Source organism: Papaver somniferum, chromosome 7 (assembly GCF_003573695.1).
Source record: "Papaver somniferum cultivar HN1 chromosome 7, ASM357369v1, whole genome shotgun sequence".
Taxonomy (NCBI): domain Eukaryota; kingdom Viridiplantae; phylum Streptophyta; class Magnoliopsida; order Ranunculales; family Papaveraceae; genus Papaver; species Papaver somniferum.
The window spans coordinates 42,423,351-42,495,439 of NC_039364.1; the positions used below are offsets into that span (position 1 = coordinate 42,423,351).

The 72,089-nt window shown below is 36.0% G+C and overlaps 1 protein-coding gene and 1 long non-coding RNA gene across 2 annotated transcripts; one reads left to right on the forward strand and one right to left on the reverse strand.

Moving 5' to 3' along the window:
• Positions 1-26,400: 26,400 nt before the first annotated feature.
• Positions 26,401-29,708, reverse strand: LOC113297109. Its single transcript, XR_003333289.1, has 2 exons — positions 29,498-29,708; positions 26,401-26,591 (listed from the first exon to the last, which is right to left on the reverse strand). It is a non-coding gene; the product is annotated as an uncharacterized LOC113297109 (long non-coding RNA).
• Positions 29,709-46,131: 16,423 nt separating this feature from the next.
• LOC113297110 lies at positions 46,132-51,493 on the forward strand. Its single transcript, XM_026545513.1, has 14 exons — positions 46,132-46,677; positions 46,761-47,553; positions 47,660-47,801; positions 47,882-48,002; positions 48,198-48,296; positions 48,429-48,728; positions 48,813-48,920; positions 49,265-49,336; positions 49,484-49,570; positions 50,041-50,112; positions 50,224-50,313; positions 50,636-50,743; positions 50,874-50,942; positions 51,150-51,493. Exons 1-14 carry the CDS (start codon positions 46,477-46,479, stop codon positions 51,222-51,224), a joined length of 2,337 nt encoding a protein of 778 aa, XP_026401298.1. The 5' UTR covers positions 46,132-46,476; the 3' UTR covers positions 51,225-51,493.
• The last annotated feature ends 20,596 nt before the right edge of the window (positions 51,494-72,089 follow it).

Below are 72,089 nucleotides of genomic sequence, written 5' to 3' on the forward strand. Positions count from 1 at the left end.
TTTAAATAAATAAATTTAAAAACATTGCAAGATGAAAATCGTTGGCAATAGCTATGTGTACTCACAATAATTGCTATTCCGAACCCAGTTATCCTTCTTAAAACACAAGAATAAATTCTCATAAGAAGTTTCCTAGATGACATAAAATAACTCTAAAAACAAAAACCGATCATGTTCACCTTCGGAAGATTCACGGGTTTCAAGACCTTTGAGCTTGTGATTGACAGCTTCAACCGCTTCTTCGGAGACGGTATTCTTAATGAGAAGATCCTTAACATGTGTCTTCATGAGAGCAAGGTCAGAATTAACCTTTTTCAACTCAGTTCGTAACACATCAAGACCCTTCATGATGTCAACAAGCTGTAGCTTTGGTTCCTCAAAGTGTCTAATAAAATCAAGACCCACTTTAGCAGAAATCTCTTCATCATCCTCAATATCTGAATAAATATCAGGTGATTGAGAAGAGATATCGTTAACTTCTACAAGAGTTCTTTTCTTCATCCCTTTGGACTTGAAACCAATACCTTTATCAAGAAAACCTCTTGCAAAATCACAGGTGCGAGAAGGAGAAGACATTCTTGACAGAAAATAAAATATCCTAGAGTACGCGTACATGACTCAATAGGTTTGGTATTTAAATGGTTTCTTAGGGATGGTAAATTTTAGGGTTTCTAAAGATAGTTCGTGACAAGTAAATGGGTACCCGTATGAATACAACCCGAACCCAAAAGAGAAACAAGATTAAACCGTAATATAACCGTTTACAAGGTAAACAAAGACAACGAAATTTTGCTACGTGAAGATTTTCTTTCACAATTTTTGGCTCAATAAATTTTATATTTCTACAAAGAGACAAATTTAGAGCACAAGAGTAGCAGGCAACTTAGTTGCAACACAAAACTTCCAATTCTAGGAGAGAATCCTTTTTATGTAAAAATTTATCATAAAACTTGTTGTCATCAAAATATGAGACTAAGTTCGAATCCTTACCGGAAGAAGTCTGTATGGTGGATTTTGGCAGCCTGTTGATAAGATCCTTGTATCCCACAATTATCTGATTAAGGTTTTCCTTCATATCTCCACTATTGCTTCCATTTACATGTACCTTTTTCACATATTAAACATCATTCTTCACATTAGGTTGAGAAGAACCTTTCTGAAATCTCCTTGAACGATTTGTATTAATGCTACAATTGGTTCGAACGTTCGATGAGCATATTGAACTGACTTTCCTGAAAGAATTCACAAGGCGAGTACTAAAACCAATAGTTTTAGACATCCGAATGTTAGCTACACCTTTGAGTATTAAATCTAAGGTATGCTGAAGTCGACCAAAGTAATTGTCATTCAACTTCAGTTTGCTCTTCCGTTGAACATGTCCTTTTGAATCACAAAAAAGACATACTTTCTGACCACCGGAGTGATTAGAGTGTGTAGCATTAGAAACATCGTTAGAGGATTTATTCCTTCCATGAGACGTCGTAAATCCATGATAAGTGGAAGAACCAAGCACTTCTTTATCAATAGGAAGGGTTTGCAGTTTAGCTTCTGAAGCTGTTTTCATTTGAGAAACATGATTAGAATTAGTCACATTTTCTAATATCACAGCAGAGTCAGAAGTACTTGGTATGACAGACTTCCCAGAACGACTTTTATCTTGAATAAAGAGATTAGTCAATAGTCGTTTAATTTCACAAGCATCTTATTTGAGTTTAGCCTCGAGTAAGGTTCGCGATGAACAAACTACGACATTTTCCTCACGAAGAACCCTTAGTTGGGAATCACAATATTTTATCATACCAACCATTGTATTAAACTTGTGTTTCAGCCTATTGATTTAAACTGCCCGGATTCTAACAAGTTTTAGAATCGCTGCACTATCTCGGGCTGCTTCCCTTTCTACTTTAGAATCAGATTCGTCAGTAAGAAAATCAGGGTAACACATATCAATACTTGTCTGTTTCGTAGGAACAGAATGTTCATTTATATGTGAGATTGACAAGTCTTTGTATTTAATAGATTTCATCGAAACATAACTTTTGTCTATGGTGATGCGTTTGTCAGCGATAGCACTACTGTCCATAGAGTCAGATCGCTACAAACACAAACTTATAAGGTCTTAAACGTGTTTGCCTGCTCTGATACCAATTGAAAAAGCGGGGGTCTAACAACCTCACCCAATATTTCGTTTAGGCAATCTGTATGGACAAACTCCAATATAATTGCAAGAGAATCAACTAGACAGTCAGACTCAATCAATGAAAATATATCCAAGAGTTGTATATTTGTTTCACAATGTAATCAACAAATCAAATAGATAGAAATCCGCGAGCCTGATTACTATCTAAAATAACTTGAACGGTACCAAAGACCAACGTTCAAGTATCAATAAATTTATATCAACAACCAAAGGTTGGATTATTTAATTGATTGAACTATGCACAACCTGTGATATTTCAATTATATAAACAAATATAATGCGGAAAAGAAATAACACATACACCAGATAATTTGTTAACGAGGAAACCGCAAATGCAGAAAAACCGCAGTACCTAGTCCAGATTTGAACACCACACTGTATTAAGCCACTACAGACACTAGCCTACTCCAAGTTAACTTCAGACTGGAATGTAGTTGAGCCCTAACCAATCTCACACTTATCAAGGTACAGTGGCGTTCCAAACGCCTCTGAATCCCAGCAGGACTCTGCGCACTTGATTCCCTTAGCTGATCTCACCCACAACTAAGAGTTGCTACGACCCAAAGTCGAAGACTTAATAAACCAATATGTCTCACACATAAAAGTCTATTGAATAGATAAATCTGTCTCCCACAGAAATACCTATGAGTTTTGTTCCGAATTTTGATAAATCAAGGTGAACAGGAACCAATTGATACACCGGACTTATATTCCCGAAGAACAGCCTAGTAATATCAATCACCTCACAATAATCTTAATCGTATGGTAGCGAAACAGGATATTTTGGAATCACAAACGATGGGACGAATATGTTTGTGATTACTTTTTATCTTGCTTATCAGAGATTAAATCTCGATCAAATCTTATAGAAGATAGTACTCAATATGATAGAAAACAGCAAGATCAGAACGCGCAACTACAGAGAAATAGTTGGGTCTGGCTTCACAATCCCAATGAACTCTTCAAGTCATTAATCAAAAAAACGGAGGTACAACAACCACATCCAATATTTCGCTTAGCAATCTGTATGGACTAACTCCATTATACTTTTAAGAGAATCAACTAGACAGTCAGACTCAATCATAAAAAAAGTATATCAAAGAGTTATGTCCCTCGTTCTCGATTCAATACTTACTCAAGCAAATAGAAATCTGCGAGTCTAATTGAATACAAGAGAAAACACTTGAACGGTACCAAAGACCAATGTTCAAGGATCAATCAATTTCAATCACCAACCAAAGGTTGAATTTCCCAATTGATCGATTCAAATGCACAACCTGTGATATTTCAATTATATAACAAAATATAATACGGAAAGTAAATAACACAGACACCAGAAGTTTTGTTAACGAGGAAACCGCAAATGCAGAAAAACCCCGGGACCTAGTCCATATTGAACACACACTGTATTAAGCCGCTACAGACACTAGCCTGCTACAAACTAACTTTGGTATGGAATGTGGTTGAACCCAAATAAATCTCACACTGATCCAAGGTACAGTTGCGCTCCTTACGTCTCTGATCCTATCATGATACTACACACTTGATTCCCTTAGTTGATCTCACCCACAACTAAGAGTTGCTACGACACAAAGTCGAAGACTTTAATAAACAAATCTGTCTCCCACAGAAATACCTAGGAGTTTTTGTTCCATCTTTTGATAAATCAAGGTGAACATGAACCAATTGATAACCTGACTTATATTCCTGAAGAACAACCTAGAATTATCAATCACCTCACAATAATCTTAATCGACTAGCGAAAGAAGATATTGCGGAATCACAAACGATGAGACGAAGGTGTTTGTGACTTATTTTGTATCTTGCCTATCGGAGAAATCAACCTCAAGCCAATCTTACGATTGTACTCAAATATGATAGAAACAGCAAGATCAGATCACGTAACTACAGAGAAAATAGTTGGGTCTGGCTTCATAATCCCAATGAAATCTTCAAGTCGTTAACCTACAGGGTCTCGAGAAGAAACCTAAGGTTAAAGGAGAATAGACTCTAGCTTATACAACTAGTATCACACAGGAAGTATGGGGATTAGTTTTCCCAGTTGCTAGAGTTCTGCTTTATATAGACTTTCAAATCAGGGTTTGCAATCAATGTTAGCTTAGTAACAAAGCATTCAATATTTACCGTTAGATGAAAACCTGATTAGATTCAAGCTAATATCTTTCAACCGTTAGATCGAACTTAGCTTGTTACACACAAATGAAATGCACATTTATTTAGGTTTGTGTAACCGTACCCAAACATGTACACTTAGTTCGTTCAACAATAGTTAACCAAATGGTTAGCCATATGAGCACTTCCATATCAACTATATTTTCCTTTACCACAACTAGTTCAAATGACTCAAATGAACTAGTTAGAGAGTTGTTCAATTGCTTAGATCTTATAGAAGTATACAAGACACAATCGAAGAAAAAGGATTTGATTCACTCGAATGAATTCATGAAATTTATAGCCACGGTTTGCAATTATGCATTCCTTAGTTTATATAAGTTTTAGTTCACGAATAATCATTTTTTTAGAAAATAACCAACCTAAGTACGCGGACTGGTACGCGGACTTAAGTACCCGGAATGAGTTTGCTTTCAGTTCACAAACTCCAGCAGATTTTCATGGGACGTGAACTTCCGATGGTGCGTGTACTGGTACGCGGACTTTAGTTCCGGTTTTCCTGAGCAGCAAAGTACGCATACTTTGGTTCAAAGAATAAGGACTTATGCACATATGTGTAACTCCACAATGTTTATATCCTTCCAAGGTTATATATTCTAAACTCTCAGTTCAATCATTGAAACATTCTTAGAGGACGTTATATGATTGTTATTCAAAAACCATTTTTCTTCAAATCCATTTTCAAGTAATTGAAACTTAATATGACTTTCGTCATTAGTAAAGATGAACTTGTCCAAAGCGAAAGCTTACCAACACATATTTCGAGAAATAGATATGCAAGATAAACTAGGCTCGAAATAGCAAATGTGTATAATCAAAGTCTATATAGCAATACGACTTTTGTCTCAAGATAGGAGATAGAGTAGATAGACTTTTGAGTGATAGATAAGTTCAAGTCTCCACATACCTTTTAGTCGATGAAGTTCCACAAGTTCCTTGAGTAGTTCTTCGTCTTTATATGATGATCGCCATGGAGTCTTGAGCTCAACTAAACTTTCTATCCTAGTCTGAGACTTAGCTATAATTATACTAGAAATCAAAACTTATAGTTTTGATCACTAACATTGACAAACATGCTGGAGATAGGAATGCATGCGAGTTCGACCGAGCAGTGCTCTAACAATCTCCCCCTTTGTCAATTTTAATGACAAAACTATCCATACATATGGAATAAAAAATAAATAATAAACTTTGTAGCTTCTCTTCCACATATCTGACCTCCTTGGTTCTTCAACATTACTCGAAATCTTCGTCACTTCCAAGTACTCCAATGATTCCAAAGGTTGTAAGTTTAGTATCATCGTTGTTGAAAATCCGTAGCTATAATAATGAGAAAACAAGAATTATCAATCATTGTCAACAGTGTCATAGTATTATTATACAACATCAAAGTTCAATTGTATTACAACTTCGACAACAATACTATGGTGATATGTATCACTCCTCCTTAGTTAATACTCCATCTCACATGGAAACCACTCCCCCTTACATAATGATCTGAAAACCATATGTATTTGTAGTGTGAACTACACATTAATTCTCCCCCTTTTTGTCAATAAAATTGGCAAAGGTACGAAAACTAGTGGGATCCTAATGAAATTTCCATAGAGAAATTTCATGACCAAAAGAAAGCACATATCAACTTTTTAGATGCAATCATATAGCCGAAGCTAAATGCTTTCATCAAGGAGTTTATAAAGATACAAGATAACTCCTATAATATTCCACAGCCGCACTCCCCATGCACAAAGATTTGGCAATTAAGCACAAGTTCAATTAAGAACTCTCCCCCATAAAACGTCATTCCCAAAAGAACAACAAGAGCGACCTTACTTTCACAAGAAAAGAAGGATTTCTTTGGACATAACAAATCACATACGAATACGAATTTGAATACAAAAATACTCAATTAAATTAACCACAAGAAAACCCATGATTAATTTACTCGGAAATGCTCAACATAAGAGAACTTACGGAGCCGCACAGTATATACATAAAAAATATGGATCAGGGAAGATCAATACTGCGGAATAGACAAGGATTCGTCCAGTTTTCATCACTATTTGCACAGTGACATACAATAGACAAAATCCTCGTAAACAAAAGTTTTATCCTTTCTTCCATCAAAATATGACATAAAAGGCTTTTAACTTTTGTAATGTCAAAAGTTCATTCATTCTTTCATCAATATATACACATCGACATATGAAAAACTTAACTTTTGACAAAGTATGGGACAATCATAGTTCACGGAAGCAAACACACATATCCCATTACATATTTCAATATATAAAACCATAAAGATTAATACTGCAAAAATCATCTTCCAAACAATTTTAGAATTTAAACAAATAAACCTAAAACAATGAAGATGAAAACATTGGACATAACTATGTGTAATTACAATAATGGCTATTCCAAACTCTAGTTATTCTTCTAAACAAAGCAAAAAGAAGATTTACTAGACAAAATAAAATCAAAGTTCATTGAGAACCTCATACCTTTCAATGAATCTTTCAAAGAAGGTATCACTGATTTCCTTTACTCTCTTGACCGTGGAAACTCCATGTTCGTGAGTTAGAACACTGACTTTACGATCAACAACCCGAGCAAGATGTCTAGCCTTGACACAGTCCATGATGAGCTTCTTTTGATTCCGTATCAGAGTATTCTGATTAGCAGGGATTCTGGCCTGACCATCTAAGAGTTGGTTTATTTGCAGTTGAAGATTTTCAAACTCGACCTTTGAATCGTTCTGAAAACGAGTTAAATCCTTGACAGAATCATCAATCCAAGAGTTGTGATCCTTTCTTTCAAGCATCTTCTTTAGAACCAGCTCTTAAAACGACCCACGTCCTTGAGTGTCTTCCTCCATATCAAGATGCACAATCTCTTGAGATTTTGCATAGTTCTCCATATGAATTTTTTGTTAGGGATGGAATAACACAATATATATATATGTGTGTGTGTGTGTGTGTGTGTGTGTGTGTGTGTGTGTGTGTGTGTGTGTGTATAAACAGGAGAATGAACCTCTTGTTATGGAAACCCTATGAACTTCGAACGAGAAGGACATGAACGTTTGTGGACCGGCAGCAATAAAAACACAAACAATATAACAGAAGAATAATATACAACACACTTGAGCATTTCTCAATCCTTATCCTTGCACCTCTCAAGCTAGAAACAAGGATAAGGATACCTGGAATCAGGTAATAGAGTGAGAAGTAATCCCACTATGATCATTGAGAAAAGAGTTGTACACTTCATCTGAAAGTTTGACCTTTGTGTTCTTTGCTTTTCTTCGGTTGACTTTCATTCCAGATGAGTAGGAACTAACCTGTTTAACATCCCCATCAGAAGGATTTTTCTGAGGACAAAGTCTAGGACCTCTTGAAATTGGTTCAAGAAGATTAGGATACAGAGAGATCCATTTTCTAGACTTAGAAAATAGTTGGGTCTGGCTTCACAATCCCAATAAAATCTTCAAGTCGTTAACCTACAGGGTCTCGAGAAGAAACCTAAGGTTAAAGGAGAATCGACTCTAGCTTATACAACGAGTATCATACAGGAGGTGTGGGGGTTAGTTTTCCCAGTTGCTAGAGTTTTCCTTTATATAAACTTTCAAATCAGGGTTTGCAATCAATGTTAGCTTAGTAACAAAGCATTCAATATTCACCGTTAGATGAAAACCTGATTAGATTCAAGCTAATATCTTTCAACTGTTAGATCGAGCTTAGCTTGTTACACACAAATGAAATGCACGTTTATTTAGGTTTGTATAACCGTACCCAAACAAGTACACTTAGTTCGTTCAACAATAGTTAACCAAATGGTTAGCCATATGAGCACTTCCATATCAACCATATTTTCCTTTACCACAACTAGTTCAAATGACTCAAATGAACTAGTTAGAGAGTTGTTCAATTGCTTAGATCTTATAGAAGTATACAAGACACAATCGAAGAAAAAGGATTTGATTCACTCGAATGAATTCATGAAATTTATAGCCACGGTTTGCAATTATGCATTCCTTAGTTTATATAAGTTTTAGTTCACGAATAATCATTTTTTTAGAAAATAACCAACCTAAGTACGCGGACTTGTACGCGGACTTAAGTACCCGGAATGAGTTTGCTTTCAGTTCACAAACTCCAGCAGATTTTCATGGGACGTGAACTTCCGATGGTGCGTGTACTGGTACGCGGACTTTAGTTCCGGTTTTCCTGAGCAGCAAAGTACGCATACTTTGGTTCAAAGAATAAGGACTTATGCACATATGTGTAACTCCACAATGTTTATATCCTTCCAAGGTTATATATTCTAAACTCTCAGTTCAATCATTGAAACATTCTTAGAGGACGTTATATGATTGTTATTCAAAAACCATTTTTCTTCAAATCCATTTTCAAGTAATTGAAACTTAATATGACTTTCGTCATTAGTAAAGATGAACTTGTCCAAAGCGAAAGCTTACCAACACATATTTCGAGAAATAGATATGCAAGATAAACTAGGCTCGAAATAGCAAATGTGTATAATCAAAGTTTATATAGCAATACGACTTTTGTCTCAAGATAGGAGATAGAGTAGATAGACTTTTGAGTGATAGATAAGTTCAAGTCTCCACATACCTTTTAGTCGATGAAGTTCTACCAGTTCCTTGAGTAGTTCTTCGTCTTTGTATGATGATTGTCATGGAGTCTAGACCTCAACTAAACTTTTTATCCTAGTCCGAGACTTAGCTATGAGTAAACTAGAAATAAAGATTTATAGTTTTGGAAACTAAACTTGCCAACAAGCTTGAGATAGCAATGCTTGCGAGTTCGACCGAGCAATGCTCTAACAATCTCCATATTTGTCAATTTTAGTGACAAAACTATCAATACATATGGAATACAAAATAAATAAATAAACTTTTGTAGCTTCTCTTCCACATGCATGATCTCCTTGGTTCTTCAACATTACTCGAAATCTTCGTCACTTCCAAGTACTCCAATGATTCCAAAGGTTGTAAGTTTAGCATCATCGTTGTTGAAAATCCGTAGCTATAACAATGAGAAAACAAGAATTCTCAATCATTGTTACACAGTGTCATAGTATTATTACACAACATCAAAGTTCAATTGTATCACAACTTCGACATCAATACTATGGTGATATGTATCACTCCCCCTTAGTCAATACTCCATCTCACATAGAAACCACTCCCCCTTACATAATGATCCGAAAATCATATGTATTTCTAGTGTGAACTACACATTAATTCTCCCCCTTTTTGTCAATAAAATTGGCAAAGGTACGAAAACTAGTGGGATCCTAATGAAATTTCCATAGAGACATTTCATGACCAAAAGAAAGCACATATCAACTTTTTAGATGCAATCATATAGCCGAAGCTAAATGCTTTCATCAAGGAGTTTATAAAGATACAAGATAACTCCTATAATATTCCACAGCCGCACTCCCCATGCACAAAGATTTGGCAATTAAGCACAAGTTCAATTAAGAACTCTCCCCCATAAAACGTCATTCCCAAAAGAACAACAAGAGCGACCTTACTTTCACAAGAAAAGAAGGATTTCTTTGGACATAACAAATCACATACGAATACGAATTTGAATACAAAAATACTCAATTAAATTAACCACAAGAAAACCCATGATTAATTTACTCGGAAATGCTCAACATAAGAGAACTTACGGAGCCGCACAGTATATACATAAAAAATATGGATCAGGGAAGATCAATACTGCGGAATAGACAAGGATTCGTCCAGTTTTCATCACTATTTGCACAGTGACATACAATAGACAAAATCCTCGTAAACAAAAGTTTTATCCTTTCTTCCATCAAAATATGACATAAAAGGCTTTTAACTTTTGTAATGTCAAAAGTTCATTCATTCTTTCATCAATATATACACATCGACATATGAAAAACTTAACTTTTGACAAAGTATGGGACAATCATAGTTCACGGAAGCAAACACACATATCCCATTACATATTTCAATATATAAAACCATAAAGATTAATACTGCAAAAATCATCTTCCAAACAATTTTAGAATTTAAACAAATAAACCTAAAACAATGAAGATGAAAACATTGGACATAACTATGTGTAATTACAATAATGGCTATTCCAAACTCTAGTTATTCTTCTAAACAAAGCAAAAAGAAGATTTACTAGACAAAATAAAATCAAAGTTCATTGAGAACCTCATACCTTTCAATGAATCTTTCAAAGAAGGTATCACTGATTTCCTTTACTCTCTTGACCGTGGAAACTCCATGTTCGTGAGTTAGAACACTGACTTTACGATCAACAACCCGAGCAAGATGTCTAGCCTTGACACAGTCCATGATGAGCTTCTTTTGATTCCGTATCAGAGTATTCTGATTAGCAGGGATTCTGGCCTGACCATCTAAGAGTTGGTTTATTTGCAGTTGAAGATTTTCAAACTCGACCTTTGAATCGTTCTGAAAACGAGTTAAATCCTTGACAGAATCATCAATCCAAGAGTTGTGATCCTTTCTTTCAAGCATCTTCTTTAGAACCAGCTCTTAAAACGACCCACGTCCTTGAGTGTCTTCCTCCATATCAAGATGCACAATCTCTTGAGATTTTGCATAGTTCTCCATATGAATTTTTTGTTAGGGATGGAATAACACAATATATATATATGTGTGTGTGTGTGTGTGTGTGTGTGTGTGTGTGTGTGTGTGTGTGTGTGTGTATAAACAGGAGAATGAACCTCTTGTTATGGAAACCCTATGAACTTCGAACGAGAAGGACATGAACGTTTGTGGACCGGCAGCAATAAAAACACAAACAATATAACAGAAGAATAATATACAACACACTTGAGCATTTCTCAATCCTTATCCTTGCACCTCTCAAGCTAGAAACAAGGATAAGGATACCTGGAATCAGGTAATAGAGTGAGAAGTAATCCCACTATGATCATTGAGAAAAGAGTTGTACACTTCATCTGAAAGTTTGACCTTTGTGTTCTTTGCTTTTCTTCGGTTGACTTTCATTCCAGATGAGTAGGAACTAACCTGTTTAACATCCCCATCAGAAGGATTTTTCTGAGGACAAAGTCTAGGACCTCTTGAAATTGGTTCAAGAAGATTAGGATACAGAGAGATCCATTTTCTAGACTTAGAGATACCAGACTCGTTATTATAAACACATGGAGTGTGTTCATTAGTGGCACAAGAATTTATACCATTGAGTTGAACTTGTAACCTGTGATGATTTCTAGAAAAGAGATCATCTTTATAAGGTTTCTGGTATTCTGTGGGCCCGAGATTCACTGTAGAAGTCGTCAGACGGTTTACTCCATTGATAGTAGAAAGAATCAAATTATGAAGATTAGAAATCTGTTTTCTCCTAGCAAAATAATGAATATCATAGTGATTCTTTTTCCCACAGAATGAACAGGTTAGTGGAGGAGAGACATTAACTGGAACTTGTTTTAAATTCCTACCCGTATTAGAAGTTTGTAAGTCATTTAATCCTTTTTTGACAAAAATTTTTTTTGGAAAACATCTCTTCATGTACTGTAATTCATATTGGTAATTAGACGGTACAAAAGAATTTTTCCTCAAAACAGAGTTTTCCTTTTCCAAGGATTTGCACTGTTCTTGGGATAGAATAAGGGATGCTCTTGGTTTCTCTTTTTCAACATAAAGTCTGTTAAGATCTGATGAATGCGCCTGATCAAACGTTTTCCTCTAATTGAATCTTCCTTGACAATATCCTCAAGAACACTAAGTTTCTTGAATAAGTTTTTCGATATTGTTATAGAAGGACTCAATTATATTATAGAGTTCTAGTTCTCGACCAAGAGACTTTTCAAATTCATCAAAGATCTTAGCATGATTTCGAAAATCAATAGCCTTAATATAATTTTTGAGATTCTGGTGAGCTCCATTTCAGCTTTTGTTAAGGTGTCAAATGTCTCATTAGAAGGACATATCAACTGCATTTCTACCTCGGGATTCAGAAGAATTAGCTAAGGAATGATCCTTTGAGGTGATCCCAAGACATTTGGCATAGTTAAAAGCTTTGAAGAAGCATCTTGGTATGCGTATATGCCAGAGATGAGATTCTGTCCACAAACTCGGATTGCTACAAACACAGACTTGTAAGGTCTTTAAACGTGTTTGCCTGCTCTGATACCAATTGAAAAAACGGGGGTACAACAACCACACCCAATATTTCACTTAACAATCTGTATGGACTAACTCCAATATACTTTTAAGAGAATCAACTAGACATTCAGACTCAATCTTAATAAAAGTATATCAAGGAGTTATATCTCTCTTTCTCGATTCAATACTTACTCAAGAAAATAGAAATATGCGAGTCTAATTGAATACAAGAAAACACTTGAACGGTACCAAATACCAATGTTCAAGGATCAATCAATTTCAATCAACAACCAAAGGTTGGATTTCCCAATTGATCGATTCAACGCACAACCTGTGACATTTCAATTATATAACAAAATATAATGCGGAAAAGAAATAGCAGATACACCAGAAGTTTTTAACCAGGAAACTGCAAATGCAGAAAAACTCCGGGACCTAGTCCAGATTGAACACACACTGTATTAAGCCGCTACAGACACTAGCCTACTACAAACTAACTTTGGTCTGGACTATAGTTGAACCCCAGTCAATCTCACACTGATACAAGGTACAGTTGTGCTCCTTACGTCTCTGATCCCAGCAGGATACTACGCACTTGATTCCCTTAGATCTCACCCACAACTAAGAGTTGCTACGACCCAAAGTCGAAGACTTTGACAAACAAATATGTACCATAGAAAAGTCTATGGTAATGATAAATCTGTCTCCCACAGAAATACCTACGAGTTTTTGTTCCGTCTTTTCATAAATCACAGTGAACATGAACCAATTGATAACCCGGACTTATATTCCCGAAGAACAGCCTAGAATTATCATCACCTCACAATAATCTTAATCGACTAGCGAAAGAAGATATTGCGGAATCACAAACGATGATACAAAGGTGTTTGTGACTTCTTTTATATCTTGCATATCGGAGAAATCAATCTCAAGCCAATCTTACGATTGTACTCAAATACGATAGAAACAGCAAGATCAGATCACGCAACTACAGAAAATAGTTGGGTCTGGCTTCACAATCCCAATAAATCTTCAAGTCGTTAACCTACAGGGTCTCGAGAAGAAACCTAAGGTTAAAGGAGAATCGACTCTAGCTTATACAACGTATCATACAGGAGGTGTGGGGGTTAGTTTCCCAGTTGCTAGAGTTTCCTTTATATAACTTTCAAATCAGGGTTTGCAATCAATGTTAGCTTAGTAACAAAGCATTCAATATTCACCGTTAGATGAAAACCTGATTAGATTCAAGCTAATATCTTTCAACTGTTAGATCGAGCTTAGCTTGTTACACACAAATGAAATGCACGTTTATTTAGGTTTGTATAACCGTACCCAAACAAGTACACTTAGTTCGGTTCAACAATAGTTAACCAAATGGTTAGCCATATGAGCACTTCCATATCAACCATATTTTCCTTTACCACAACTAGTTCAAATGACTCAAATGAACTAGTTAGAGAGTTGTTCAATTGCTTAGATCTTATAGAAGTATACAAGACACAATCGAAGAAAAAGATTTGATTCACTCGAATGAATTCATGAACTTTATAGCCACGGTTTGCAATTATGCATTCCTTAGTTTATATAAGTTTAGTTCACGAATAATCATTTTTTTAGAAAATAACCAACCTAAGTACGCGGACTGTACGCGGACTTAAGTACCCGGAATGAGTTTGTTTCAGTTCACAAACTCCAGCAGATTTTCATGGGACGTGAACTTCCGATGGTGCGTGTACTGGTACGCGGACTTTAGTTCCGGTTTTCCTGAGCAGCAAAGTACGCATACTTTGGTTCAAGAATAAGGACTTATGCACATATGTGTACTCCACAATGTTTATATCCTTCCAAGGTTATATATTCTAAACTCTCATTCAATCATTGAAACATTCTTAGAGGACGTTATATGATTGTTATTCAAAAACCATTTTTCTTCAAATCCATTTTCAAGTAATTGAAACTTAATATGACTTTCGTCATTAGTAAAGATGAACTTGTCCAAAGCGAAAGCTTACCAACACATATTTCGAGAAATAGATATGCAAGATAAACTAGGCTCGAAATAGCAAATGTGTATAATCAAAGTTATATAGCAATACGACTTTTGTCTCAAGATAGGAGATAGAGTAGATAGACTTTTGAGTGATAGATAAGTTCAAGTCTCCACATACCTTTTAGTCGATGAAGTTCCACAAGTTCCTTGAGTAGTTCTTCGTCTTTATATGATGATCGCCATGGAGTCTTGAGCTCAACTAAACTTTCTATCCTAGTCTGAGACTTAGCTATAATTATACTAGAAATCAAAACTTATAGTTTTGATCACTAACATTGACAAACATGCTGGAGATAGGAATGCATGCGAGTTCGACCGAGCAGTGCTCTAACAATCTCCCCCTTTGTCAATTTTAATGACAAAACTATCCATACATATGGAATAAAAAATAAATAATAAACTTTGTAGCTTCTCTTCCACATATCTGACCTCCTTGGTTCTTCAACATTACTCGAAATCTTCGTCACTTCCAAGTACTCCAATGATTCCAAAGGTTGTAAGTTTAGTATCATCGTTGTTGAAAATCCGTAGCTATAATAATGAGAAAACAAGAATTATCAATCATTGTCAACAGTGTCATAGTATTATTATACAACATCAAAGTTCAATTGTATTACAACTTCGACAACAATACTATGGTGATATGTATCACTCCTCCTTAGTTAATACTCCATCTCACATGGAAACCACTCCCCCTTACATAATGATCTGAAAACCATATGTATTTGTAGTGTGAACTACACATTAATTCTCCCCCTTTTTGTCAATAAAATTGGCAAAGGTACGAAAACTAGTGGGATCCTAATGAAATTTCCATAGAGACATTTCATGACCAAAAGAAAGCACATATCAACTTTTTAGATGCAATCATATAGCCGAAGCTAAATGCTTTCATCAAGGAGTTTATAAAGATACAAGATAACTCCTATAATATTCCACAGCCGCACTCCCCATGCACAAAGATTTGGCAATTAAGCACAAGTTCAATTAAGAACTCTCCCCCATAAAACGTCATTCCCAAAGAACAACAAGAGCGACCTTACTTTCACAAGAAAAGAAGGATTTCTTTGGACATAACAAATCACATACGAATACGAATTTGAATACAAAAACTCAATTAAATTAACCACAAGAAAACCCATGATTAATTTACTCGGAAATGCTCAACATAAGAGAACTTACGGAGCCGCACAGTATATACATAAAAAATATGGATCAGGGAAGATCAATACTGCGGAATAGACAAGGATTCGTCCAGTTTTCATCACTATTTGCACAGTGACATACAATAGACAAAATCCTCGTAAACAAAAGTTTTATCCTTTCTTCCATCAAAATATGACATAAAAGGCTTTTAACTTTTGTAATGTCAAAAGTTCATTCATTCTTTCATCAATATACACATCGACATATGAAAAACTTAACTTTTGACAAAGTATGGGACAATCATAGTTCACGGAAGCAAACACATATCCCATTACATATTTCAATATATAAAACCATAAAGATTAATACTGCAAAAATCATCTTCCAAACAATTTTAGAATTTAAACAAATAAACCTAAAACAATGAAGATGAAAACATTGGACATAACTATGTGTAATTACAATAATGGCTATTCCAAACTCTAGTTATTCTTCTAAACAAAGCAAAAAGAAGATTTACTAGACAAAATAAAATCAAAGTTCATTGAGAACCTCATACCTTTCAATGAATCTTTCAAAGAAGGTATCACTGATTTCCTTTACTCTCTTGACCGTGGAAACTCCATGTTCGTGAGTTAGAACACTGACTTTACGATCAACAACCCGAGCAAGATGTCTAGCCTTGACACAGTCCATGATGAGCTTCTTTTGATTCCGTATCAGAGTATTCTGATTAGCAGGGATTCTGGCCTGACCATCTAAGAGTTGGTTTATTTGCAGTTGAAGATTTTCAAACTCGACCTTTGAATCGTTCTGAAAACGAGTTAAATCCTTGACAGAATCATCAATCCAAGAGTTGTGATCCTTTCTTTCAAGCATCTTCTTTAGAACCAGCTCTTAAAACGACCCACGTCCTTGAGTGTCTTCCTCCATATCAAGATGCACAATCTCTTGAGATTTTGCATAGTTCTCCATATGAATTTTTTGTTAGGGATGGAATAACACAATATATATATATGTGTGTGTGTGTGTGTGTGTGTGTGTGTGTGTGTGTGTGTGTGTGTGTGTGTATAAACAGGAGAATGAACCTCTTGTTATGGAAACCCTATGAACTTCGAACGAGAAGGACATGAACGTTTGTGGACCGGCAGCAATAAAAACACAAACAATATAACAGAAGAATAATATACAACACACTTGAGCATTTCTCAATCCTTATCCTTGCACCTCTCAAGCTAGAAACAAGGATAAGGATACCTGGAATCAGGTAATAGAGTGAGAAGTAATCCCACTATGATCATTGAGAAAAGAGTTGTACACTTCATCTGAAAGTTTGACCTTTGTGTTCTTTGCTTTTCTTCGGTTGACTTTCATTCCAGATGAGTAGGAACTAACCTGTTTAACATCCCCATCAGAAGGATTTTTCTGAGGACAAAGTCTAGGACCTCTTGAAATTGGTTCAAGAAGATTAGGATACAGAGAGATCCATTTTCTAGACTTAGAGATACCAGACTCGTTATTATAAACACATGGAGTGTGTTCATTAGTGGCACAAGAATTTATACCATTGAGTTGAACTTGTAACCTGTGATGATTTCTAGAAAAGAGATCATCTTTATAAGGTTTCTGGTATTCTGTGGGCCCGAGATTCACTGTAGAAGTCGTCAGACGGTTTACTCCATTGATAGTAGAAAGAATCAAATTATGAAGATTAGAAATCTGTTTTCTCCTAGCAAAATAATGAATATCATAGTGATTCTTTTTCCCACAGAATGAACAGGTTAGTGGAGGAGAGACATTAACTGGAACTTGTTTTAAATTCCTACCCGTATTAGAAGTTTGTAAGTCATTTAATCCTTTTTTGACAAAAATTTTTTTTGGAAAACATCTCTTCATGTACTGTAATTCATATTGGTAATTAGACGGTACAAAAGAATTTTTCCTCAAAACAGAGTTTTCCTTTTCCAAGGATTTGCACTGTTCTTGGGATAGAATAAGGGATGCTCTTGGTTTCTCTTTTTCAACATAAAGTCTGTTAAGATCTGATGAATGCGCCTGATCAAACGTTTTCCTCTAATTGAATCTTCCTTGACAATATCCTCAAGAACACTAAGTTTCTTGAATAAGTTTTTCGATATTGTTATAGAAGGACTCAATTATATTATATAGTTCTAGTTCTCGACCAAGAGACTTTTCAAATTCATCAAAGATCTTAGCATGATTTCGAAAATCAATAGCCTTAATATAATTTTTTGAGATTCTGGTGAGCTCCATTTCAGCTTTTGTTAAGGTGTCAAATGTCTCATTAGAAGGACAGATATCAACTGCATTTCTACCTCGGGATTCAGAAGAATTAGCTAAGGAATGATCCTTTGAGGTGATCCCAAGACATTTGGCATAGTTAAAAGCTTTTGAAGGCATCTTGGTATGCGTATATGCCAGAGATGAGATTCTGTCCACAAACTCGGATTGCTACAAACACAGACTTGTAAGGTCTTTAAACGTGTTTGCCTGCTCTGATACCAATTGAAAAAACGGGGGTACAACAACCACACCCAATATTTCACTTAACAATCTGTATGGACTAACTCCAATATACTTTTAAGAGAATCAACTAGACATTCAGACTCAATCTTAATAAAAGTATATCAAGGAGTTATATCTCTCTTTCTCGATTCAATACTTACTCAAGAAAATAGAAATATGCGAGTCTAATTGAATACAATAGAAAACACTTGAACGGTACCAAATACCAATGTTCAAGGATCAATCAATTTCAATCAACAACCAAAGGTTGGATTTCCCAATTGATCGATTCAAACGCACAACCTGTGACATTTCAATTATATAACAAAATATAATGCGGAAAAGAAATAGCAGATACACCAGAAGTTTTTTTAACCAGGAAACTGCAAATGCAGAAAAACTCCGGGACCTAGTCCAGATTGAACACACACTGTATTAAGCCGCTACAGACACTAGCCTACTACAAACTAACTTTGGTCTGGACTATAGTTGAACCCCAGTCAATCTCACACTGATACAAGGTACAGTTGTGCTCCTTACGTCTCTGATCCCAGCAGGATACTACGCACTTGATTCCCTTAGATAATCTCACCCACAACTAAGAGTTGCTACGACCCAAAGTCGAAGACTTTGACAAACAAATATGTACCACATAGAAAAGTCTATGGTAATGGATAAATCTGTCTCCCACAGAAATACCTACGAGTTTTTGTTCCGTCTTTTCATAAATCACAGTGAACATGAACCAATTGATAACCCGGACTTATATTCCCGAAGAACAGCCTAGAATTATCTATCACCTCACAATAATCTTAATCGACTAGCGAAAGAAGATATTGCGGAATCACAAACGATGATACAAAGGTGTTTGTGACTTCTTTTATATCTTGCATATCGGAGAAATCAATCTCAAGCCAATCTTACGATTGTACTCAAATACGATAGAAACAGCAAGATCAGATCACGCAACTACAGAGAAAATAGTTGGGTCTGGCTTCACAATCCCAATAAAATCTTCAAGTCGTTAACCTACAGGGTCTCGAGAAGAAACCTAAGGTTAAAGGAGAATCGACTCTAGCTTATACAACGAGTATCATACAGGAGGTGTGGGGGTTAGTTTTCCCAGTTGCTAGAGTTTTCCTTTATATAAACTTTCAAATCAGGGTTTGCAATCAATGTTAGCTTAGTAACAAAGCATTCAATATTCACCGTTAGATGAAAACCTGATTAGATTCAAGCTAATATCTTTCAACTGTTAGATCGAGCTTAGCTTGTTACACACAAATGAAATGCACGTTTATTTAGGTTTGTATAACCGTACCCAAACAAGTACACTTAGTCGGTTCAACAATAGTTAACCAAATGGTTAGCCATATGAGCACTTCCATATCAACCATATTTTTCTTTACTACAACTAGTTCAAATGACTCAAATGAACTAGTTAGAGAGTTGTTCAATTACTTAGATCTTATAGAAGTATACAAGCCACAATTGAAGCAAAAACGATTTGATTCACTCAAATCAATTCATGAACTTTATAGCCACGGTTTGCAATTATGCATTCCTTAGTTTATATAAGTTTAAGTTCATGAATAATCATTTTTAGAAAATAACCAACCTAAGTACGCGGACTTAAGTACCCGGAATGAGTTTGTTTTCAATTCACAAACTCCAGCAGATTTTCACGGGACGTGAACCTCTGATGGTGCGCGTACTGGTACGCGGATTTTAGTTCCGGTTTTCCTGACCAGCAAAGTACGCATACTTTGGTTCAAGGAATAAAGACTTATGCACATATGTGTAGCTACACAATGTTTATATCCTTCCAAGGTTATATATTCTAAACTCTCATTTCAATCATTGAAACATTCTTAGAGGACGTTATATGATTGTTATTCACAAACCATTTTTCGTCAAAGCCATTTTCAAGTAATTGAAACTTAATATGACTTTCGTCATTAGTAAAGATGAACTTGGCCAAAGCGAAAGCTTACCAACACATATTTCGAGAAATAGATACGCGAGATAAACTAGGCTCGAAATAGGAAATGTATATAATCAAAGTCTATATAGCAATACGACTTTTATCTCAAGATAGGAGATAGAGTAGATAGAATTTTGAGTGATAGATAAGTTCAAGTCTCCACATACCTTTTAGTTGATGAAGTTCCAAAAGTTCCTTGAGTAGTTCTTCGTCTTTGTATGGTGATCTCCATGGAGTCTTGAGCTCAACTACACTTTCTATCCTAGTCCGAGACTTAGCTATGAGTAGACTAGAAATCAAGACTTATAGTTTTGATCACTAACATTGACAAACATGCTTGAGATAGGAACGCACGCGAGTTCGACCGAGCAGTCCTCTAACAGTTAACCTACAGGGTTTTGGAAAAACCTAAGGTTAAAGGATAATCGACTCTAGTCACAACTAGTATGACACAAGAGGTGTGGGGATTAGGTTTCCAAGTTTCTAGAGTTCTCCCTTATATGGTCTTCAAATCAGGGTTTGCAATCAATGTTACCTTGGTAGCAAAGCATTCAATATTCACCGTTAGATGAAAACCTGATTAGACTCAAGCTAATATATTTCAAGTGTTAGATCAAACTTAGCTTGTTACACACAAATGAAAAGTGACTTCTTTTAGATATGAGTAACCGTACCTGTTATAGCATTGCTCGGTTGAACCCACCAAGCGTTGGTATGTCAAGTTTGGTTGTCATATTTTAGTGAATCAAAACTCATGTTAAGAGTCGCTTGATTATGTACTAGAGTCAACTTCTTATAGGTTAGCTTGAAAGTATTAGGATATGAGACATTACAAGTATTGCGAAGTCTTGAAGATGTGAAGAAGCAAGGAGCTACAACGACAACAATCATCCTTCCACTTGAGGTTAGTGATATTTGACTTGAACTGTTTCATTCCCTAACGTATCTTTCAAGTCATGCATATTGAAAATAAAACTGCGAAACATATTTGAACTCTAGATAGACATAGTATTAAGGAATACAATACGAGTTTTTTTGCTTAACCATTAAACTTTGTAGATAAGACATCTCCATAATCATTTGAATGCTATTGTGATTATGTATAGGTATGAGGTGAGGATTTCATCCTAGGGAACAATGTTTTACATGTGTTCTAAGGAAGTAAGTTCATAAACTTGTTTGTGAACCGAAAAGGAAATTTCCAGGCATTATTGCTTTTGTTATTCATTGCACATCTTATGAACAACCAATATGTGTGATTGAGTATAACCGTTCACGAATATTTGTGTTCTTGGTAGAACTATTCACAAAGGCCTGACTTATGTATTGGTATGACTTTTATTAGTGAAACCAATCTTAATTAATCACCTGGGATGGTATGATCGGGTTTGTGATTTTATGTCTGACCAAATATGGGAAAGGGGAACCGATCCTAGTAAGAGGTGCAGTACATCACAAAAGGGAACTGATCCTTGTATGAGGTGCAACAAGGTTTATAGCAGAAAGGGGAACCGATCCTATGGACATGTGCAACACATATAAGTTAGATACCATATATATATGGGGAACCGATCCTAGTACCTAGTCAACCGAATTTTGGAAAGCTAGTGTGACTATGCACAATACTCACATGGAAGGTAGAACCGAAACTTGTTTTGGAAGAACCGTTAAACCCATGATTGTGATTGAATGTTATTTGATCAATCGCATAGTTTTTGAAAGTCAGATGAACCAATTCTAAACTTGTTTGGAAGTGTGGCAAATCGGTTTCAAGGTTGTAAGTGTGAAAGAGAACTTACAAAGTAAGGATGTTGACATACTTTGAACACGTGCTATGAATGTTTATTATTTAATTGTTCAAAGTTATTCCTTAATAGTTAAGGGAAGAGAATCCCAGGATCGAAACATAAATAAGTTAATAATCTTTTAATTAAGGTATTTAACTTCATTTTGTAGGGAAATAAGAATTAGTAATATGCATTTACTAATTAAAGATTTTTCGAGAGATTTCGATCATTATTTTTGGACAGAGCATTTCCAGGAATTTTGAAAACGAATTTATGCTTTAATGAATATCTTGAGAATATTTTCAGTTTTGGAAATTCCTTGGTGTCCAAACTTCCTTGTCTCTAAATACCTGAAGTTTGCCTTTCTATCAAACTAACCCTTCCTAACAAAAAGCTTCTTCTTTGTTGTGTTGTTACTGGTGTAGCCGCCTATTCGGAGAGGAGAGTAACCTAATTAGGAGAAATCTCTTACGGCCGCTCAGTTTAAAGTCTTCTTTGGGATTGAGAATCTCTAGCGTGTACCGTTGGTGGGAAACTAGATAATTGCGGTTTATCTTTTGTTTTCATTGATTTGATTGACTAACGGTGGTTGAACTTTGATTGCACCTAGTTTGTTTATGCTTGAGAATCTTCTCTTATGATATAAGATTCACTCAAACCAGTTCAGAGTTTCAACAAGGATCTTTAGACTGTTGTGAGTTCTAAAGACGATCTTGTGATAATCCCTTGTTAACAGACTCCGTTCTGTGCGTGATTGATCACAAGAGATTCAAGTGATTGTGTGCAGGTTATTATTGAAGATCTAAGAAGATTTGAAGAAGAAGAAGAAGATATTGAATATTTCTGATTTGTGGGTTCATAATCTTTGGTGTGCACAATACTTGTTTCGGTAAAAGAGGATCCAATTAACAATCGGTTTATCATTGTGATAGATTGGATTGATTAATTGAGTAGATCGGCATCAACACAATTCTTTGGATTAATAGTGTTGTTAGCTTAATCTTAAACGATTACTTCGGTAATTGAATATAAGATAGATCAAAGAACCTGACGAAGGAGTTTATGTTAAGATAAACAGAAGAGCCTTTGTCCGACTCATATCACTTGGTTGAATAGAGTTGATACCAATCAGATTTGTTGTTCCTTTACTGTTTGGAATACGAACCCAAGGAATTGTTCCAAGTACGTGACTAAGGTCGGAGGCGTGGGAATACATACAAAACTAGGTGAACTATAGGTTTAGTTGCTTGGTCTCAACTATACGAAGTTAGGTGTAATTTTGTGTAGCGGCCTAATCCTGAGAGTATTCAATTCTGGAAAAGGTCCCGGGGTTCTTCTGCATTTGTGGTTTCCTCGTTAACAAAATATTGTTGTGTCATTTACTTTATATTTCCGCATTATAATTGTTTTATTATAATAAAAGTAAATTACACAAACGTTAGTTCCTATTTACTTGATAAGTGAATCCTATTGTGTTTGGTTAAGTCCGAACCTTTTTATAAAGTAACATACTTCGTTGTTGTATTGTCTCGATCTCGTATCCATAGACGATCACACGAAGTGTGAACCGATTAGTTGTATTGTCTCGACTCAGTCCATAGACAATCATTTTCGGAGAAAGGACTTATAGGTAGGAAAAGTTTTAGCTTGAGGTATATTTGGGTACCCTCGCCTTTTCAATTGGTATCGGAGTAGGCAAACACGAAAAGATATAACAATTTGTGTTTGGTGCGATCCAACCTATAAGAATGAATCTAATGAGTGATTCAGTTAACGTATGCCAAGATAATGAGAATAAGATCTCAAGGAAAACCAATGAAAATTGGCCTCGAAAGTCTTTTTGTAAATCAAAGAAAAAGTCTTTGACTATTGACTTGATTGGGAGTCAGGTTACTGATCAGAAAAGAGTGAGTTCGAAACTCAAGAGAAATGTTTTGGATTCTACTCCAATTCCTAGTTAAAAATCTTCTGAAAAGAGATTTGATTCACTAGTCTGCCCAAGTCCTGAATTTCGAAAGATGTTGGAAAGATTTTTCAAACATGTTGAAAAATATTTAGAAAAGGGAAAGATCATTGACAGTCTAGATGATGTCACAGAACTTATTGTTCAACTAAATGTAAGAATATGTGAAGGAAAGCGAGAAACACTCAGTCTTCAAAATAATCTGGCAAATTATATGGAACAAAAACTAGCCTTGTGCAAGGAAGTTCATCATCAGACTACAGAGTGTGAAATTCTTACTCATTCGCTGGAGCACTCACAGATAAGGAATAAGGTCCTTATTGAGAAACTTCTTACTGTAACATGTCAAGAAGTATATCTAAACAAATGTTTAGAAAATGACTTCCAACAAGGAATGAATACCTTAAGAGGGTGTATATAATGCCTTGAACATGAGACATTAGCATACTGTCGACTGGCAGATCTAGATCAGACGGGTACAAGTTCAAAGAACATACCATCCCGGACACAAGATGTAATTAAGGATATTGCATCTAGCAATTTTCCTAACCAAGAGGATGAGATCAAAACCCGAGAAAATGGACACAATAATGCTCCTAAGAAAAAGAAGGAAGAATCTCCTTTAAATGTATTTGATGAGGAAGTTCCTCACCCTAATGCTTAATCGCAATAGAATGTGCATCCTTATGTTTGCCCAATCTTCGGATATAAGGAAGCACATATACCAGGGAAATCAGAATCCTACAAACATCTCTTATTCAATATAGAGAGAATACACAATCTACCTTAAGTATACTTTAACCATTCTTATGTGTAGAAAGGTTGTCTTACAACAACTTGTGTAAAGAGGATTTGAGTGGTTATTTTGAAGTATCTCTTGATATCGATTTTGGATATAATCTCTTTGGAGAATATTGTGTTTCTGTAACACATTAGATGCGAAAATATTTTCAAATCTTGTCATAATTATTTATTTAAGGCTGATATCTACGTTTGGAATGTGTTAAAGGTATTTCTGGTATTTGTACTCAACGTGTCTGAGAACTTATACAAAAGGATGTATTCTCAAACCAGATCTCAAGCACAACTTCTGAAAGCCTTGAGTAGAATGACTTCTAAGGAAAGTGTCCATCTTGATAATACCTTCAAGAAATCTGGTTACGAAAATATCAATGATAAAAAGGAAGATGTGACTATCTCCTTGTCCAAAACAGTCTGAATGCTAAGATTGATATTATCAATCTATAACAAGTCCTCCTCAGTACCATCGAAACTCATCATAGACAGGCAGCATTACTAAGAACTGTTATTCGTAACCCAAGGAAACTGATTAAACTTGGAATCGGTAATAGGGAGTATGCTCGGAATATTAATCGAAAGGTTAATGCTTTAGCCTGTGAACATAACCAATGTACTATGTGCAGAATCCGAGATATCAGTCGAGATGATGTTGATGAAGATCCTGAAAAATTTGAGGAAATTGAAGATGATCTTTGAAAACACCTATCTGAAGGTTAATAGAGATTAAGTTATTTGCTGTTTTACTTAATCTAGAATAATAGACATCAATTTTTGATTTCTTTCATTGATTTTATTGGTCTATTGTGAATAAAACTATTATGAATAAAATTATTTGATTTATAATTTTTCTTGTGATAGTTTTCGGTTTACATAGCATGTGCTTGAATGCTTTTATCTTATTGCTATGTATGTTTATATGATGTTTGATTTCGGTTTTACTACCTTAATATTCGATCTCATATATTGTGAACCCTTGTGGTTTGGGTGACTTTTTGATTTAGCAGGATTAAGTTCTAGCCCATGTTGGTAGGCTTTATCAAAGAACCATGAGGGATTCTGGTAGAAACAATATGTGAAAAAGTCACAATATGTTGAATCGGATTTGGTTTAGCATAAAAGCATATATGTTTAGATGGTTTTCAACTTTTGCTTGCAATTGTTAAAACCGATTTTCAACCTTTCTCTGGTAAAGATTGGTTGTTGTTATTCTTTTGATTTGGCATAAGGATGACAACATGATGATATTTCGATATCAATTCTCCCTCGAAGAAGATGCAATCATATTGGAGAAGTGGATGCGAAATTTGAGGTAAAAATCTTGTTAGTTAATTGTTGTCCTGTTTCAGAAAAGCCCGAGTTTATATCATATATATTTATTGTTTTTGTTTAACAAAATTTCGGTTCAATTGATGTTTATTCCATGATGTGTGTGTGGGTGTGTGTGATTCAATTGGTTCCGGTTAAGAAAAACTATTGTTATTGTGACGCCCCAAGTACTAAACTTGCTTAGCTAATAGGATTACAAACTAATTGAAGCATAAAGTCTAGATTAATGATCTTAAGAATCTCAATTACATAAGCTAATCCCAAAGGCAAACCCATACACTCTGATATTTTATAAATGAAGATCTCTCGAGTGATATGAATATAATAATGTGTTGTTTTACAGATTAATAAAACTATACATATACAAAATCTATGCAACATCTCTAATACGATAAAAGCTTTAAGCTACGAAACAGTTATCTTCGAGCGCACCTTTTCTTCTGGTTACTGAAAGCTGAAGTGGGAACGAGTGAGCACATCATCCCAAAGGGTGCCCAATGGAAACAATAACTTTCAAGTAATCACTAATATGCTTCACAGTGCTAAAGAAGTAGTAATTTAAAACATGTCATCATGCATAACATGTGTAAGAGTAATTTCCCCAAATACCTCGATATACTATTTCCTCATCTGGGTCATTAACGACATAAATTAGGTTATAAAATAAAAAGTAATACTATTTCGTTTTACGCGCTAGATAGCTATTATATGCACTTCTCGTGCTATGTATTGTCTCATCTGGGCTATAAGACTTAGCAAAGAGTTGTGGGGAAACCACAGTCACTCCTCGCGGGGATTTCACTCAAACACACATCAAATTAATCACTCAACAAACAACACGCATCATAATATATATCATTCATGAAAGAATGTTATTCTAGTTCCACTTCCTCGGATATTGCGTCCATAGTGGCAATATCCGTGAAAGACCACCACCAGATGAATCCACAAAAGTGAAACAAGAACAACTAAAATATGTCTCTCAGACCTCGCCAAACTCATTGGAGAAAGCGAAAGCAGAATAACTCCAGACTCTAATAATAACCCATCCACATGGAGTGCCCATACAAACCATGATTCAAGAATCTACCATCATAAGTCCCGAAGGTTTTGCAATCAAGCATAATATGCAAACGATTGGATTCTCACAAGAAATTATAAAAGGTAATATTCCCCTATATAACGATATTGCCTCATCTGGGCTATAATAAGCATTAAAATAGATATAACATTTGGAGAATCCACACAATGCATATTACACAACATACCCAATCATTTACACACAAATATGCTCATAAGAAGTAATGGCACATCATGCTCGCATATGAAAAGGAACCTATGATTACAAGAAGGTTACATAGTTCCCACCTGATTTGATGACAATCCAACTCCTACCTTGAATTCTTCCATCTACTGGTTCATCCTTTAAATCGATCGTTGTTAATAACGAGTAACCGTAAATCACACAAGCACTCTAGGATATTAGCCAAAAGGATCACACAAGGCTCATAACTTAATCTCATTCAATTCTCTAGTTATAGGCTAAGTGAATAAGCCCATTTATGGTTCTACACATTATCATTATCTATCTTTAGCATACAAAGGTTTACTAATCCAGTTAGGTTGGTTCTATAGTCCATTAGATAAGTCTTATGAATATCTACAACTTTGTAGAAGGAACCAAACGCTAGTTCGGACCATAAAGGTCCGAAACGTCAAATAGGAAAACTATGTCTAAGCCCAAATCCACTAAACAAGCCCATTAACTTAAGGCCTGTTTCATCTGGGTCAACTAACGGTCAAAGGAGACAACTAACAGTCAACATCTAAGCACATGTCAAAGTCCAGTCAAAGGTCAACTGAGTCAAATTGGTCAAGGTCCACTGAGTCAAGTCTGATCACTGAGTTAACTCAGATATACTAAGTCAGATTAACGAATTGAGTCAGCTAAACTGACTAGGATGACTAATAGGTCTAAACTTCATGATACAAACATTCATACAAATATTATCACTAACAAGAACTCTAATAATACAATTCTAGCAGAACAACATCTTAGTTCTAACTCACACTAACTCTAAGTGTAATCTTGCTTACATATGCATTCCATTCTCAACAAAACTTCATCAATGATTACAATCTGTTCTAAGTTATATCTTCTTCGCATTCGACTAAACTTCTACCATATCCTCTTAGCCTCGATAACAACATCATCTCATAGTAACTTAACTTCTCTTCATACAGACCACTCCAACCCATCTGCATCAACAGTTCAACTGCAATCTTACCCCCAATATCTGCAATCATAGATACATAGACAACACCATCTCCAGTACCAACTCCCACTACCACTAAACTACCATTGCAACACTAGTACACTAATTTTGATCAACTTTATCACCACTTGTAATATCACTTCAAGTACCATAACTTGCATTAACATCCATTTCAGTTCCATGACCATTTCATCTTCACCACCAATTCAACTCAGTTCAATTGGATGAACTTGTTATTCAATTATCTAGCATGACCTGCACCACCACTTGTATCTCGAGTTACAACTGCAACCCATCAATCTTCATTAGCATCCTCACCTCAAACCCATTCTAAGATAAAACTTCATTCTTGCCTCTCAAACTCAATCAACATGATCACTCACATTCAACTCCATTCACCCCTTGTTGTAGCTTTACATAAGTTACCATATCATTCCTTCTTCTCTTGCCTCTTCATACATTCAATATCTTACATTCTCATTTCAACTAACACTTAGTTCATCCATCCAGTCCCTGTAATCCTTTCTGCCACATTCATAGCATTACCATCTTCTACATCACTGCCATCTTCATCTATCAATCTTCAATTCAACCACAATAATCAACACTTCTATGAAACACCACCAATCTCCTCTTCATCATCTTCTTAAGCTCATCACGGATTTCACTTTCATCAACATCCTCTAGTCAGAGAACCCTAATTCTAAATCACCAACAACAACCCCACTTCACCAATTCACCCCATAACTGCCCAAGCCATCACCTTCAATTCAAAATCTAACTTCACATCCCCTGTATCCCAACAACACCTAAACTACAGCCATAAACCCATCACTTCTTTCCCTGATCTCTGCATCAGAACACCAACAACTTCTTCATCTTTCAATTCAAACTCAAGAACCCTAATCTTCATCCTCAATTCACTGAAAACCCTAACCTGTGAAACTAATTTCCTAGAGAAACTAAAATTAAACCTTATAGAACCATCCACACCACAATTAAGATGAAACCCATCTATAAACAATCAAAACAAAACGATTTCATAAAGAAACATTAATCAATTCAAAACCCTAGATTAGCTTACCGTTTTCTGCTTCTTCCAAAACCCAAATCGACAGCAACATCATCACCTTCTCCCACAATATAACATGATACTAACTTAAGATGAATCGCTCAGACAGAAATCTCACTCAAGTATTCGAAACTAAGTTTAACAGAGAGGTGAAGAGAAGAACATGGAAGAAGAAGAAGAAGAAGAAGAAGAAAGAAGAAGGAAAAGAAAGAATGAGCTTATCTGCTCGATTCAGTTGGTGATAAGGCATTTCTCTTTGACACGTAAAGGGATAAGACCAACAAAACTTATGAAGGCGCCTACGAAAAGGTTAAGGGCAGCCAGGCGGTCTAGAGTAAAATTACTATTTTACCCTTCATATTTATCTTATGATATCTTCTTCGTCCAGTATCCGATTGACACGTTTGAGTAGTCTATTTCGCCTAACTTTTCGATATCTATCTAGTGAGACTAATTTCGTATCTAGATAATTGTTAGATTAATTACTATTAATTGAAATCTATGTTAACTAATCGAATAAATTGCTGCATATCGTCTCTTGACTAGTCTAATAGCGTTGACGAGCTTGAGGGTCCTTACAGTTATCTTGCTTTATTGTGTGGGATCAATTGTTTAGGCTTACAAAATTTCGGTTCAATTGCGATGTTTTAATGCTTATGTTGTTTCAATTGCTTCCGGTTGAGGTGAATAATTATGCAAGTTGATTTATTTGTTTTGTATGAATTATTTATGGCTTAACGAAATAAACGGATTATGGGTGTGAGTGGGGAAAAACGATTTTCTGGTTTTTACGGAATTGAAGAGTCGACTGTGTGGAGACTCCTTGAACCGAGCGAAATGTCGAACCTCACACAGATGCACTGCAAGAAGGGAGTGCTTTAAGTTCAAGAGATCAATCTGTAAGACCACGGCCTAAACCAAGAACAATGGCCTTTCCAGAGTCAGTTCGGTCACAAGAGAGGATGGGTTGATCTGTAGGAGGGAAGCTGAGAAATACGTGAGATCAATGGTGGTCTGAGATTGTAGGTGTGTTGTGAATTCAGCGTGAAAATGCTCTGAATGATTGAATTTTGCTCAATTGAGAGTAATTTTTGTGAGTTCGTGTAGACGAAAGATTGTGTGTATGAACTTTTGATGAGAGATTGCTCGTTTTGGCGAATGTTGTTCGAGTGTTCGAAAACTTCTGTCTTTTCAATCAGGATTCAGAGACATTTTATAATGTCGTAGTTGAAAACACCATGATCCCATGAAGTGTGACAGTTGCTGGAATCAGAGAGTGGGAAATGGGGAAGTCGTGTTAAAACCAATTACTCATCGTGCGGAGACTTGGTTAACTTTCCACCCACTACTTTGCTGACTCTTCCAACTGATTGCACGACTTGCTCACATTCTCATCGTGGGTGAACACACGTGTCGTAGACCGCCAGATCAAAACCCTAGTTAGTATCCCCCCATGTGACACGATTTAAATCTCGTGATTGTGGAGTCATTTGCTGACTTTATGGGACGATGAGTCCATGTATTACTGAGTTGAACATGATTAGCAAATGTTTCGAAACTCATGAATTTAATGTGTCTGCTGAGCCGAGGTATCATCATAACCTAAGACGAGCAAAACTGTGTTGCTAAATTGTTGAATATTGATAGTTGAACCAATATTCTTTGATTTGAGCAAATATTGCTAGTCTGAGCGAATATTGCTAATTGAGTAAATATTGTCGGTTCGAGCGAATATTGCTAGTTCGAGCAAATATTGCTAGTTTGAACAAATATTGTTCTTTTGATGAATTGTTGGTAGATGGACCAAATAAAATATTAATTTAAGTTACTGACTGCTGAGTCGAGCAAAATAAATACGAATGTTAATCATGTAATCAACATAAAATTATCAGAGTGTTCGAATCTGCTGAGAATCACGTTTCTGCAGAGTTCTGGATTCAAAACCCTAATTTTACCGAGATGATGATTTACTGCAAATCACATAGGACCGGCTACATGGGATGATGGGTTCATCATATAATGCCCAAATGCTCGAATGAGCAAAAATACCAAAGTCTCTTGAGGACCAGTTGGTGAAAGAATGATTAAATGTTGATTTAATCATTTACTGAAATAATGCTCGTGTGAGCGACAAATCATTAAATCTGATGTAGAAAATATGAGGAACCGACCAAGAGGTCATGAGACCGGCTCTTGGAGGTCTTGGGACCAGTATATTGTCGTTTGAGTGAACTTCCAATTGTTTGGAAAGAGTTCGAACCTAATATGAGCAACTGAGCAAATTAGGTTAAAATCATTAAAACATGCGGGACCAGCTGTTTGCAAGCCTCAGGGCCACCCTTGGTCGGTCAAGGGGATGTGACCGTGTCACCATGATGTCCGTGCTTCAGTCCTGAGAATTTTGATATTTTCTGGTGCATGTTTGAGCAACATTTGGAGAAAATATGAAAAATCCATGGTTTTGCTGAAACTGGGAAAAATACATGAGATGATGAAAATAATAAATAAATAAGGAATCACAAGGTGTGGGACCGGCCACGGCTAGAGCATGGCCGGCCGGCTGAGACGCGGTCCCACGTGCTTTTCCCAGTTTTATGTGATTTTATGTATTTTTCTCTGATTTAAGGGAAATTCCATGAAACTGGAGAGTTTGGCGAAATTAGGGAACTTCCATGAGATGAGAGACATAAATTAAAATATAAAATAGGGAATGGGAGTGTGGGACCGGCCGACCAATGGGTGCGGGTCCCAAGGCACTCTTCCCAATTTTATGTAATTTTGATGATTTTAGATAATTTTCAAAGGGATTTGTTGAAAACCAAGATATTTTGTTGAAATTAGGGAGTTTACATGAAATCAGGAAACAAAACACCAAATAATAATAAAATAATGGGCGTGTGGACCGTCCCACAAGTTTTTCCTATTTTTTTAATATTTTCCATGATTTCAGAGAAAATACATGAAATTAGGTTATTTTAGGGAAAATTCATAAAATCAAGGAATTTTCATAATTTGAGAAGGAATAATAAAATAATGGGACGTGAGGTGTGGGACTGGCCACGGCCAAGGCATGACCGGCCGGCCGGCGATCACGCGACACCTTTCCCTAATTTTATTATTTTTGATAAAATCATGTGATTTAGATAAAAATACATGAAATTAGGTAATTTTCATGATTTTAGGGAAAATTCATAAAATCAAGGAATTTTCATAATTTGAGAAAAAATAATAAAATAATGGGACATGAGGTGTGGGACCGGCCACAGGCAAGACATGGCCGGCTGGTGTTCGGTCCCGCGACACCTTTCCCTAATTTTATTATTTTAGATAAAATCATGTGATTTAGATAATTTATTTGAAATAAAGGAAATTTGCTCGAACAAAAGGATTTTCATGAGATCGTGAAAATAGTAAAAACATGATAAAATATAAAATTGGGCGCGGGACTAGTCACGGCATGACTGGCCGGCTGGTGAGCCTAGTCCCCTGGCCCTTTTGCTTACTATTTTATTATTATTATTTTCCCTTCCTATTTTGCATAGGTTCCTCGTTCGTTCGTATTTTTGAAATGCTCGTTCGTGCATTCAAAATGCCGGTCTGTGCATTATCTGCTAATTACACTTGTACCATTTTTGTCAGGGCTTATTCGATGCTCAGATGCCTATTTCGATGAATATTTATCACTAACCTGTGGAATTCTGCCGGGAAGAACCACAGATTGAAGTAACGAAATATAACGAGGAATCGTAGAGTATTGCTGGATATTCAGGCGATTAATTGATGACTCGTAGAATATTATTGGATATTCAGACGATGGCTCGTAGAATATTGCTGGATATTCATACAATTTAAGATAATTAATTGATGGCTCTATACTAGAAGGGCTTCATGTCTAGGAGCATTAATTATCTGAGGGTTGAGCAATATGAACTTGTTGGAGTGTCATATTCCTCTTGCATAGTCGGGGAAAATCCGGTTACATCCCGAAGACGTTGTCGCTCTATACTAGCAGACATGCTGTCTAGGAGCCGCCCAATCTTTCGATTCTATACAGGATGAGATGTGTCGTGGCCTCAACTGAGAGACTACACATTTTCATCTTCCCTGAGAGACTTTCTCCATCATAGGTGGCATGAGCTTTCATGCATAGAGACATGAGTCTCGATACTCATCCAATTGCTGGATCCGGAGTAATTACTGAAATTGCTCAGTATTCATGAGATGTGTCGTGGCCTCAGCTAAGAGACTACACATCTACATGTACTCTGAGAGACGGCCTTCTCAGTCAGAGATTTTATGGCATGAGATTTCATGCTTTGATGAGAGACATGAGCCTCAATACTCATCCGGTTTCCGAATCTGGAGTATAGTTTTACAATTCTACTCTTTTTCGAAAATCCACCATCTACAACGGGATAAGTTGTTTAGTCCAATTCGATTCTGGATAAGAGAAACTAAGTTAATTCTGATCTTAGTTAGACTTATCGAAGTAAGGTTTCAGTTATTCAAGTCTAATCGAATTCCTTAACAAGAAATGCTAGTTAACTAACCTAGTACTTGTCTTGTTTAAAATTAAAAGGTCTAAGTTTATGGACAATTAGAACCTGATGAGAAAAATACAGTTATCTTAATTTTGGTCTTATCGAATTAAGCGGTTGTTTTTGAACAGTCGGTTTAGCAAAGGGACTAAGGTACTTAGTTGATTTTTGTTTTGTTAAACTAATTTGGAAAAATTATTTCGGACAATTGTTTCCTTGATAACATATCAAAATAAAACTACTTGTAGTTTCGGTTTTTGATATTGGTTATCTGAACATGATGTGTGGAACCCTCGTGCCTAACTCTACAGGTCGCAAGTCTATTTTGAGATTTGTAAGATTCTTTTCGTGTTGTCCTTTATTTTTTCGTTTCTTTGTCATTTTGTGACAAAAAGGGGGAGAAATATATGGAGTAAACAAGTGATACTGGCATTGATTTTATATTGATTGGTATCGCTAAGGAAAAGAACATTGGTGTGGTGCTTAAACGTTTTATCTAAACGAAAGAGTGAAAGCACATACTAAGGGAGAGTAACATGTCATATGAAGTGGTATAACAAAGACGTGCGGTTTAACAAAGCTAATAATCTTTTTCTTTATTATTATAACGTCAACAGCGGCATTTTCAAGGATTGAATGTAAGTGGCTCGAAATAGCAAATGTGTATAATCAAAGTCTATATAGAAAAACGACTTTTGTCTCAAGATAGGAGATAATGTAGATAGACTTTTGAGTGATTGATAAGTTCAAGTCTCGACATACCTTTTAATCGATGAAGTTCCACCAGTTCCTTGAGTAGTTCTTCGTCTTTGTATGATAATCGACATGGAGTCATGAGCTCAACTACACTTTCTATCCTAGTCCGAGACTTAGCTAATAGTAGACTAAAAATCAAGACTTATAGTTTTGATCGCTAACATTGACAAACATGCTTGAGATAGCAACGCATGCGAGTTCGACCGAGCAGTGCTCTAACAAGGGTTACAAAACCTTTATACAAGAAAAGGTTTCACGTACGACCAATTCACATCCTTAAAAAAGACTGAATTGTCGATTTTAACCCTCTTTCAATAATCAAAAGGGAAAATCTTCTTTATCGTCCACGAACTCCTTGTCGTCAACAACCATTGGAATAAAAGGTTTGTGAAGAAAGGATTCAATTCCAACAAACCTTCTTGACCGATACCAAACCAGGGCCTTCTGAATTTCAAGAGTTCTTGGAACAATAGCCTTTATTTGTTGAATCTCCTTCCTTGTTTCCTTCAACTCTTCAAGAACACCAGAAAACTTCTGAAGATTAGAGGGGATAGCCATTGGTTTCTTCATATTCTTCCTTTTTCTCTTCAAAGTTGTAGAGGAAGGGGACTTATCTTTTTCCTTCATGATTGATGGCTTAACAATCATATTAACATATTTTCCATCAGAAGACATGATGCTTGGAGTCTCCATACAAGTATGGAATTGTGAAAGAGATACACAATTAAAGCTCAACAAGCAATCTTGTGATAAAAAAGAGTTTTTCAGAGAAGGAAAAAGGAGAATGTAGGGTTACAAAACCTTTATACAAGAAAAGGATTCACGTACGACCAATTCACATCCCTAAAAAAGGCTGAATTATCGATTTTAACCCTCTTTCAATAATAAAAAGGGAAAATCCTTTTCAATACCAATTTATGATATGAAAAGATCAACAGAATTCCAGAGAAACAAAACAAAAGAATTTTCTTTTCTTAAAGCCTGATTTGTGCTCAACTCTTGTCTCTTTGACCAGGCACATGAGACAAGATGCACCTTCAACACGATCAAGCTGTGTTGGGGTGAATAATAATCTGTCTACTATTTAATTCTTGTGTGGAATTCCTAATACCCTTTTTCACATAATGTTTAGACATTGTTCTTTTCCGGAGAGATCTAATCAATTCTTTAGAAATTAACCTTTTCGGAGAGGAATTGAGTTTACTTACCTCAGATGAGTTAGACTTATGAACAAGTTTGAGCTTGTTTGCTAATCGTTTTGCTCTTCGTTGAAGTTTATTGACATATTTTATTTTATATTTGTACTTGTAATACTTAGAGAGTTCATGACCCTTAAAAGTACAATAAGAACATGTCAATGTGGAGGACGGTTCAGACACCATAGCTGAGCACGCTGGTAAACAAATTGAGATACCTGAAACATGTGAAATAAAATTTTCAGTAGACAGGGAAAAATCCATTTTATCCTCCATAATGGTTGAAGAAGTTTCTCCAGGAAGAATATCAAGTCTGATATACGTATTGCTACAATTATCAAAATCAATAGTTTCACGAAGGAGTGCAGCACTTGACTTTACATCTTCATCTTAATCATAGTGATCATACATCTCATCAAGATTTGCAGCAAGACCTTTGTTCCCAGTGTATTTTCTACGATTTGGACACTCATTAGCAAAATGACTAAAACCTTTACACTTGAAGCACTGTGGCATATCCTCATCATTAGTATCGACGGTGTCCCTATTTTTAGGAGGAGCACGGTCATGAGGTTTGACTGATGACATGGGTTTATCTCTGATGAACCATTTACTTCTCTTTAAAAGAAGATCTTTAAACTGTCTTGTGATCAGTGAAACTGAGTTTTCAAGATCTTCATCTGATGAATCAGTCTCAATAGGATCAACAACAGAGTTGCCAACACTTTTACTTTTGACAAGCAATTTAGTGTTCTTTTGTGCTTTGAAAGCAATATCCTTCCCAGATTTGGATGTATGCTCATGATCAAAGATCTTTATCTTCCCAACAAGAGTATTTCTGGATAAAGTATTAAGGTTATTTCCTTCAACGATGGCATGCTTCTTAGAATCGTATTTGGCTGGCAGCGATATGAGAATTTTCATCACAATGTCCTTTTCAGGAATAGTCTTACCCAATGTAAAAGATGCGTTAACAATTTCATATACTTTGTGATTAAACTCATCAAACGAATCTTCATCAGCCATACGAAGGTTTTCCCAATCATAATTTAGGTTTTAAAAGCCTAGCTTCTTTCTCAAAGGAATTTCCTTCGAATACAGTTTCTAATATATCCCAGGCTTCTTTAGACTTAGTGCACGTTGTCACATGGTGGTGAAGATCTTGGGTAATGGCATGGATGATAGCATTTAATCCATCATAATTTTGCTCTGCAGCAAGAATCTCGGCAGGATCATATGCACCAATATCCTTTGGAACAGTTACATCGCCTTCTGCAATAACCTGAGGATCATAGACATTAACTACACAAACCCATGATTATCACGCGCTTGAAGAAAGGCACGCATAAAAATTTTCCACCATAAGTAATTTGAGCCGTCGAAGACTGGTTCTACATTTATAGAGATAGTGTTTTTGTCCATAGAGTCAGATTGCTACAAACACAGACTTATGAGGTCTTAAACGTGTTTGCCTGCTCTGATACTAATTGAAAAAATGGGGGTCCAATAACCACACCCAATATTTCGTTTCAGAAATCTGTATGGACTAACTCCAATATATTTCCAAGAGAATCAACTAGACAGTCAGACTCAATCAAGGAAAATACATCCAAGAGTTATATCTTTGTTTCTCAATATAATCAGCAAATCAAACAGATAGAAATCCGCGAGCCTGATTATTATGAGAAACAACTTGAACGGTACCAAAGACCAATGTTCAAGTTTTAATCCATTTATACCAACAACCAAAGGTTGGATTATCTAATTGATTGAACTACGCACAACCTGTGATATTTCAATTATATAGAAAATATAATGCGGAAAAGAAATAATACAGACACCATAAATTTTGTTAACGAGGAAAGCGCAAATGCAGAAAAACCCCGGGACCTAGTCCAGATTTGAACACCATACTGTATTAAGCCGCTACAGACTCTGGCCTACTACAAGTTAACTTCAGACTGGAATGTAGTTGAGCCCTAACCAATCTCACACTGATTAAGGTACAGTCGCGTTCCTTACGCCTCTGAATCCCAGCAGGACTCTACGTACTTGATTCCTTTAGCTGATCTCACCCACAACTAAGAGTTGCTACGACCCAAAGTCTAAGACTTGATAAACAAATATGTCTCACACGTAAAAGTCTATTGAATATATAAATCTGTCTCCCACAGAAATACCTACGAGTTTTTTGTTCCGTCTTTTGATAAATCAAGGTGAACAGGAACCAATTGATACACCAGACTTATATTCCCGAAGAACAACCTAGTAATATCAATCACCTCACAATAATCTTAACCGTATGGAAGCGGAACAAGATATTGTGGAATCACAAAGGATGGGACGAAGATGTTTGTGACTATTTTTTATGTTACCTATCGGAGATTGGATCTCGAGCAAATCTTAGAGAAGATAGTACTCAATACGATAGAAAAAAGTAAGATCAGAACACGCAACTACATAGAAAATAGTTGGGTCTGGCTTTAGAATCTTAATGAAGTCTTTAAGACGTTAACCTATAATGGTTTTAGAAAAACCTAGGTTAAAGGAGAATCGACTCTAGCCGCAACTAGTATCACACAAAAGGTGTGGGGAATAGGTTTCCCAGTTGCTAGAGTTCTCCCTTATATAGTCTTCAAATCAGGGTTTGCAATCAATGTTATCTTGGTAACAAAGCATTCAATATTCACCGTTAGATGAAAACCTGATTAGATTCAAGTTAACATCTTTCAACCGTTAGATTGAACTTAGCTTGTTACACACAAATGAAATGTAGCTTCATTTAGATATGGGTAACCGTACCTAAACGTGTACACTTAGTTGGTTTAACAATAGTTAACCGAAGTTAGCCATATGAACACTTTCATATCAACCTTGTTCATCTTAATCACAACTAGTTCAAATAACTCAAATGAAACTAGTTTTAGAGTTGTTCAATTGTTTATATTCTCATAGAAGTATACAAGACACAATTGAAGCAAAATATATTTTGATTCACTCGAATCAATTCATGAACATTATAGCCACGGTTTGCAAATATTACATTCCTTATTATATAAATGTATTTGTTCATGAACAAACCGACTTTAGAACTTAACCCACTCAGGTATGCAAACGGGTATGCATACCTAGAGTTCCCGGACCTGGTCAGTTCTCCAGTATGCAAACGGGTACGCATACTATCGTTCACGACCAACATCAGTTGAAATCAATACGCATACGGGTATGCATACTATGTTCCCGGACTTAAACTGTTGAATTAGTATGCATACTGGTATGCATACTAAGTTCCCGGACTTGGAATATATCTACAACAGTTAGCATACAAGTACGCATATTGTGCTATATCCAATCAATGGTTAATCGTTTTAAACTCCATTTTACTCATTGAAACATTCTTTGAAGATATGAGTAGCTTTCTCACACAAACTATTATCTTCAAAGCAATTTTCAAGTAATCAATAGATCAATACGAAACATTTCGAGTCTACATCAAATGACTGTCTCACACAGATCACGTAAGATGTTACTTGACGATTTTCACATGATCATCTTTTAACTTTCGTCAAGAATAAAATATGAACTTGGTTAAAGATAAAGCTTACCAACACATATTTCGAGAAATATGTAAGCGAGTTAAACTCAGCTCGAAATATCAAATGTGTATTCGAATTTTGTTTCAATAGGAGATATAATAGAAATAGACTTCTGAGTGATAGATGAGTTCAAGTCTCCACATACCTTTTGTTGATGAAGTTCCACAAAATCCCCTTAGTAGTTCTTCGTCTTCAATCGACGAACGTCGTGAAGTCTAAAGCTCAACTACACATTCTATCCTAATCCAAGACATAGTTATAAGTAGACTAGAAATCAAGATTTATAGTTTTGACAACTAAACTTGACAAACAAGCTTGAGATAGCAACGCTTGCGAGCTCGACCGAGCAGTGTTGTAACAATATTAGAATAACAAAAGGCAAAAACAGAGACATTAACCCTGACACTCTTAAGTGGCTCTTAACTGCTTCAGGGAAATTTCATGTTAAATCAATTTATACAAAGGTGAATGAAAGAACTATCAACAACTATAATTTAGGCTTGACATATTCTTTCTGGAAAAGTCTATGGGCCTTAGAAGTGCCACAAAGAATTAAGATTTTTGCCTGGAAATGTCTTCAGAATGATGTGCCTACTAATCTTAAATTAGCCAGGTTCATGCAGGATGTCTCACCTAATTGTACTTTTGGCTGTGCAAAACATGAATCTTTGGAACATGTACTTTTCCATTGCCCTTATGCCAAATTAGTTTGGGCCATAGGTTCATTCCTAGTAGATCTAAACTTTAGTACTACAACCACATTTCTGGATATATGTAAAGACTGGCTAGGAAAGGATAATACTATTCTTCCTATAGAAATTATTCTGACAAAAAATTGGTTCATATGGAAGGAAAGATGTAATAGAAAATTTGAAAAAAAACACCAAACACACTTGCAACTAGCTTTAGAAATCCAGAGACACTTGGCCTTCTGGCAGAAAGAAAAGTTCATAGTCACAAATGCATCTTGCAGTAATAATGCTAAGAAGAAAGAGTCTGGAAATCCCCTAGGAAATCACAAAAAAAAACTTAATCTGGATGCAGCATGGATATCTGAAAATGTGCATGCAGGTTTCTCTTTAATCCTTCGAAATGATGCAAGACAATTTGAACAAGGGAGGGCGGGACCAATCTCAGCAACATCCCCAGAAGAAGCAGAAGCTCTAATCCTTCTACAAGCAGCTAAATGGGCAGTCGAAGAAAACTTTTCAGATTTTAGTGTGGAGGGTGATTGCAGGAACCTTTTTAATTATCTAAATGGTGTTCCTTCGAAGATTTCATGGCAGAACCAATCCATAATGGAGGAAGCTAAACAAGATTTTAATCTTTGTCAAAAAAAAAATGGGTTCTTTATTTGTTCCTAGAACAACAAACAATGTGGTTGACTTATTAGCGAATGTTAGATAACTGTGTTGTGTGTGTGTCTGTGTCATTCACTCGTGTGAAATTTGAACTCGTTTTCTGTGTGACTATCGGTCACTGGCTATAGCAGGTTGAAGTGTACGCTAATCACCTGCTCAGGTGGTTAACTGACCAAAACAAGTTTATATACTCAGTGTCTGAGTCTGTCTTGTATCTAAGAATTGTGAGAAGAAAAGATCAATGAAAAATCTAAGAGAGATTGTCTAACGATATCATCTCTTCAACATGGTATCAGATATCGGTTGTTAACCCTAATTTCTTCAAACTACTATCTTCTTCATCATCAACAATGGCAGAATCGATTAAACATGTTCCTCTAACTTTCAAATCACCCTCAAAATTATCAACCACAAATTATAATCTCTGGAAATCTCAAATTGTTCCACTTCTTAGAAGTTATGATTTATTCAAATTTGTTGATGGATCATTTCATTGTCCAGCAAAGTATTACAGGCGTACATCTGCTGAAGGTATCAAAATTATTGAAACTCCTGATTTCGTAGATTCATATCCAGATAATAATTTTGTTCGTAATCATGTGTATGCATACTGGGTAAATCAAGATCAAGCTATCCTCTCTTGGTTATTTACAGCCTGCACTGAAGAAATTCACTCTCAGGTGGTTGATTGCACCTTTTCTCATGAAGTTTGGACTCGATTGGAACACAATTATAATGCTACCACCAAATAAAGATTGATGCAATTGAAATTTGATCTCATTACACTGAAGAAGAGTTCTGATTCCATGTTAAACTACTTCAACAAAGCACGATCTATTTCTCATCAACTTTCACAGATAAATCGTCTAATTACTGATGAGGATCTCGTTTTTCATATCTTACAAGGCTTACCTGCAGATTTTAATTCTTTCAAAACATCGATCTACACTCAACAACTTAAGAATGAGAACCTAATTACTTCATTAGAGTTACTAGGATTACTTCTTTCAAAGGAATCGAGAATGAATGTTGAATCTAATGTTGATCTCACTGCTGCTTCTGCAAATATTACTCAACAACATCAGAATTTTTCGGCTCCTTCTTTTGGCAATCAATTCTCATGTTTTTATAATCTTCATTCTCAATTTTATAATCAGTCTTATGATCAATCGAATTTCTACAATCCTTCACCAAATTACTGAAACTCTTATCCTCCTAGAGGTGGTTTTAATATAACTAGTAATTTCAGAGGAAGAAGTTCTAATCGATCTAATTTTAAAGGAGGATTTAGAGGTGGTAGAGATTCTAATGGTGGTGGCAGATTTGGTATAGGTTTCAACAACAACTCCAACTTTTATCCACCTACTATGAAACCAAACTACTTCATTGAATATTATATATGTAAGAAACCAAATCACCTGGCTGATTAATGTAGATACATATATGCTCATTCTGATAAATACATGGCTCAAGCTTACCATGCTTACTCTGATGGATATGGTGAAGATTATGAAGAATTCTGGTGTCCTGAACCAGAAGCATTTGTTGTTTACAATGAAGAATATGCTTCTCCTTTTCAATATGGTTGGATTCCTGATTCTGGTGCCATACATCACTTAACATCTGACTTGTCCAACTTAAATTTGCATTCTGAGTACCAGGGAACAGATCAAGTGAGAGTTGGCAATGGCTCAGGTTTGCACATAACTCATATTGGCAATTCTAAATTTACAAATGGCAATACCACTTTTGTTTTGTAAAATGTTCTTCATGTCCCTTCTATTACAAAAAATTTAATTTCTGTTCATCAGTTTACCAAAGAAAATAACTGTTTCTTTGAATTCCATCCAAATGAATTCTTTGTGAAGGATATGGTTACACACAAGGTCCTTCTTCATGGTCATGTTAAAGATGGTCTTTATCACTTGGAGTTTACTGCTGATCAACTTAAACAATCCTTTCAATCTTTTGTTACAACTACTTCAAACTGGCACAACAAACTTGGTCATCCAGCTTACAATACTTTGAAACATGTATTAGCTTCTGTAGACAATGTTATTCGTGACCATTTGTCTAATACTATTTGTCATGATTTTCAGCTAGCTAAGAGTCATAGTTTACCATTTCCATCTAGAACAAATAATGATGTATTTGGTCCTTTAGATCTCATCCACTCTGATGTACGGGTATCACCATTATGTTCTATCAATGGATATAAGTATTATGTTTCCTTTATTGACTCTTTTAGCGGGTTTACTTGGATATATCCTTTAGCTTACAAATCTGAAGTATTATCCACATTTGTTAAATTTAAATCTCATGTGGAGAATTTGCTCAGTATAAAGATTAAGTTTGTTCAGTCAGATTGGGGTGGTGAATACATGAATGTATCTACATACTTGGATTCTTGTGGCATAGGACATAAAGTGTCTTGTCCTCATGCTCATGCTCAGAATGGCAAAGCTGAGAGAAAGCATAGGCACATTGTAGAAACAATATTAGCACTTCTTTCTCATGTTGGTCTACCTATGTCATTTTGGTCTTATGCATTTGAAACTGCAAATTTTCTCATCAACAGACCACCAACACCAATTTTACATCATTCTTCTCCTTTGGAATGTGTTTTTCATCTGAAGCCAGACTATAATTTCTTGAAGACTTTTGGTTGTGCTTGTTATCCATGCTTGAGATCCTTTAACAGTCACAAAATTGCAGCCAAGATCTGCCAGATGCAGTTTCCTGGGATATAGTCATCTTCACAAAGGATATAGATGCTTTAATCCACTGACAAACAAGATAATTATTTCCAGAGATGTGAAATTTGATGAGTCAGTGTTCCCTTATACTTCTTTGTTTACTCAAGACACTCCTACTGCACCAACTCTATCCACTGTTTCAGTTCAGTCTTCACCAACTGCAGTTTCTGGCATCTATAACTCAGTTGATGTTCCTTTGGTTGATTTAACTGTGTTTCCTCCTCTGTCATCCACTCAAACTACACCACCAGTTACTACAAATGCTCATTCAATGACTACAAGAGGCAAAATGGGAATAACTAAACCAAAAGTGTTTGCTTCTGAAGTTCAAACTGTTTGTGAAGACATTACTGTTCCTACTTGTTATTCTGAGGCTTGTAAAGATCCCGGATGGAGAGATGCTATGGATGAAGAGATTAATGCTTTATTACAAAATGGTACTTGGGAATTTTTTTTCACCCATGCTCTCAAAATGTCATTGGTTATAAGTGGATTTTTCAGAATTAAAAGAAGAGCAGATGGTTCCATAGAAAGATACAAAGCTAGATTAGTTGCAAAGGGCTACAATCAAGTTAAAGGAATTGATTTCCAGGATACTTTCAGTCCTGTTGTTAAACCAACCACTGTATGAATGATCTTATCCATTTCTCTCTACAAAGTATGGGAAATCAGACAACTTGATGTCAAGAATGCATTTTTGCATGGCCATTTGAAGGAGGATGTTTACATGGTCCAACCACCTGGTTATTCAGATAAACTATTTCCTTCACATGTATGTAAGCTAAAGAAGGCACTTTATGGGCTTAAATAGGCACCCAGAGCCTGGTTTGAAAGACTATGTACATTCTTGCTCAAATGTGGATTTAGTTCTTCAAAAACTAATACTTATTTATTTTACAAAGTTACTCCTTCTGCAACTATCTATATCTTGATATATGTGGATGATATTCTTGTTACTGGCAGCAATCCCTCAGAGGTAAATCATCTCATTTTACAGCTCAGTACTGAATTTTCCATAAAGGATTTGGGACCATTACATTTCTTTCTAGGCATTCAAGCAAAACAGACTTCTCATGGAATTCATCTCTCTCAAGAACAATATATTTCTAATTTACTGTCCAAGACCAAAATGAGTGTCTCTAAGTCTTGTTCTACACCATTTGGTTCTGTGTCATCTACCTCTTCCACTACTATCTTTGAAGATGCAATTTTATACATAAGTACATTGGGTGCACTTCAGTATGCTACCATCACCAGACCAGACATAGCTTTTGCAGTTAATAGGGCCTGTCAACATATGCAAGCACCTATTGAAGATGACTGGATTGCTGTCAGGCGCATTCTGAGATATCTCCAAGGCACTGTTTCCTTTGGCTTACAGTTCAAGAGATCATCTTCTTTACAATTACAAGCTTTATCAGATGCAGATTGGGCAGGAGATCTATCTTACAGAAGGTCTACTAGTGGTATGGCTATATTTATGGGACCTAACTTGATTTCTTGGTGTTCTAGAAAGAAAAAAACTGTCTCTAGGTCAAGTACAGAAGCATAATACAGATCTCTAGCAGATGCCACTTCTGAGCTTATTTGGGTGCAGTTTCTTTTATCTGAGCTCTCATTTCACTCTCCAATGCCTCCTGTTCTCTGGTGTGACAACATGTATACTATTCATAGTAGAATGAAACACATTGAGATTGCCTTTCACTTTGTCAGGGAATTTGTGGCAGCCAAGTGTTTGGAGGTGCGCTTTCTTTCTACTCAGGAGCAGATTGCATATATGTTTACTAAAGGACTCTCCACCACTAGATTTCAGCATTTAAGACTCAAGCTCAGTGTCTCTGATTGTGCATAGACCCTTCACTTGCGGGGGGGTGTTAGATAATTGTGTTGTGTGTGTGTCTGTGTCATTTACTCGTGTGAAATTTGAACTCGTTTTCTGTGTGACTATTGATCACTAGCTATAGCAGATTAAAGTGTACGTTAATCACCTGCTCAGGTGGTTAACTGTCTAAAACAAGTTTATATACTCAATGTCTGAGTCTATCCTGCTCAGTGTCCGAGTCTATCCTGTATCCTGTGTCTGAGTCTATACTAAGAGAGATTGTCCAACGATTTTATCTCTTCAACATCGAAAGAAGCTAAATTTTATGGAACTATTTCTGATTGGAGGAATGTTCCTCCATCTTGCATTATGCAAGTTCTGGAAGTAGATAACTCTAATGATAGGGAAGTCACTCATATCCTAATATTAGATGACCCCGAGTTAGCCTTTTGAATGCATTCTTAACTTATAAAAAAAAGAAAAAAAAAATCGTTTTGACATTTTATACCCAAACTAATTTCGTGCATTTTTGCTTGTAAAGGTCGAAAAGCTGCAAGCTATTGAAAAAAAGTGTTTGGCCCAACTTTTTGTTAGTAGACTGAAAGTAGTGTTTGCACTTGCAGCAAAAAAGGAAATTTGGAGGCAACCCCGGTGTAACATACAACAATCAATCCATAGCCACACACGCAGACTCTCGCAAACGGCGAGAAAGTATTTTCTCTCTTCCGTAATCTTCTTTCGTTCTTTCATTTATCCAATTCCCATCCAAACAAAAACCCCCACCAAAAACCTTCACTCTTCACTGTTTCTCCTCATATTTTCCGCGAACTTCATTAAAATTTAGCTGAACCTAACAAGTTACACCAAGCCATTATTGGTTCAAATGTTATCTGGTTTTAGTTCAAATGCTCTTAACTCCTTCAGTTTTTACTTAATTCACTGAATTCAAATTCATAATCACTACAGATGGATAGTCTTACCAGTTGCTGTACCAATCGTTTCTTTCTTCCTTACAATAGAAAAGCAACACCCAGAAAATTGAATTTTCTTGTTTATGCTTCTTCATCAAAAGATGATGATAAAAAACCTAAACTTGATCATTGGGACCAAATGGAACTTAAATTTGGTCGTATGATTGGTGAAGACCCTAAATTGACCCTAGCTAAGGTGAGAAATCATACCATTTATATTCAATTTACTCTTTTTTTTTTTGGCTTATAATTTTCTGTGGTTTTATGTTCATATAACAGGTAATAGGTAAAAAATCAAACCCAGAAATTTCATATCTTGAGATTGAGAAATCATTTAGTAGAAAGAAAAAAGTTAATGATGAAATTGTTCAAGTTGTTAATCTTCCATTTGATAAGAAATCAAATTCTTCTGTGAGTAATTTGAATTTAGTACGTCCTGTTCCTAAGAAAGGTGTCAAATTTGAACAAGATATTGTTAGTGATTATAAGGTGAATCCATTACTTAAAAGAAGAAAGAAAGTAGTAGAAAATTTTATGACCGAAACTAGTAGTAGTAGTAGTGTTAGTGATATTCCTCCTCCTAATGTGATGTTGCGGAAGCCTACTACCTCTCAAGAAGATACTTTTGATAATGTGAAAGGTTTGAGAATGAAAATTAAACCAAATTTGGTATTAAAAATGAGGAAGGATGACAATGACAATGCTAAAGAGGATAATTTTAGTGAATTGTTAAGAAAGCCCGAAGCAGCTGTGGTCAATACTACAGATGATGATAATGAACATGAGAAAAAGAATTCTGCTGATTTAACAGGATTAAGTTCTGGTGGTTTTGAAAATTCTGAGGATTTCAACAGTTTAAGAAAGCCCGAAGCAGCTGTGGTCAATACTACCGATGATGATGACAAACATGAGAAAACGAATTCTGCTGATTTAAATGGATTAAGTTCTGGTGGGTTTGAAAATTCTGATGATTTCAACAGTTTAAGCAGTGTGGATTACAACAGTATACTTCAGAAACCTAACCATGCACCGTTTGAAAAGGTATCTGAAGTAGAGGATGAACCAGAAATAGGTAATTGTTATAGACTTCCTAGTTACTATTTGGAGTTAGAAATCATGTTTATTAATTTTTAGTTTTAAGTCGATTGTAGATGCTAATACTGGTCTTATTTTTTAAGGACTACAGCCACTCGAGAGAAGTGATGTGGTGCTTAGTGAAATGGATGATGTTACTGCAGTGAAGCAACCTTCTAATACAAGTTCAAGTAACTCTGCCAATGAATCCACTATAGAATCTGCATTGCAGGGAAAACCTCAAAGGTATTGGTATTGGATGTTGCTACTTTGCTCACTTTTGTTTTTACTGTTTGCTTATTTAGCAATTCTATTTCGCGTTGTAGGTTAAATCCGTCTGCAAAACAAAGTTTGGTAACTTTGAAGGAGGAGACGAGCCCCGTGAGTGACAATATCTTTAGCGAGAGTGTAGACATTGGGGATCTCATAGCTGCGGCACCCGTGAAGGTGAATCTTTCTCTATATCTTCTTCTTCATCCTCATCATGTTTATCTCATGCAATATGTGCTTTTTCTCATCGGATTTTATGTGTCACCATATAGACACACTTGTTAATGATTTATGTGTTTATTTGATTCCTTTATGAATATTTATCTTGAACTAGTTCATGTAAAGAATACGAGTATATCATGTTTATTTTAGGACCAAGAAGATGCTGACTGGACAAGGGCAGAAAATCTGCTAAAGACAGAAGAAAGGGAAGAAGTGGAGTTGATCAACTGCAGCACCAGAGGGTTTGTTGTATGTCCCCCTAATGGGTAGAAGTCATTAAAACTATTAAAAAAATCATCTATTTGGTACTTTTATTCACCCTGTGCAGTTGATTATCAGAATATTCTTTGAACTTACTGGCATCATTTTTATCTTTTTCAGGCATCTTTTGGCTCTTTGGTAGGGTTCTTACCCTACAGGAATTTAGGCTCCAAATGGAAATTCTTAGCTTTTGAATCGTGGCTGAGAAGAAAAGGCTTAGACCCGTCCATGTACAAACAAAATGCAAGCATCATTGGAGGTTATGAAGTTCAGACCAAGAGTTTGCCTCTGGATACAAATCCAAGTCCGGCAAAAGTTGGGAAATTTGGTGGGGAATTGTCACAGGACATGAGGGTGGAAGATCTACTTGAGATATATGACCAAGAGAAGATCAAATTTTTATCATCCTTTATTGGTCAGGTTTGTGATAGCTATTCCTGATGTTTAAATTCATGCCTTTTTAAATTTGCATCTGGGAACACTTCAAATTAGCGTCTTTTACAGAGAACAAAGGTGAATGTGTTAATGGCTGATAGGAACTCCAGAAAGCTGATGTTCTCTATTAGACCGAAGGAAAGGGAAGAATCTGTTGAGAAGAAGAGAAATCTAATGGTAACTTGCTTTTTTTGCTACATGCTTTTGCTTGCATTCCCATAGTCTTATGAGTCTTGCTGTTCGTTAAATGTTCTCAGAAGATTTATCATTTTAATATAGGGTATGTATCAAATACGGTATATTGCCTGATATCCATAAGATATTATACTTATTGTTACTAATAGATGAACCAGAGCTAGATTTCCCTTTCTAATATTTCAATATGATAACTCTCCTCCTGGGCCTACTGAATGGTTTAAAATTGATTTTCACACAAAAAGAGGAAGATTACCCAATAATTTCTGAAGTTTGAACGTGAAAATATTTCGGTGTTCATTGGCAACTCAATATTTTTTATGCAGGCTAAGCTTAGCGTTGGAGATGTTGTGAAATGTTGTATCAAGAAAATCACTTACTTCGGTATATTTGTTGAGGTAATGCAAAATGTTTGATGATTTATTTCTCATGCAGTTGGTTTTCGTGAAATACAAATCTGCTTTGCTCAAATTGAATAACTAATCAATCTGGGTTTTGTTAGATGCTATGCATCATCATATATTAACCTAAATATATTGATAAAGGTTGAAGGCGTGCCAGCTCTGATTCACCAGTCAGAAGTTTCGTGGGATGCTACAGTAAATCCTTCAGCATTTTTTAAACTTGGTCAGGTAATGCAAATTATAGGAGTGGTATTTTTTCAGTTTATTTTTTGTATTTTATTTGGTGATGCATATTCCATAGGAGCTCAACCTTGACCGCCCAATGAATTTCACGTTACATCTATTTATGTGCGTCAAAGAAAATCTAGCAAAGATGTTATTAAGATGAGTGTAATAGTAAAACAGACATTATGACGAGTGTAGAGAGAATTAAGGGTTCTCAACGTACTGGCTGTTTTGGAAACTTTTAAATGTAAGTTCCTGGTTTCCGATTTATACTTAGGAGTTCATTTAAGCTTAAGTGTAACCAATCCCGTGATTTCATTTCAAAATAGGAGTAGATGGAGTTTGATGGACTTAGGTTAGCTGGTGCAGGTTATTCTTCGGCAACAGTTGGCTTTATGCTTATCTGCCTCATTTTCTTCTATTTTAGATGCAAAAGTTAAACTCTGATTTGATATAAGTTGTTCTGGTTTCAGATTATCGATGCAAAAGTTCTCCAACTGGATTATGCACTCGAACGCATCTCATTGTCATTGAAAGAAATAGCGGTACTTTATCTCTAAGTTCACGCTCCCTTCTATTCTCCCTTGTTTCCGCAGACATGCATAAATTTTGTGTGGTTTTTTCTGCTTTACATATCTGTTTTTTTTTCATGGCAGCCAGATCCGCTGATCGAGGCATTGGAGTTTGTAGTAGGTGACCGAAATTCTTTGGATGGAAATAATGAAGCAGCACAAGCGGATGATGAGGTTCTTTAATTTGTTTGTGTTTGAGGATACAGTTGTATTCATCTCTGATGTACCTGCGTTAATTTACATAAAATGTCAAAAACTATTCCAAGCCACTTCGCTCAATTTGACTGGCTTTCAGGATAGTATAAAAGCTTGTTGCTTTGTTTATTAGGATTTAGTGGTGTAATGACCACTTAAAACTTGACATGTGGTGGACTATTTGTTGGACAAAGTATGTGGTCAATGGGTAGTGGTTTCGTATTTGAACTTACTGGTGCTGTGGTCATATTACATGTGATATGTTGTTCACATCTAACTATATCATAGTTAATTTTCGCAGTGGCCTGAGGTTGAATCAATTATTGGGGAACTGCAGAAGATTGCAGGAGTTCAATCGGTTTCTAAAGGCCGTTTTTTCCTTAGCCCTGGTTTAGCTCCAACATTTCAGGTATGTACAATTAGATGTTTGCTAGAATTGTTTGAAACTTGGAAATGTACTTTCTCCACTAGGTGTAATACCAATCTCAAACCTTTTATACCCTCTTAACCTAATCACAATCACTTCCTTACGAGTTCAGGTGTATATGGCGTCCATGTTCGAAAACCAATATAAGTTACTTGCTCGTTCTGGAAACAAAGTACAAGAGGTAATGACAGTTGGGATTGATGACCCGAATCTTAAGATTTCACTCTTTTATACACATGGAACTATAGTGTTTTGGAAAAAAGGGGGTTATCATTGTATGACCAGTACATTGACTCCCTGCTGGATTGCTATGTTCATTTGGTTTTATCAGTCTGTTAAAAAAACTCTAATGACAGAAGTTTTTCTTTATTTTGTTCATTATATGTAGGTTATGGTACAAGCGTCTTTGGATAAAGAACAGATGAAAGCTGTAATCCTAACATGTACAAATAAGGTTGAATAGAAACAATTTTACTGTTTTTTGAAACTATATCGCTTAGACCCCCTATTTGTAATAAACTTCATAGCCTAGAACCTAGCTAGCGATTCGGTGTATGGGAGATCAGGAGTATTGTTCGGTTGCATAAATCTCAGAAACTGTCAGTATATCAGCAATGTATGTGATTCAATTTATGTGGAATTCGACGGTGGCTGGATGTCAGTCGATTTTATCTACATCATTCTGTTAATAAATGTATGAAAGTTCCTGATTTAGGCATTTCATTGAACTCTTTATTTCTAAAATTGGCTTCCTTGTTTTTCATCTCCAACTTTTTCGTGTTGTCAACCTTGAGCTTTTTCCATTTGTTCCTTGATTCTTTCTAATTCTTTGACGATTTTCTCCATCATTATTAGATCTTGAAATATAAAGAATTGCTAGGTTCTTTGAAAACTTGCTTTCTGATTTGAACAGATAAAAAGCTGTAATCGCATTAGCTGGTTATTTGGTTTTATCATTCTGCTAATGACAGAAGTTTTTGGTCAATTTGTTCATTATGTAGGTTATGGTACAATCCTCTTTGGATAAAGAACATATAAAGATGTAATCAGATTGTATTGATGGTCAAAGTTACATAGAAAAACACATGAATATGGACAGGACTCAACAGTGAGAAAATAACAGGGAGAGAAATGAAATGGAAAGTTATAACCACCAGTAAACAGAAATTATACAGCAGTAAGACAAATGCAGGTGTAGAAATCCTAATGGATAAACTATTGTAACATTCTCCTCAAACTATGTCCTGACAAAAGGCATAAGTATGTTCTTAAGAACAGTTCCTATGGACTCAACAAACTTGTAATTTGTTCATTTTGCTCCCACTATGGACTCAACAAACATGAAAGACGAATGGGTAAACCAACAAAATTGTTGGTTTGTTGAGTGAGACAGAAAAACAGACGCGCGCTTGATGAAACATCGGGCGGTTGTAACAAACATGCTGGCGTGTGAGCCAGAAACGCTGGCGTGTTCCAAAACCGCCAGTTTGTCCTTCACAGGATAGCGTCTGTGGTAAACCTTCCAGCGTGTGACACAAAACCGCCGACGGATAAATCTGGACGGCTGAAAAATCTTGTGATCCAACGACTAGAATTTTGAGTTCTATAAATACTCCTCATTTCAACTCCAAATTCACACATTCTAAATCTCTTCACTCTCAAATCGTCTACAAAAATGCCTCCCAGAGTTCGTGGTGTTAGATTCACTCAACAAGAGGATTTAGCTATTTGTAGAGCCTTTGTTTTTCACACACAAAATGTTGTCGATAGGAATGTGGCCGAATCGACGTTTTGTTTCTGGGAGAAAGTTTATAGAATGTTCGCTGCTGAAACGGGGAACATTTATGGGCGTGATTCTCACGAATTGTCGTATCGTTTTGTTTAATTAGTCGTCATGTATCGGAATTCGTCGTTGTACTAGTGGACAATCACAAAAATAAACTCGACCGTGAAGCTATACATGAAGTGGAACCCAGAACACTAGCGGTGTGGGATGTATCTCACGGTACGTCCTTTCGACTTCCAAGCTTGTTTCAACATTCTTAGGGTGCTCAACAGATACGATCCCTACATCGTTCTAGGAATTCCACCACCCGACGAGAATTGACGGCTATGTAGTAGTTGTTTTAATCTAATGTATTTCTTTTATTCTCATGTATGATGTGGTTGTTGAATCCAATGCAGTATGTTTTTATTTATGATATTGATGGTGCAATGTTTGATCCAAGAAAAATTTAAATTAGTTATGATATTGATGGTGCAAATGTGAAGACATCCACATGTTTGGTTTAGATAATCACAATAACACAAAATAAACAACAAATTAAATAACATAATACCATAGTGAATCGATTTGTCCTTAAACTTTAATCATCCCACTCCACCAAAAAGCACCTAGGACATTTCCAGAAATGCCTTCCGTGTGTGTGTTCTTCAGTAGAAGAGCACAAATGCATAAAGGTCTTGCAACCGAGATTTGAGCATCCACTGATTCTCTGTGGACAATATTTGTATTCGTGATCTCCATCTCCACAATGCTTGCAATGTAATAACTTCTTCTTCAATTTGGCTTTAAGTTTGAAGTTTTTGCAGAGTGTTGCAAACTTTTCTTCTTCTTCTTCTTCTTAAATCTTCATAGCATCATCTAGCATATGTAGTTCCTCTGGACAGTTGGGATCTTGACATTGCAAATACCTGAGCTTTTACGGTTGTGATCCAAGGGCATTGCATAAGACTGTGGTTATCCATGTAACATAATGGACAAACCTCTTTTGCTTCGACACATAATATTTGATTCGCTTTTCCTTTAGAAAACATGGTGGATTAAGAAAGAAATCTATTGGTTTGGTTGAGAATGAAACCTAGTATTGTATTTATAACAAAAAAAAAGACGTTGGTAATTCAAATGGGCGGTTGTAGTAAAGCCGGGCGGTTTTACTACAAACGCCAACGGCTAAATTTCCAACGGCTCTATTTTCTTTCTCGCCCTATAAATTCCATTCTTCCCATCTCCAAATTCGCATCTTCGTCTTCTTCTTTCTAAAACTCTTAATCTCTCTCACTCTGCAGAAATGTCTGCTAGAATTCGTGGTCCCAAGTTTACAGACGAAGAGGATATAACTATATGCAAAGCATATTTTTTTCATTGGATAATCGTTAGTATGGGCTATCAAGACGGTTCTTTTTGGGAGAACATTTTTACGATGTTCGTTTCACTGACGGGGAACCCGGGAAACCGAGATGCTCGTCGATTGTATGCTCGTTTTCAATCTATTAGGCTTGTAGTCCAACCATTTCTTGCTCTAGTAAGGGAAATTGATCGAGAAAAGTTCATCGGTGTAACTGAAGATGAAGTGATCCAAACGGCTCTTGATAATTGAGAGGAAGCTCACGGTAAACCTTTTCTTTATGAAGCGTGTTTCAAAATTCTTAAAGATGGTCCATCTCAAGCACATCTGTACTGCACTCGAATGCCTCTCTCGGTCTTTACAATGTGAAAAAACGGGGGTCTAACAACCATACCAAATATTTCTCTTAGCAATTTGTATGGACAACTCCAATTTGATTCCAAGAGAATCAACTAGGCCGTCAGACTCAATCAATGGAAATATATCCTAGAGTTGTATCTTTGTTTCACAATGTAATCAGCAAATCAAACAGATAGAAATCCGCAAGCCTGATTATTATGTGAAACAACTTGAACGGTACCAAAGACCAATGTTCAAGTGTCAATCAATATAATCAAGGTACAGTTGCGCTCCTTACGTCTCTGAATCTCAGCAGGATTCTACGCACTTGATTCCCTTAACTGATCTCACCCACAACTAAGAGTTGCTACTAACCAAATTCGAAGACTTGATAAACCAATCGGTCTCACACAGAAAAGTCTATTGAATAGATAAATATGTCTCCTACATAAACCTATAAGTTTTATTCCGTCTTTTGATAAATCAAGGTGAACATGAACCAATTGATATACCGGATTTATACTCTCGAAGAACAGCCTCTAAATGTCAAACACCTCACAATAATCTTAATCGTATGGAAGCGAAACATGTATTGTGGAATCACAAACGATGAGAGGAAGATGTTTGTGACTACTTTTTAACTTGCCTAGCGGAGATTAAATCTCGAGCCAATCTTAGAGAAGATAGTACTCAATCACGATGGAAAACAGTAAGATCAGATCACGCAACTATAGATAAAATAGTTGGGTCTGGCTTCACAATGCCAATGGAGTCTTTAAGTCGTTAACCTACAGGTTTTAGAAATACCTAAGGTTAAAGGAGAATCGACTTTAGTCGCAACTAGTATCACAAAGGAGGTGTGGGCATTAGGTTTCCCAGTTGCTATAGTTCTCCTATATATAGTCTTCAAATCAGGGTTTGCAATCAATGTTACTGTTAGAGCACTGCTCGGTAAAACTCGCATGCGTTGCTATCTCAAGCATGTTTGTCAATGTTAGAGATCAAAACTATAAGTCTTGATTTCTAGTCTCTTATATCTAAGTCTCGGACTAGGATAGTAAGTGCAGTTGAGCTCAAGGACTTCATGGTGATTCATCATACAAGAAGAAGATCTACTCAAGGAACCGGTGGAACTTATCGACAAAAAGGTATGTGGAGACTTGAACTTATTTGTCACTCAAAAGTCTATCTATTCTATCTCCTACTCTTTGAGACAAAAGTCGTATGCTATACATATAGACTAGATCATACACATTTGGTATTTCGAGTCGAGTATACCACGCCTATCTATATCTCGAAATATGTGTTGGTAAGCTTTTCGCTTCGACCAAGTTTATCTTTACCTAGTGACGAAAGTCATGAATGTTTCAATCACTTTGAAAATTGCTTTGACGAGAAATAGTGTAACAACTATATAACATCCTCTAAGAATGTTTTAATGATTGGAATGAGAGTTTAGATTACATAACCAATGGATTTCTTGAACCGAAGTTTTCGAACTTTGTTGATCAAGAGAACCGGAAGTATGGCAAGTACCAAGTCCACGAACTCAGTCCGCGAACTGCCGAAGTTCTCAAACCCGAGAATTTCTGCTGGAGTTGACAAACTACTTGCGTGAGCCAAGTCCGCGAACCGGCGTAGTTCTCGAACCCGAGAATTTCTGCTGGAGTTTGTAAACTCTATCCGGTGTCTTAAGTCCGCGAACCTAGTCTGCGAACTTGAGAAGGTTATATATCCAAAGATAATTTCTGAACTTAATCTTAAAAGACTAAGGAATGCATTTGCAAACCGTGGCTATTAAAGTTCATGAACCGATTCGAGTGAATCAAATCATCTTTGCTTCAATTGTGTCTTGTGTAGTTGCATAAGATTTCCTTGCAATTGAACAACTCTCTTAACTAGTTCATTTGAGTCAATTGAACTAGTTATGGTGAAGAAGAACATGGTTGGTGTGAAACGCTATATGGTTAACCTCTTTGGGTAGACTATTGTTGAACCAACAATGTACACGTTTGGGTGCGGTTAACAAACCTAGAAGCGTACAGTCATTTGTGTATGACAAGCTAAGTTTTAGATTTAACGGTTGAAAAATATTAGCTTGAATCCAAATCGGGTTTTCATCTAACGGTGAATATTGATTGCTTTGTAACTAAGGAAAAACCCTGATTTGAAAAGTTATATAAATGAGACATATAGTATTTTGTAAAACTAATCCCCACACCTTATGTGTGATACTAGTTTGCGTACTAGAGTCGATTCTCCTTTAACCTTTGGTTTTATTCTTCTAAAACCAGGTTAACGACTTAAAGACTTCATTGGGATTGTGAAGCCAGGCCGATACTACTTTTATCGTAGTTGTGTGATCTGATCTTGCATCTTCTATCGTAAGAGTACAATCATATTGATTGGCTTGAGATCGTGAGAGTTCTCCAATAGGAAAGATATAAAAAGTAATCACAAACACCTTCGTCTCATCGTTTGTGATTCCACGACATCTTGTTTCGCTACCATACGATTAAGATTGTTGTGAGATGATTGATTAATCTAGGTTGTTCTTCGGGAATATAAGACTGGATTATCAATTGGTTCCTGTTCACCTTGATTATTATCAAAAGACGGAACAAAAACTTTTAGGATTTTTCTCTGGGAGACAGATTGATCCTTTGATAGACTTGTCTGTGTGAGACAGATTTGTTTATTGTTAAATCCTGCGATTTTGGGTCGTAACAACTCTTAGTTGTGGGTGAGATCAGCTAAGGGAATTAAGTGCGCAGTATCCTGCTGGGATCAGAGGTGTAGGGAGTACAACTGTACCTTGGATCAGTGGGAGACTGATTGGGGTTCAACTATAGTCCAGTCCGAAGTTAGCTTGGAGTAGGCTAGTGTCTGTAGCGGCTAAATACAGTGTGTATTCAATCTGGACTAGGTCTCGGGGTTTTTCTGCATTTGCGGTTTCCTCGTTAACAAAATTTTGGTGTCTGTGTTATTTCTATTTCCGCATTATATTTGTTTATATAATTGAAATAATACAGGTTGTGCGTTTGAATCAATCAATTGGAAATCCGACCTTTGGTTGTTGATTGATATTGATTGATCCTTGGACATTGGTCTTTGGTACCGTCCAAGTTATTCCTTGTGGTTGATTATAAAACTCGCTGATTTCTATTAGCTTGAGTGAATCAAAACAAGAGAGAGATATTAACTCCTTGAGATACTTTTACCTAGATTGAGTCTGTCTGTCTAGTTGATTCTCTAGAAAGTATATCGGAGTTAGTCCATACAGATTGCTAAACGAAATATTGGGTGGTGTTGTTAGACCCCCTCTTTTTCAATTGGTATCAGAGCAGGCAAACACGTTCAAGACCTTACAAGTCTGTGTTTGTAGCGATCTGACTCTATGGACAGGGGTGCTATCTCTATTAACGTACCACCAGTCTTCGATGGCTCTAATTACTTATGGTGGAAAATTTATATGCGAGCTTTTATTCAAGCACGTGATTTTCAATCATGGGTATATGTTGTTAATGGCTATGATGCTCCCGTTGTGGCAGTTGGAGATGTAAACGTTCCCAAGAATATTGGTGAATACAGCCCTTCCGAGATACTTACTGCAAAGCAAAACTCCGACGGTTTGAATGCCATCATACATGCCATTACCCCAAATCTTCAGCACCATGTGTCTAATTGCACTAGGTCTAAAGATGCTTGGGATATCTTAGAAATCGTATTTGAAGGTAACTCTAGTGAAAAGGAAGCCAGGCTTCAAAATCTTAATTCCGATTGGGAGAACCTTCGTATGGCAGATGAAGATACATTTGATGAGTTTAATCACAAAGTGTCTGAAATTGTTAATGCATCTTTTGCATTGGGTAAGACTATTCCTGAAAAGGACATTGTGATGAAAATTCTCAGATCGCTGCCATCTAGATACGAGTCTAAGAAGTATGCCATCGTTGAGGGAAATAACCTTGATAATCTTTTCAGAAATACATTGGTTGGAAAGCTAAAGATCTTTGATCATGATCATACATCCAAAATCGGAAATGATGTTTCCTTTAAAGCACAAAAGAACACTAAATTACTTGATAAGAGTAAAAGTGTTTATGTCTCTGAGGATGATCAGTCTGAGGATGATTTTTCAGATGAAGATCTCGACAAATCAGTCTCCTTGATCACAAGACAGTTTAGGGATCTTGTATTGAAGAGAAGTAAACGGTTTTCAAGAGACAAACCTAGGTCATCGGATAAACCTCACAATCGTGGTCCTCCTAAAAACAGGGATGCTGACGAGACTGATGACGAGGATATGCCATAGTGCTTTAAGTGTAAAGGTTTTGGTCATTTTGCAAACGAGTTCCCAAATAGTAGAAAATACATTGGGAACAAAGGTCTTGTTGTAACACTTGATGAGATGTCTGAGATCTATGATTCTGATGAAGATAGGAAATCAAGTGTCGGTCTTCTATGTGAAAACATTGATTTTGATAACTGTAGCAATACACATATCAATCTTGATGGTTTCGGTGAAGATAAGAAGCAAATCATGCTGGAAGAATCAATTGACCCAACCTTTGGAAACCCTGTCTGTAATGTTTCAGGATCTACCGTGTGTTTAGCTGCTGTTGCACCACAGATGCCTGATTATTATCCAAGATTGACGTGCTCGTTTTTTTCTCAAAAGGGTCATGAACTATCAAGATGTTACAAGTACAAATATCAATTGAGGCACCCCAACAAACTTCAACGAAGAGCAAATCAGTTAGCAGTGAAGCTTAAACTTGCTCAGAAGACCGCTGCGGTATGTAGGATTTTATCTTCGTCTAAGAAGTTAGTTTCCAAAGACAAAACAATACCATTTGAGAAGAAAGTATGGTCAAATCGCTTTGATAGACAGAAGTTAGAGGATTCCTCTCATGAGAAAAATGGTGGACAAATCATTGTTCACCACATCACAAATTAATTGTGTTTTTTGGTAAATCTTGTCTCATGTGCCTGTTCAAAAGAGACAAGGTTGTGAACTCACATGCTTTAGGAAAAGTTTTCTTAGGTTTATTCTTTTTTGTCTATCAAATAAAAGGAAGGGTTACTTTCGACAATTCTACTCTTTATAGGGTTTAGAGTTGGACATCCACGAACCTGTTTAAAGGTTTCGAACCCTACATTCCTTTTTCCTCTTTGATATTCTTTATATTCCAAGACTGCTTGTTGAGATTGTGAATTCCAATCACAAAAATCAGTTGGTTATAGTTGTTCTCATAAGCATCATGTCTTTGGATGGAAAGGATGTCAACATGATTGTTAAGCCATCAATCAAGGTAAAAGAAGAATCTCCATTAATTCCGTGCTTGAAAAGAAAAAGGAGGAATACAAGAAAGCCAAGGGCTGTCCCTTCTAACTCTCAGAAATTTTCCGATGTTCTTGATGAGTTGAAGGAGGTAAGAAAGGAGATTCGTGATATAAAAGCTTGCGGTTTAAGTTCTTTGGAAATTCAGAAAGCCCTGGTTCGACATCATCAGCCAAGACGGTTTGTTGATATTAACTCCTATCTTCACGAACCTTATGTACCAATGGTTGTTGACGACAAGGAGTTCGGGAATGATAAAGAATTTATCAAAGATATTGTTGCCTAGTATGTCTTCTTTTTGGCTTAGTTAGAAGAATAACTAGTGCTTTGAATAGCGATGATTGTGACTACACATAGCTATTGTTTTCATCTTCTTGTTTTTAGTTTTTTTTTGTTTAAATTCTAAAACTATATGGAGGATGATGTTTTCCAGTATTTAATCTTTTATATTGCAATTTATCATGGGATATTTGTGTTTAAGTCTGTGAACTTTGTTATCCCATATTTTGTCAAAAGTAAAGCCGTTCGTGATCGGTATTCGTTTATTGGTTTAAGAATGAATAGACTGTTGACATATACAAAAGTTAAGCCTATATTGTCAACCCCTTGACGGAAGATAAGTTAAAATCTTTTGTATCCAAGGATTATTGCTATTGTATATGCTTGTGCAAAAGAATGAATCCTTGTGTATTCCACGGTATAGATCTTCATTGATCCTTTTTTTGTATTACCGTAAGGCTCCGTGATGTGTCTTATGTTGAGCACGATACAACTAAGTTGATTATTTTTTATTAGCTTGGTTGGTTGTTCCATGAGGTACGTTATGTTGAGCATTTAGAACTAAATTAATCACCTCCTTGGTTATTTAGTTATTACTCCACAAGTTCTCTTGTGTTGAGTACATGAACGATTAAGCCAATCACTCACTTGTATGATTAACTTAGTCGTTGCTCCGTAAGTTTACTTATGTTGAGCATAATGAATTAAATTGATCACTTTTGTGTTTAATTTGATTATGTTTTCTGATTAGATTATTCATGGGTTTACTTATGAATAATTTGATTGAGTGTTGGATATAAAAATCATTCTCATGGTTTTGGTGTCCAATAAAATCCTTCGTTTCTCTTGAAATTAAGGTCGCTCGTTGTTATTCCCTTGGGAATGACATCAAATGGGGGAGAGTTATTTTGAACTTGTGCTTAATGGTCATATCTTGAGGGGTGTGCGGCTGTGGAATTTTAGAGGTGTTATCTTGTATCATTAAACTCCTTGATAAATGTTGTTAGTTTCGGCTATATGATTGCATCTAAATAAGATGATGTGTGTTTCTTTCTCTCAGTCATGAAATGTCTCTTATGGAAATTTCATTATGATCCCGTTCCTGTACCTTTGCCAATTTTATTGATAAAAAGGGGGAGAATTAATATGTAGTTCATACTACAAATACATATGGATTTCGGATTATTGTGTAAGGGGGAGTGGTTTTCATGTGAGATGGAGTATTGACTAAGGAGGAGTGATACATATCACCATAGTATTATTGTTGAAGTTGTGATACAATTGGACTTTGACACTGTATAATAATACTATGACACTGTAAAACAATGATCGAGACCGATGCTTTCTCATTGTTATAGCTACGGATCTTCAACAACGGTGATGCTAAACTTACAACATTTGGGATCATTGGAGTACTTGGAAGTGACGAAGATTTCGAGGAATGTTGAAGATCAGACATGTGGAATAGGAGCTACTAAAGTTTCACTATCTTTTTGTATTCCATATGTATTGATAGTTTTGTCACTAAAATTGACAAAGGGGGAGATTGTTAGAGCACTACTCGGTCAAACTCGCATGCGTTGCTATCTCAAGCATGTTTGTCAATGTTAGTGATCAAAACTATAAATCTTGATTTCTAGTCTCTTATAGCTAAGTCTCGGACTAGGATAGTAAGTGTAGTTGAGCTCAAGGACTTCATGGCGATTCATCATACAGAAGAAGATCTACTCAAGGAACCGGTGGAACTTCTCGACAAAAATGTATGTGGAGACTTGAACTTATCTGTCACTCAAAAGTCTATCTATTCTATCTCCTACTCTTTGAGAAAAAAGTCGTATGCTATACATATAGACTAGATCATACACATTTGGTATTTCGAGCCGAGTATACCTCGCCTATCTATATCTCGAAATATGTGTTGGTAAGCTTTTCGCTTCGAGCAAGTTTATCTTTACCTTGTGATGAAAGTCATGAATGTTTCAATCACTTTGAAAATTTCTTTGACGAGAAATAGTGTAACAACTGTATAACGTCCTCTATGAATGTTTCAATGATTGGAATGAGAGTTTAGATTACATAACCAATGGATTCCTTGAACCGAAGTTTTCGAACGTTGTTTATCAAGAGAACCGGAAGTATGGAAAGTGCCAAGTCCGCGAACTGCCGAAGTTCTCAAACCCAAGTTGACAAACTACTTGCGTGAGCCAAGTCCGCGAACCCAGTCCGCGAACCGGCATAGTTCTCGAACCCGAGAATTTCTGCTGGAGTTTGTAAACTCTATCCGGTGTCTTAAGTCCGCGAACCTAGTCTGCGAACTTGAGAAGGTTATATATCTAAAGATGATTTCTGAACTTAATCTCAAAAGACTAACGAATGCATTTGCAAACCGTGGCTATTAAAGTTCATGAACCGATTCGAGTGAATCAAATCATCTTTGCTTCAATTGTGTCTTGTGTAGTTACATAAGATTTCCTTTCAATTGAACAACTCTCTTAACTAGTTCATTTGAGTCAATTGAACTAGTTATGGTGAAGAAGAACATGGTTGGTGTGAAACACTATATGGTTAACCTCTTTGGGTAGACTATTGTTGAACCAACAATGTACACTTTTGGGTGTGGTTAACAAACCTAGAAGCGTACAATCATTTGTATATGACAAGCTAAGTTTTCGATCGAACGGTTGAGAAATATTAGCTTGAATCTAAATCAGGTTTTCATCTAACAGTGAATATTGATTGCCTTGTAACTAAGGCGAAACCCTGATTTGAAAGGTTATATAAAGGAGACATCTAGTATTGTGCAAAACTAATCCCCACACCTTACATGTGATAATAGTTTGCGTACTAGAGTCGATTCTCCTTTAACCTTTGGTTTTCTTCTTTTAAAACCAGGTTAACGACTTAAAGACTTCATTGGGATTGTGAAGCCAGAACGATACTACTTTTATCGTAGTTGTGTGATATGATCTTGCATCTTCTATTGTAACAGTACAATCATATTGATTGGCTTGAGATCGTGAGAGTTCTCCGATAGGCAAGATATAAAAAGTAATCACAAACACCTTCGTCTCATCGTTTGTGATTCCACGACATCTTGTTTCACTACCATACGATTAAGATTGTTGTGAGGTGATTGATTAATCTAGGTTGTTCTTCGGGAATATAAGACTGGATTATCAATTGGTTCCTGTTCACCTTGATTATTATCAAAAGACGGAACAAAAACTTTTAGGGTTTTTCTGTGGGAGACAGATTGATCCTTTGATAGATTTGTCTGTGTGAGACAGATTTGTTTATTGTTAAAGCCTGCGATTTTGGGTCGTACCAACTCTTAGTTGTGGGTGAAATCAGCTAAGGGAATCAAGTGCGCGGTATCCTACTGGGATCAGAGGCGTAGGGAGTACAACTGTACCTTGGATCAGTGGAAGGCTGATTGGGGTTCAACTATAGTCCAGTCCGAAGTTAGCTTGGAGTAGGCTAGTGTCTGTAGCGGCTTAATACAGTGTGTATTCAATCTGGGCTAGGTCCTGAGGTTTTTCTGCATTTGCAGTTTCCTCGTTAACAAAATTCTGGTGTCTGTGTTATTTCTATTTCCGCATTATATTTGTTTATATAATTGAAATATACAAGTTTTGCGTTTGAATCAATCAATTGGAAATCCGACATTTGGTTGTTGATTGATATTGATTGATCCTTGGACATTGCTCTTTGGTACCGTCCAAGTTATTCCTTGTGGTTGATTATAGACTCGTTGATTTCTATTAGCTTGAGTGAATAAAAACAAGAGAGAGATATTAACTCCTTGAGATACTTTTACCTAGATTGAGTCTGACTGTCTAGTTGGTTCAATAGAAAGTGTTTCGGAGTTAGTCCATACAGATTGCTAAGCGAAATATTGGGTGGTGTTGTTAGACCCCCGCTTTTTCAGTTACCTTGGTAACAAAGCATTCAATATTCACTGTTAGATGAAAACCTGATTAGAGTCGAGCTAATATCTTTTAATCGCTAGATCGAACTTAGATTGTTACACACAAAGAAAAGTGACTTCATTTAGATGTGAGTAACCGTGCCTAAACGTGTGCACCTTTATTGGCTCAACAATAGTTAACCGAAGTTAGCCATATGAACACTTTCATATCAACCATATTCATCTTAACCATAACTAGTTCAAATGACTCAAATGAAACTAGTTCTAGAGTTGTTCAATTGTTTATGTTCTCATAGAAGTATACAAGACACATTTGAAGCAAAATCGATTTTGATTCACTCGAATCAAGTCATGAACATTATAGCCACGGTTTGCAAAAGATTGCATTCCTTAATATATAAATGTATTAGTTCATGAACAATCCGATTTTAGAACATTATCCACTCATGTATGCAAACGGGTAAACATACCTTAGTGGCCGGACTAAGTTTGGGTTCGCCAGTACGCGAACTGGTACGCATACCTTCCAAACTCAGCAGAAAATCCCGGAACTGAACCTCATGCCAGTACGTGTACCGGTATGCGTACAAGGTTCCCGGTATTTCACTAAACCAACCAGTACGCATACGGGTATGCATACCATGGTTCCCGAACTTGGATTACATATATGCAAGTACGCATACTATGCTTATATCCAATTGTTCTAAACTCTTATTTCAATCATTGAAACATTCTCGGAAGACGGGAATAGCTGTCCCACAAACTATTAGCTTCAAAGCTTATTTCAATTGATCGAATGATCAATACGAAACATTCCGAGTCTACATCAAATGACTGTCTCACACAAATCATACAAGATATTACCAGGAAATATTCACATGATCATCTTTTGACTTTCGCCAAGAATATAAGCTGAACTTGGTTAAAGCGAAAGCTTACCGACACATATTTTGAGAAATATGTAAGCGATTTAAACTCAGCTCGAAATATCAAATGTGTATAATTGAAATCTATATAGCTATACGACTTTTATCTCAAATAGGAGATAGAGTAGATAGACTTTTGAGTGATAGATGAGTTCAAGTCTCCACATACCTTTTGTTGATGAAGTTCCACAAGCTTCCCTTAGTAGTTCTTCGTCTTCAATCGATGAACGTCGTGAAGTCTAAAGTTCAACTACACTTTCTATCCTAACCCGAGATTTAGATATAAGTATATTATAAATGAAGGCTTATAGTTTTAGCAACTAAACTTGACAACAAGCTTGAGATAGCAACGCTTGCGAGTGACAAAACTATCAATACATATGGAATACAAAATAAATAGACTTTGTAGCTCTCAATCCAAATGCTTGATTTCCTTGGTTCTTCAACATTACTCGAAATCTTCGTCACTTCTAAGTACTCCAATGATTCTGAACGTGTTCAACTCAGCATCATAGTTGTTGAAGATCCGTATCTATAAAAATGAGAAAACAGTAGCTCGCTATCATTGTTATACAGTGTCATAGTATTATTACACAACATCAAAGTCCAATTGTATCACAACTTTGATAACAATACTATGGTGATATGTATCACTCCCCCTTAGTCAATACTTCATCTCACATGAAAACCACTCCCCCTTACATAATGATCCGTAAACCATATGTATTTATAGTGTAAACTACACATTAATTCTCCCCGTTTTTGTCAATAAAAATTGGCAAAGGCACGAAAACTAGTGGGATCCTAATGAAATTTCCATAGAGATACTTCATGACCAAAAGAGAACATATAAACTTTGTTTAGATGCAATCATATAGCCGAAACTAAATGAATTCATCAAGGAATTAATAAAGATACGAGAAAACTCCGACAATATTCCACGACCACACTCCCCACAAAGATTTTGCAATTAAGCACGGGTTCAACTAAAAACTCTCCCCCATAAAATGTCATTCCCGAAAGAACAACAAGAGCGACCTTACTCAATTAAATTAACCACAAGAGAACCCATGATTAATTTAATCGGAAATGCTCACATAAAAGAACTTACAGAGCCACACAGTACTTACACAAAGATGTGGATCAGGGAAAGACCAATACTGCGGAATATTCAAGGATTCATTCTATTTTTCATCAATATTTGCATAGAGACATGTAATATACTTAATCTTTGTAGACAAAAGTTCATCCTATCTTCCATCAATATTTGCATAATGACATAACAGGCTTAACTTTTGTTGTCAAAAGTTCATTCAATCTTTTATCAATATTTGCATACTGACATATGAAAGACTTAACTTTAGACATTTATGGGACAGTCATAGTTCACGGACGTAAACACACATATCCCATAACAAATTGCAATATATAAAACCATAAAGATTAATACTGCAAAAATCATCTTCCAAATAAAATTTAGAATTTAAATAAATAAATCTAAAAACATTGCAAGATGAAAATCGTTGGAAATAGCTATGTGTACTCACAATAATGGTTATTCCAAACCCTAGTTGTCCTTCTTAAAACACAAGAATAAATTCTCATAAGAAGTTTCCTAGACAAAACAAAAATCAAGTTTCTTTGATAACATCATACCTTTGAAAGGGTCCATCATAAAAGGTATCATTGATATCCTTGATTCTTTTGACCGTAGAGACTCCATGTTCATGAGTTAGAACATTAATTTTCCGATCAACAATTCGGGCAAGATGCCTAGCTTTGACACAGTCCATGATGAGTTTTTTCTTATTCCTGATCAAGATCTTTTGATTATCAAGGATTTTGGTCTGACCATCAATAAGCTGATTTATTTGCAGTTGAAGATTTGCAAATTCGACCCTAAAGCCATTCTGAAAAAGAATTAAATCCTTGACAGATTCTCCAATCTAGGAGTTGTACTCTTTCCTTTCAATCATCTTTTTCAAGATAAGTTCTTGAACAAAATCGCATCCTTTAATGTATTCTTTCATCTCAAGATTCACCACTTCTTGAGGTCTTGAGGAGTTCTCCATTTTTTTAATTAGGGAAGGAAAAAACAATATATATATATATATATATATATGTTTACGAACAAGAGAAGGACACCCTTGTTATGGAAACCTTAAAACTCCCAAGAAAGACACGGACGTTCGTTGACTAGATGTGGAAGACTAATGGATCAGAAAAGATCCAAAAATAAATACTTTCTGTTTTTCAAATATCGCTTACCATCATGGCTAAAAACCTAAAAGATTTAATCAAAGCATACAGAAGAGATACATTAGTTACAAGGAGTCAAGAAATGACTCAACCTTCACATAAGGAAAAATAGCTAAACACACGACAAATGGTAACCAACAGTAAACTTGAGCATCTCGCAAATATCATCCTTACAACTCTCAAGTTAGATACAAGGATGAAATTACCTAGAAATAGGTAGCAAAGTGAGATACAATCCCACCATGAGTATTGAGAGATGAGCTGTGAATACCATCTGAGAGTTTGAACCTAGTATTTCTTACCTCCCTTAAGCCATTTCTTATTCTAGAAGAATTCGACATAGACATTTTTGAAAACCCATCAGAGGGAATTTTTTTGAGGATAAAGTCTAAGACCTCTAGAAATCGGTTCCAGAGGATTAGAGGAGAGAGGTCTCCACCTTCTAGACTTAGATTTGCCAGACTTATTCTCATAAACACAAGGAACGCGTAGTTTTGTGGTGTAAGAGTTTTCACCAAGAGGAGAACCACGATCCCTGTAGATATTTCGAGATGAGTGAACATTGAAGTCCCTTTTATGAGAGTTCTGGCTTTTTGCAGGAATAAAATCCATTGTAGATGTCGTCAGACAATTTACTCTGTCGACAGTAAAAAGAAGTAGATTTTGAAGACCAGAAATCTGTTTCTTTCTAGCAAAACAATGTTTAACATAGTGATTCTTTTTTCCACAGAAAGAACAGGTTCGTGGAAGAGAGACATTGGACGGGACCTGCTTTAAATTCATAGCCCTATTAGGAGACTGCAAATTATGTAAACACTTCTTTGCAGGAACTTCCTTTGGAGAACTTTTCTTCATGTATTGTAATTCTGTCTGAGAATTAGTGAATGACACAGAAGATTTTCTCATTAAAACAGAGTTTTCATCTTTCAAGGATTTGCACTGTTTTTGGGCTAGAAGAAGGGATGCAACCAGTTTCTCTTTTTCAAAACGAAGGCTGTTCAGATCAAAAGATTGCGTCTCGATCAAACATTTTTCTCTAATTGAACCTTCTTTAACAATATCCCCAAGAACACTAATCTTTCCACGCTGCAGGGTAGTTTCTTGAATTAGTTTTTCGATATTGTTAGAGAAGGACTCAATGATACTATAGAGTTCCCGTTCTCGACCAAGAGACTTTTCAAGTTCATCAATGAGTTGAGCATGATTTGAAAATCAATTCTCTCAGTAGATTTTTTTGAAATTCTGGTGAGTTCTATTTCAGCTTCTGACATAGTGTTAATTGTCTTATTCGAGGGAATGTTATCAAAATTTGATATAACAACCTTTCTACCCAGGGATTCAGAAGAATCAGCTAAGAAGTTATCCTTTGAGGTAAGCCCAAGACATTTGGCATAATTAAAAGCTTTGGTAGATATTTTGGTATGCGTAAAACAAGAGATAAACTTCTGTCCAAATATTCAAATCGCCACAAACACAGATTTATGAGGTCTTAAACGTGTTTCTGCTCTGATACCAATTGAAAAAGTGGGGGTCTAACAACCATACCAATTATTTAGCTTAGCGATATGTATGGAAAACTCCAATATAATTCCAAGAGAATCAACTAGACAGTCAGACTCAATCAATGGAAATATATCCTAGGGTTGTATATTTGTTTCACAATGTAATCAGCAAATCAAACAGATAGAAATCCTAAAGCCTGATTATTATGTGAAACAACTTGAACGGTACCAAATACCAATGTTCAAGTGTCAATCAATATAAGGTGAAAAACAGATATAGGTCTGTTTTTTTCAGGGTTACGACCATAGGCCCGTTTTTTTAAATTTTACAAATGTAGGCCGGTTTTGACCGTTTTATTAAAAAAACGGCTAACAACAGTTATGTAGTTTTTTGGCAACATTAGGGTACTGGAAAAAGACTTTTATGTCCTTCAACTTATATCTCAGTTGCGAGAGAACAACATAAGCTGTCATAACATCATAATTCTCAAAAATCCTTGGTCATTAATTCAGTAATTACCTCCAAGCTTATAAGCTTAAACTCAATGAAATTAAGCTTTTCATTTACTTATTTATGCACATAGCAATTAAAACCAGTCAACACCCATCCAGATTCCATTGTTACCAACCAACATCATGACCCAGCTTCGCAGTGCAGTATAAATTTACCATAAACCCTGGTTGATTGAATCCCATTCCTGCCTTATCATTCAAGAACCCTTCACTTGTACTCAATTTCAGACCCATACTAAACCCCAAGTTCTGTACAAACCACCACCTAAGAACCATCTTCATTTCTCCCTGAATTCGAATTCAAATCCAACCACAACACCCCTTTGTTGTCTTCTCCACAACCACTCAATCATCAAACTACTCAAACACAGCTGCAACATCATTCCTACATTAACCACCAACCATTCCCTGCTTCTCCACAGCGACCACCTCAAACCATTCTACCAATTTCTTTTGCATAACCCAGTCATTACCAATACCAGATAGCTTACCATATGCACCATTACCTTCTTCTCAGCATATGCAGATTATCACTATCAACCCCTTACAAGAAACAATACTCAAACGTCTACAGCAACAGAAATCCACTCAAACCCTTGGTAAACAACATCAACGCCTTCTCATGGAAACAAACTATTCTTCCCAACTTCTAATTCTTTTTTGCGGCAACAACTACCTACCACACTTTCTATATAAACAGTTCTATAAAAACTTCCAATCATGTTCATACATTAGAATCGATTAAATAGAAAGTATAATAGGAGATTAAACTTATCTTCTGGACCGATTTTGCTGATGAAATTGTCGAATCGATTTGGTGATATTGAATCTCATCGAATTTTTTAGAAGTACAGATGACGCTGATGACGATTGTACGTTTCTATGCATGTTGAATCTCGCTGAACCGGGTGCTAATTGATACTCAGATTTTCTTTTTAATGATGAAGATTGAATCGAATTAGTTTCATAACTTTCAATTCTCTGCCAAATCAATTGAACTGATCAAAACATTGAAAGTTATTCTTCAACTTGATATAAACAATCAAATTAAAAGTCTCTAAAATCGCTGATTTAGCTAGGGTTAGATCGAATAAGAAAGAAGTTATTTTCCGTCTATATAAAGGCACTGTAGAGAAGAAGATAGTGAAGAAGACGATGAAATGTTAAGTTTGCTAAAGGCTTTCAGGGTTTATAAAGGTGGTTTATTAGGACCGTGGATGTTTTTAGAGATAAACATAGATAGATGATAGATTAACTATTTGCGACACCTGGCAACTTTCGATGCCTTCAAATGTGGATCGTTGATTATTTCCTATAATCATGTCAGACATAAATCCTACGCGTTCATTTTCTTACAGATTTAAAAAGGTTACACGTGTATAGAGGGCAAATGGGTAATTGCACGTCATTAACTCATCTCATCTGATGAGAAATTGACCATGTTGACCGAAAAATTGACAAAAGTAACGGATTTGGATGGAAACATGGATGAAGGCCTAGATTTGCAAATTTGAAAAAAACAGGCCTATGGTTGTCTATCGGGTAATAAATCAGGCCTACATCTGTTTATAATCCATCAATTAATCAACAACCAAAGGTTGGATTCTCAATTGATTGAACTTACGCACAACCTGTTATATTTCAATTATATAAACAAATATAATGCTGAAAAGAAATAACACCGACACCAGATGTTTTGTTAACGAGGAAACCGCAAATGCAGAAAACCCCCGGGAACTAGTCCAGAGTTGAACACCACACTGTATTAAGCCGCTACAGATACTAGCCTACTCCAAGTTAACTTCGGACTGGAATGTAGTTGATCCCTAACCAATCTCACGCTGATCAAGGTACAATTGCGCTCCTTACGTCTGTGAATCCCAGCATGACTCTAGACACTTGATTCCCTTAGCTGATCTCACCCACAACTAAGAGTTGCTACGACCCAAATTCGAAGACTTGATAAACCAATCTGTCTCACACAGAAAAGTCTATTGAATAGATAAATCTGTCTCCCACATATAAACCAATGATTTTTGTTCCGTATTTTGATAAATCAAGGTGAACATGAACCAATTGATATACCAAACTTATATTCCCGAAGAACAACCTATAAATATCAATCACCTCACAATAATCTTAACCGTATGGTAGAGAAACAAGATATTGTGGAATCACAAACGATGAGACGAAGATGTTTGTGACTACTTTTTGTCTTGCCTATCGGAGATTAAATCTCGAGCCAATCTTAGAGAAGATAGTACTCAATAATGATAGAAACAACAAGATCAGATCACGCAACAATAGATAAAATAGTTGGGTCTGGCTTCACAATCCCAATGAAGTCTTTAAGTCGTTAACCTACAGGGTTTTAGAAAAACCTAAGGTTAAAGGAGAATCGACTCTAGTCGCAACTAGTATCACACATGAGGTGTGGGGATTAGGTTTCCCAGTTGCTAGAGTTCTCCTTTATATAGTCTTCAAATCAGGTCTTGCAATCAATGTTACCTTGGTAGCAAAGCATTCAATATTCACTGTTAGATGGAAACCTGATTAGACTCAAGCTAATATCTTTCAATCGTTAGATCGAACTTAGCTTGTTACACACAAATGAAAAGTGACTTCATTTAGATAAGAGTAATCGTACCTAAACGTGTGCACCTTTGTTGTCTCAACAATAGTTAACCGAAGTTAGACATATGAACACTTTCATATCAACCATATTCATCTTAACTATAACTAGTGCAAATGACTCAAATGAAACTAGTTCTAGAGTTGTTCAATTGTTTATATTCTCATAGAAGTATACAAGACACAATTGAAGCAAAATCGATTTTGATTCACTCGAATCAAGTCATGAACATTATATCCACGGTTTGCAAAAGATTGCATTCCTTACTATATAAATGTATTAGTTCATGAACAAACCGATTTTAGAACATTATCCACTCAGGTATGCAAACTGGTACGCATACCTTAGTGGCCGGACTAAGTTTGGGTTCGCCAATACGCGAACTGGTACGCATACCTTCTAAACTCAGCAAAAATTCCCGGAACTGAACCTCACGCCAGTACTCGTACCGGTATGCGTACAAGGTTCCCGGACTTTC

Coding starts and splice junctions, on each gene's coding strand:
- LOC113297110 (XM_026545513.1), top strand. CDS start 46,477: ATGGATAGTCTTACCAGTTGCTGTACCAATCGTTTCTTTCTTCCTTAC. Junction 48,921..49,264: donor AGAAGAAGAGAAATCTAATG/GTAACTTGCTTT, acceptor TTTTTTATGCAG/GCTAAGCTTAGCGTTGGAGA. Junction 49,337..49,483: donor ACTTCGGTATATTTGTTGAG/GTAATGCAAAAT, acceptor ATATTGATAAAG/GTTGAAGGCGTGCCAGCTCT.